The sequence below is a fragment of the Mus caroli genome, unplaced genomic scaffold, assembly GCF_978045245.1.
Source record: "Mus caroli unplaced genomic scaffold, Mus_caroli_1 scaffold_1, whole genome shotgun sequence".
Taxonomy (NCBI): domain Eukaryota; kingdom Metazoa; phylum Chordata; class Mammalia; order Rodentia; family Muridae; genus Mus; species Mus caroli.
In genome coordinates this window covers 164,054,111-164,126,032 of record NW_028227256.1, presented here as the reverse complement: position 1 = coordinate 164,126,032, position 71,922 = coordinate 164,054,111, and the positions used below count along the sequence as shown (strand labels likewise).

The 71,922-nt window shown below is 43.9% G+C and overlaps 2 protein-coding genes across 4 annotated transcripts; one reads left to right on the top strand and one right to left on the bottom strand.

Moving 5' to 3' along the window:
- Nucleotides 1–36,935: 36,935 nt before the first annotated feature.
- On the top strand, nt 36,936–51,471 carry Pogk (pogo transposable element derived with KRAB domain). Of its 3 annotated transcripts, none has more exons than XM_029477750.2 (6): nt 36,936–37,047; nt 38,228–38,361; nt 43,026–43,152; nt 44,656–44,754; nt 46,438–47,913; nt 49,908–51,471. In XM_029477750.2, exons 1-5 carry the CDS (start codon nt 36,993–36,995, stop codon nt 47,901–47,903), a joined length of 1,881 nt encoding a protein of 626 aa, XP_029333610.1. In that variant the 5' UTR covers nt 36,936–36,992; the 3' UTR covers nt 47,904–47,913; nt 49,908–51,471. The 3 variants fall into 3 exon arrangements, with proteins under 3 accessions (XP_029333610.1, XP_021016911.1, XP_029333609.1); XM_021161252.3 differs by adding an exon at nt 37,429–37,765 and having other exon boundaries at nt 46,438–51,471; XM_029477749.2 differs by having other exon boundaries at nt 46,438–51,471.
- A 1,403-nt stretch (nt 51,472–52,874) lies between these two features.
- On the bottom strand, nt 52,875–71,535 carry Tada1 (transcriptional adaptor 1). Its single transcript, XM_085842656.1, has 8 exons — nt 71,334–71,535; nt 68,594–68,685; nt 68,350–68,415; nt 63,968–64,065; nt 61,977–62,186; nt 60,753–60,904; nt 54,655–54,817; nt 52,875–54,060 (listed from the first exon to the last, which is right to left on the bottom strand). Exons 1-8 carry the CDS (start codon nt 71,405–71,407, stop codon nt 53,908–53,910), a joined length of 1,008 nt encoding a protein of 335 aa, XP_085698782.1. The 5' UTR covers nt 71,408–71,535; the 3' UTR covers nt 52,875–53,907.
- Nucleotides 71,536–71,922: the final 387 nt, after the last annotated feature.

Below are 71,922 nucleotides of genomic sequence, written 5' to 3'. Positions count from 1 at the left end.
GATGGTTAGCAGTTAAGAACATGGATGTTCTTTCTGGGTTCAGTTCTCAGAACCCACATGTCAGCTCACAACTGTCTATAATTCTAGTCCAATTCCCTCTTCTTGTTTCTGTGGGCATTGGACACGCATGTGGTGTAAAGACATACTAGCAGGCAAACACCCAGACAATCCCCCACAGATATGCCCACAGGGTAATCTAATCTAGGCAATTCCTTAATCAAGGCCTTTCTCTCAGACAACTCTAGGCTTTCAAGTTGATCATTAAAACTAACTAGAACAATGCATATAAGTGTGTGTGTTGTGTGTGAGAGAGAGAGAGAGAGAGAGAGTATGTGCATGTCATACATTATTTGAGTTAGTTTTAGTTCAATTCCTTAAATATTTTCAATCTCCACATGCTAGTATGTTAGATTCATTTGGGGTATTCAGTTAAAGTCCATGACATAATCTGCTATCTTGTGGAATTCATCTTGACTACAATATATATATATATATATATATATATATATATATATATATATATATATATAACCATAAAATGTTAAGATACACGATGATGAAAGCAAAAGCCATGCTTTAGAAGACCAGCAAGAGAAGGTGGAATGCTCGTAAATGGAAACTGAGGAAAGGACATTCGTTTCCTTGATGTGTTCCTAGTCCTTCACTATCTAAGGGTGTAAATGAGGAAACCATGTTTGAGATCAGTGAGAAGACTGGCCTGTCCAGGAAAGTAATTGGTGTGAGTACTAAAGGGGCTATCAGACTGCCATCATTGCAAGTTTATACCATCATCGATAAGAGTGCACACGGAAGCAGAGTTACAGACAGCTTTTCACTTATGCCATTGATCAGGTATGCCGTCATAGTTAATTGGTATTGCCCCATTTTGCAGACAGAAAAACTGTAATTCACCTGAAGTCCTGCAGCTAGTAAGTAGTGAGAGGCCCGGGTTCAATCCCGAGTCTTTCTGTTGCTAAATTACCCAAGCTCCATACAGTGAGGAAGGGAAAGCCAGATCAAACCTCAAAAATTATAGTTTTGAATAATGAAAACATGGCACATATTCAATAGGATTTCATTCAGCCATGAAAAAAAACAAAACTGGGAAATTTGCAGAAAATGGGTGGGTCAAGAAATTGCTATATTGTTGATTACTAAATTAGCCCAGACTCAGGCAAATATTACATTACTTCCTCACATCTGATCCTAGCTCGTAAAATATGTTTATATATGTGGATGTAAATGTAGATGTCAGTTATGAAATGAGAGGACCAGGAGAAGGGAAACAAATTCATTTTTCCTCTGTCACCATTGAAGGTCAGTGGGCAAGTCAGACTGATCTGCACGCTCCAGAGTTCTCTTTCATGGTCTCCGAGGTCTCACCTTTCCCCCACCCAGGAGCTTACACACCTGCTGTGGTCATAAGACAACAGAGCAGTTAAGGCACTCCTGAACTGACTGTCTCGACCAGAAGTCAGCTAGAGATTGGCCTCTAGATACAGGTTGCTTTGCAAGTTAGCAAATTAGAAACCTGAGTTCTAATGACTCTATGGAAAAACTAGTCTCTTGTGAATGCATTTTACAAGAGAAAAGAAGAAAACACAGCCCCAGGTGGTGACTTATCACTGGGAGGTTTTGGCAAGTGCCAAGTTTGAATATATTATGTTGACACCTGGTAGCTAAATCCAAGCTAACTTTCTATCCCAGTGTCATGCCAGAATAATATAGTGTATGCTTGTAGTAGCCTTCCCACTGTGTCATTTCCCTAAACTGAGATCATATCTGAGTCTTTTCTCTGATTAGAAAGCCCCACAGGATTTATACAAGCTCTGTGAAGGAGCTGTGTCTTTAGGCATGTCACACATATGTGCTGAACACACAGTGAGTCTTCTTTCGTCTCCCAAAAACTAACTGCTCTCTGAACAAACTCACTCAGGGCATGGTGATGTGCATGCAAAAGCCAGATTACTGAGGCAGGGTTGAGGAAGGCCATGAGTTCAAGGACAGCCTGGGCTATAAGACCCTCTCAAGAAAATCAAACAAAACAAAAAAGGCAGTTTCTCACATAAATAAAATAATAATAGGCAAAGGTTTCCTACCCACAGCTGCAGGTATCATGCACTTGCAGATGAAATTTGTGGCTTTGATCATATTATATAAGTGTTATCAATCATTCAGTTGTTACATCAAAGAACTTAAATATTTTTAGCGCTGTGCTAAATTTTTAAGGGAACTATAATGGATCATATTTTCAGTTTACTGGGAAGACAGAGACATACTTAAATCAAATAGTATAAAAACTTTATAACTACACAGTAAATTGTACACTGTAGACAGTAGGTATCAGAGAAAAAGATAATGATGGGAAAAGGGATCAAGCAAGCTTGGGGAATGTGTGGGTTGCAACATTGTTGCAACCTATCTGTCCCTGCCCCGCCCATGCCCCACCCCCACCCCACCCCCTGTAAAAAGGTGGGGTTTTTTTTTTTGTCTTTAAGATTTTTATTACACAAATATTTTGCTTACTTAGTTACAGTTACCCTAAGATATTTTGGGGGCATTATTAGTAGCACAAAAGGTATTGTTCTCTGATTTCTTTCTTTTTTTTTTTAAATTTATATTTTTATTAGGTATTTTCCTCGTTTACATTTTCAATGCTATCCCAAAAGTCCCCCATACACACACACCCCAATCCCCTACCCACCCACTCCCCCTTTTTGGCCCTGGGGTTCCCCTGTACTGGGGCATATAAAGTTTGCAAGTCCAATGGGCCTCTCTTTCCAGTGATGGCCGACTAGGCCATCATCTGCAGCTAGAGACAAGAGCTCCGGGGTACTGGTTAGTTCATATTGTTGTTCCACCTATAGGGTTGCAGTTCCCTTTAGCTCCTTGGGTACTTTCTCTAGCTCCTCCACTGGGGGCCCTGTGGTCCATCCAATAGCTGACTGTGATCATCCACTTCTGTGTTTGCTAGGCCCCGGCATAGTCTCACAAGAGACAGCTATATCTGGGTCCTTTCAGCAAAATCTTGCTAGTGTATGCAATGGTGTCAGCGTTTGGAAGCTGATTATGGGATGGATCCCTGCATATGGCAATCACTAGATGGTCCATCCTTTCGTCACAGCTCGTCACACAATTTCGTCACACAATTTGCTAAACTCATGAAACTCAAGAAGAACGAAGACCAAAGTGTGGTCACTTTGCCCCTTCTTAGAAATGGGAACAAAACACCCATGGAAGGAGTTACAGAGACAAAATTTGGAGCTGTGACGAAAGGTTTTTTTTTTATCATTTTTTTATTACATCTTTTCTTCAATTACATTTCCAATGCTATCCCAAAAGTCCCCCATACCCTCCCCCCTACTTCCCTACCCACCCATTCCCATTTTTTTGGCCCTGGCGTTCCCCTGTACTGGGGCATATAAAGTTTGCATGTCCAATGGGCCTCTCTTTCCACTGATGGCCAACTAGGCCATCTTTTGATACATATGCAGCTAGAGTCAAGAGCTCCGGGGTACTGGTTAGTTCATAATGTTGTTCCACCCATAGGGTTGTGGATCCCTTCAGCTCCTTCGGTACTTTCTCCAGCTCCTCCATTGGGGGCCCTGTGATCCATTCACTAGCTGACTGTGAACATCCATTTCTGTGTTTGCCAGGCCCCGGCATAGTCTCACAAGAGACAGCTATATCTGGGTCCTTTCAGCAAAATCTTGCTAGTGAATGCAATGGTGTCAGCGTTTGGATGCTGATCATGAGATGGATCTCGGGATATGGCAGTCTCTAGATGGTCCATCCTTTCGTCACAGCTCCAAACTTTGTCTCTGTAACTCCTTCCATGGGTGTTCTGTTCCCAATTCTAAGGGGGGGCATAGTGTCCACACTTTGGTCTTCATTCTTCTTGAGTTTCATGTGTTTAGCAAACTGAATCTTATATCTTGGGTATCCTAAGTTTTGGGCTAATATCCACTTATCAGTGAGTACATATTGTGTGAGTTCCTTTGTGATTGTGTTACCTCACTCAGGATGATGCCCTCCAGGTCCATCCATTTGGCTAGGAATTTCATAAATTCATTCTTTTTAATAGCTGAGTAGTACTCCATTGTGTAAATGTACCACATTTTCTGTATCCATTCCTCTGTTGAGGGGCATCTGGGTTCTTTCCAGCTTCTGGCTATTATAAATAAGGCTGCTATGAACATAGTGGAGCATGTGTCCTTCTTACCGGTTGGGACATCTTCTGGATATATGCCCAGGAGAGGTATTGCTGGATCCTCTGGTAGTACTATGTCCAATTTTCTAAGGAACCGCCAGACTGATTTCCAGAGTGGTTGTACAGCTTGCAATCCCACCAACAATGGAGGAGTGTTCCTCTTTCTCCACATCCTCGCAGGCATCTGCTGTCACCTGAATTTTTGATCTTAGCCATTCTGACTGGTGTGAGGTGGAATCTCAGGGTTGTTTTGATTTGCATTTCCCTGATGATTAAATATATTGAACATTTTTTCAGGTGCTTCCCTGCCATTCGGTATTCCTCAGGTGAGAATTCTTTGTTCAGTTCTGAGCCCCATTTTTTAATGGGGTTATTTGATTTTCTGGAGTCCACCTTCTTGAGTTCTTTATATATATTGAATATTAGTCCCCTATCTGATTTAGGATAGGTAAAGATCCTTTCCCAGTCTGTTGGTGGTCTTTTTGTCTTATTGACGGTGTCTTTTGCCTTGCAGAAGCTTTGCAGTTTCATGAGGTCCCATTTGTCAATTCTCGATCTTACCGCACAAGCCATTGCTGTTCTATTCAGGAATCTTTTCCCTGTACCCATATCTTCAAGGCTTTTCCAAGTTGGGGTTTTTTTTATTTTTGTTTTTTGCCTAGAAACTGCTTGTGGTAATTAACCACAACAACAATAGTAGTAGTAACAACAACAATAGTGACAGATTACAAACCCGGTTACCAACTTGACCTGGTGAGTCGCTTTTTTTTTTAACAGCCCCTATTTTCTTTTTTGAGATTATAATTTGATTACATTTTCTATTCCATCTCCTCTCTCCAAACCCTGTCATATAGTCCTTCCCCATTCTCCTTCAAATTCATACCCTCTTTTTTCACTATTTGTTATTGCATGCACATATGCATACGTATATACATATATATATATTCCTAGGTATACTCTGTTCAGTCTGTATAATGTTATTTGTACATACATCTTCAGAGCTGATCATTTGGCACTGGACAACCAATTACTGTGCTCTTCCCTGAGGAAGACCACCTACCTGCCCTGCTCCAAGATTTCTTCAGTAGCTTAGTTCCTGGTGTAATGTTAAGGCCTCATGGACTCTTTTCTCCATCCAGTCTGTCATGTTCCTTTGAAGCCCCTCTACTGCTCTTCCTCCTTGTGGATGTCCACTTTATACCATGGCATGGTAAAAAGCTAAGTTCTAATCACCACGTGGCAAACGAGAGACGAATGTACTTTACAAATAAAAAAAAAAATAGCCGCTGGCAGCTGAAATAATTTGACTTATCTGATGAATTATGGTTTTTGCCTAGAAACTGCATGTGGCAATTAATAACTAATAATAATAAATAATAGTAACAACAAGAATAATAATACTGATTACATACCCAATTACCACCTTGACCAGGTGACTTGCTTTGGATAATGGAAGCAAGTAGAACGAACGAATTTTGACTAACTAGCAATTCTAAATGTGCCTGCCGGTTCTCCAAGCCTCTAGCATCTCTGCTGTCTGCTATGAAAACAGTATATTCTGGATATGGCACAAAAACTACCCTAAACAAACCAAGGACAGTCACACTCACTGAGCGACGATGATCAGAACACAGAACTAACGTCCTATATAAGAAAAATGAAGCACTTAAATCTAACCTCAGAATGTCAAAAGAATACAAGTAAGTGGCATGTCCTTGATCTCAGAGTCACCCTGAGTCTGATGCATTGATGTCTGTCATTCAGTTTACCTCATGGATGACAGCTACATCCCCCTGATAGAGGGAGAGATCTTGGCCCTAGCCCCAAGATAGTTTGTCTGGGAATTAGTTACTCCTGGTAGGCAGACCTGTGGGCTATTTACCTTGTATGGAAAGAGAAATAGAATCTGCCTGGGTTCCTGTGCTGTAGACAGTGGATTAACTGGTTGATCTGGATCCCAGGAAAAGCAAAACTAACAAGATTAGAAACCAAAAAAGCATAAAGAGATGAGTAGATGGATTCATTAAAATTGCCACAAAGAGCCCCATGCTTCACACTGATGCCCAACAACAGCCCCCCCCTCTCTCTCTCTCTCACACACACACACACACACACACACACTCACTCACACAATGTCCAGGTTCCTTTCCCATTGAGCCTTTTGTTGATACAGCCACTCCATGATGAATATGGGGTCCAGGCTTCGGTGCTATACATAGACCTAACTAATGGTATGAAGTCCCTCCCATTAACACGGGTCTAGGTCCTGCTCCTGCTGGACGCTCAGTGTGCTAATAGCAGAGGCCAACTCTGAGATCTGAGGTAGCACCACCCCTGGAAGGGAGTGGCAAGCTCTTCATTCGTGAGTTAATGACCTCAGACCCTGTGTTCTGAGGAGGAAGCAGACGGTCCTTGCTAAATTGTTATTCCAGGTATGGTTTCCTTTCTCCATCCCACCATCATTCCAAGGCCCTACAGAATATCTGGTGTATCAAGAGAAGACGCCACACTGCATCACTGCAGACCAAGATACCCATTTTACCACGAACCTGCTGAGAAACTGACTCTAAGCCTCATTTGCCTCTTTCTTAAACAAGGGATTTCATGATCTGTTAGCTTTCTTGTTGCTCTGACAATCAAGGGACATTCACATTTTAAGGACCTCGTGGTGGCCAGAAGAGCTCTCTACTGTGACATCAGAAGCATGAGGTGGGGAACTGGAAAGAGGGCTCAGAGGTTAAGAGCACTTGATGCTCTTGCAGAAGACCCAGGTTTGACTCCCAGATCCCACTCAGTGACTCACAGCCATCTGGAACCTCGTTTCCAGGGGCTCTAACACGAATGCTTATGGTGCACATACATCATGCAGTCAGAACATTCACATGCATCAAGTAAAATAAATAACTCTAAAACAAATGATTAAAAACCGAAACAGGAGATGAATCTATAAATTCCTAGTTCATTTCAGCTCTGTACCCTATATTAACTGTTTGTTTTCTGTCCCTGCCCACAAGCTGGAGGACAGAGCAGCATGAGGGAAATAAGTTCCTCAAACTCAGTGACCGTTGGAAGAGTGAATTCAAAGATTACTGATACACAGACACAGCCTTACCTGCCAACTTACAGCCTTCTATTCTTCTGCCAGTCTCTCCACCTCCCACCTCCAGCCAATACAAAAGGAAACCACTTTATGATAAATGTGTCCTTATTGTCCTGGGGAGAAAAACTTAAGTTTTAGAATGTGGTCGAACAGTTGTAAACTTGGAAGCCAAATCAGCCTGGTCCTTGGTTTAGTTTCTTCTCAAGCATGAGGAAAAGGCAAAAAGGTAAAGAAGCTATGCAAAACCATTTGCACCATTAAAATGGTGTGTGTGTGTGTGTAAATTGTAAATGTATGAAAAATTAGAATATATATATATATATATATATATATATATATATATATATATCAACAAAACTATCTTTTCCAAAACAACTATTCAACAAGGCTAGGGGCTGGTGGGGTGGGGGACGGGAATAAAGACAGTGATAGTTCTTAAGGAGTTTTTCACTAACCTAACAAGTTTAAATGGAACTAGATTGTATAAGTTTTCTTCAATCTTACTTCTGCTAAATAAAAGTCACTTATTTCCTCTCTTTAAAAACCTACTCACATTAGACGACTCCAAACGCATTTTTCCTATAAATATCCAGCACCTGAGTCTGGCCCCAGTGGTTTGCCAACTCATAAAAGCCAACTGATGAACTACACTTGTCAAACTACTTATTAAAAATTAAATAAAGTATATTAAACACTCCCTGAAAAATACACACACACACACACACACACACACACACACACACACACACACACACACCTGTGGTTTGCAGGTGAGCTGGCCCCAGGACATGAGAGCAGGAGAGCTGGCCCCGCCCCGCACCTGGACAAAGTGGAAGGACCAGCCCTGGTGACTCAGGTGCAGGAGAGCTAGTGAGCTGACCAGCTCAGCCCCACCCAGACCCAGAACCAGGGCTGTGAGTTGGCTCACAACAACATCTACGCCATCTACGAACTGCTGGAGAATTTAAAGAATCCAGTCCTGCAGATCCAAAGCTGCAAGTTCTCCATGACACAGAGCAACAACAGGATATCCAGAAGGAGTCCCTGGTGAGGATCCACTATTGATAAGAGTAGCAGAAGCCAGAGGCCTTGAACCAGACCAGTGACTCGTTGCAACGAACATTTGCAAGTAAGCTATTTGGACAAATAGGTTATACTGTGTAACACACCCTACATACAGCAGCTTCCACAGCAAGATTTTGTTTTGTTTTGGGGGAGAGCAGATATGAAAAGATGGGGAGATGTTTTATAGTTAGGCCTGGTTCTTCCTCCCAGCCTCATGCTCTCAGAAATAAAACTCAAAATCAAGATATATTTACAAATACCTTGGCCATATAGCAAGGCTCTCTTCTGACTAGAATCATAAATTAACGCATTTGTTTTAACATCAATTCTGCCATGTGGCTGGTTACCTGTGCTCAAGTACTATGCTTCCATCTCCTCACAACTTCCCAGGATGATCTTACTTTGCCTGGCTCTATCCCAGAATTCTTTCTCCTCCTGAGTGGCCCACCTTCTATTTTCAGCCTTAGCCATAGGCCATACTTTTTAATATGTATGGATACAAGTGATACATCCATACAACCACAAGATATTCACAAGATATTCACTCTACAGAGATGAGTGGGATTGGGGTGTGTGATGTGAAATTCACAAAGAATTTAAAAGTTTTTTTAAAAGTATATTAAACATAATAGTGGTCTGATTATCTGTGCCTTTAAGTTTGTTGTATCTACTAGTTATAGCAAAGCCATCTTATGAGGCAGGAGGAGGGGGACAGGAGAAATGAGAAGCTGGCATGGGTTGTCTGCTATGCCACTGCTGCTGTACTGCTTGTGGCCTCAGTGAGCTCACACCTTTGGATGCTGAGGTGCCCATTAGCAGCCTTCTTAGCACCACTACATCAACACCCTGAAAAAGCTCAGTCACCAAGAGGCTCAGAATTCCCAGAAGGCATATTTCTCTCTGGGGTTTGACCTTATCTTCTATTTTTCCTCTCAAAGATAACAATACTGCTGTGCAGCTTCTGAGAATTCACTGAACTAATCCATTATTAATGGAAAATAGATGCCATTACGAGAACAATTGAGCTACAATAGAATCCACCATCGTTCATTTTATTTTCCTATCCCAACATTGCTAGTGGGTTTCACAATGGATCACGGGCTTATGATATCACTCCATAGAGACAAATGCTTTTTTCACTGCAGACAAGAACACAACCAACCAAAGAACTGATTCCACCCAAGGATCAGTAAGACGAGAGCAAGGAAACATGCTTGCTGCCAAGCCTAAAGACCGGAGTTCAATACTAGGGAGCCACATAGTAGAAAGAGAAAATGAACTCATATAAGTTGTCCTCTGGCCTCTGCATGCACATTGGGGCACATATGCAGAAGACACACACAAACGCACTCACACACAAACATACAAACATCACACAAACACAAACACACAAAATCACATACATACACACTCAATCACACACATACACACACAGACACTCTCACACACAAACACAGGAACATACACATACATTCTCACACATGCTAACACTCACACAAATGCACACTCTTACACACAATTAAATATAGAAAACTATATACATTAGAAAATTTCATATAGTAAATACATTTTTGAAAAAGAAAACAATTTTATGCAAACCTAGCTTGATGGTCCAGTGAGTTTATTAGGGTTTCTTAGGGATCAGGAGCAACTTCTAGGTTGATCTCATTACAGAATGGCTCCTCTCCCTCCCAACTGTTAACCACTTAGGTATCTCCAGAGTTGTGGGGCCTCATATGACCCTACCACAATGAAATGTTAACAAGCCTAATGTTGTGAGGGTCTGGCACAGTAATCAAACTTGCCCTGACTTCAGGAGTAGTGACCACGTCATACCCAGGGGACAGAGTTCTATATAACACTAGACTATGTGTATTAGTTAAGCTCTTAAATGTTCTGAAGCTTCTATGAGGTGTAACCGTCACTATCCACACTGCATGGCCTCTTCTCCTGAACTTCTCCTCAGAGCTCACAGACATCACCTTCTGTCTTAGGCCCGCTACCCACAGACCCTTTTCACAGATCTGATTGAAGGATAATCAGAGACTAATTCATCGACTCCTCCTCTTATTTCTACTTATTTCTACTCTGTGCTCAAGTTCACACCACATGCCACCTGTTCCCAGAAGCTGTCCCTCCTCACCTGGCTCTACTGAGCCGTGTGCAGACCAAGGGTTGGTAAAGACACTCAGTGCTCTTTGGCATGGGGCTTTCTCACTAGGTATACTGTGCTTCTGCTTCTGTGGAGAAGATGTGTTCCTCTTGATGATCATGGGATTTTGCAGGCTATTGCTTTTAAAGAAAAATTCATTAGTTTATATAATCAAGAGCTTTGATGGGCTTGATTCTAAAGTCCAAAGTCCTTGTAATATAAGTACTATACATTTTATGAATAATACCCTTGTTATTCTTTTTTTTGTTTCGTTTTGTTTTGATTTTTAATATTTTTATTACATATTTTCCTCAATTACATTTCCAATGCTATCCCAAAAGTCCCCCATAGCACCCCCCACTTCCCTACCCACCCATTCCCATTCTTTGGGCCCTGGCATTCCCCTATATTGGGGCATATAAAGTTTGCAAGTCCAATGGGCCTCTCTTTCCATTGATGGCTGACTAGGCCATCTTTCGATACATATGCAGCTAGAGACAAGAGCTCCGGGGTTCTGGTTAGTACATCATGTTGTTCCAACAATAGGGTTGCAGATCCCTTTAGCTCCTTGGGTACTTTCTCTAGCTTCTCCATTGGGAGCCCTGTGATACATCCAATAGCTGACTGTGAACATCCACTCCTGTGTTTGCTAGGCCCCGGCATCGTCTCACAAGAGACAGCTATATTTGGGTCCTTTCAGCAAAATCTTGCTAGTGTATGCAATGGTGTCAGCGTTTAGAAGCTGCTTATGGGATGGATCCCTGGATACGGCAGTCTCTAAATGGTCCATCCTTTCATCACAGCTACGAACTTTGTCTCTGTAACTCCTTCCCTGGGTGTTTTGTTCCCAATTCTAAGAAGGGGCACAGTGTCCACACTTTGGTCTTCATTCTTCTTGAGTTTCATGCATTTAGCAAATTGTATCTTATATCTTGGGTATCCTAAGTTTTGGGCTAATATCCACTTATCAGTGAATACATATTGTGTGAGTTCTTTTGTGATTGTGTTACTTCACTCAAGATGATGCCCTCCAGGTCCATCCATTTGGCTAGGAATTTCATAAATTCATTCTTTTTAATAGCTGAGTAGTACTCCATTGTGTAAATGTACCATAATTTCTGTATCCATTCCTCTGTTGAGGGACATCTGGGTTCTTTCCAGCTTCTGGCTATTATAAATAGGGCTGCTATGAACATAGTGGAGCATGTGTCCTTTTTACCGGTTGGGACATCTTCTGGATATATGCCCAGGAGAGGTATTGCTGGATCCTCCGGTAGTACTATGTCCAATTTTCTGAGGAACCGCCAGACTGATTTCCAGAGTGGTTGTACAAGCTTGCAATCCCACCAACAATGGAGGAGTGTTCCTCTTTCTCCACATCCTCGCCAGCATCTACTGTCACCTGAATTTTTGATCTTAGCCATTCTGACTGGTGTGAGGTGGAATCTCAGGGTTGTTTTGATTTGCATTTCCCTGATGATTAAGGATGTTGAACATTTTTTCAGGTGTTTCTCTGCCATTCGGTATTCCTCAGGTGAGAATTCTTTGTTCAGTTCTGAGCCCCATTTTTAATGGGGTTATTTGACTTTCTGGAGTCCACCTTCTTGAGTTCTTTATATATATTGGATATTAGTCCCTTATCTGATTTAGGATAGGTGAAGATCCTTTCCCAGTCTGTTGGTGGTTTTTTTGTCTTATTGATGGTGTCTTTAGCCTTGCAGAAGCTTTGCAGTTTCATGAGGTCCCACTTGTCAATTCTCGATCTTACAGCACAAGCCATTACTGTTCTATTCAGGAATTTTTCCCCTGTGCCCATATCTTCAAGGCTTTTCCCCACTTTCTCCTCTATAAGTTTCAGTGTCTCTGGTTTTATGTGAAGTTCCTTGATCCACTTAGACTTGACCTTAGTACAAGGAGATAGGAATGGATCGATTCGCATTCTTCTACATGTTAACAACCAGTTGTGCCAGCACCATTTGTTGAAAATGCTGTCTTTCTTCCACTGGATGTTTTTAGCTCCCTTGTCGAAGATCAAGTGACCATAGGTGTGTGGGTTCATTTCTGGGTCTTCAATTCTATTCCATTGGTCTATTTGTCTGTCACTATACCAGTACCATGCAGTTTTTATCACAATTGCTCTGTAGTAGAGCTTTAGGTCCGGCATGGTGATTCCACCAGAGGTTCTTTTATCCTTGAGAAGAGTTTTTGCTATCCTAGGTTTTTTGTTATTCCAGATGAATTTGCAGATTGCACTTTCTAATTCGTTGAAGAATTGATTTGGAATTTTGATGGGGATTGCATTGAATCTGTAGATTGCTTTTGGCAAGATAGCCATTTTTACAATGTTGATCCTGCCAATCCATGAGCATGGGAGATCTTTCCATCTTCTGAGATCTTCTATAATTTCTTTCTTCAGGGACTTGAAGTTTTTATTATACAGATCTTTCACTTCCTTAGTTAGAGTCACGCCAAGATATTTTATATTATTTGTGACTATTGAGAAGGGTGTTGTTTCCCTAATTTCTTTCTCAGCCTGTTTATTCTTTGTGTAGAGAAAGGCCATTGATTTGTTTGAGTTAATTTTATATCCAGCTACTTCACCGAAGCTGTTTATCAGGCTTAGGAGTTCTCTGGTGGAATTTTTAGGGTCACTTATATATACTATCATATCATCTGCAAAAAGTGATATTTTGACTTCATCTTTTCCAATTTGTATCCCTTTGATCTCCTTTTGTTGTCGAATTGCTCTGGCTAGGACTTCAAGTACAATGTTGAATAGGTATGGAGAAAGTGGACAGCCTTGTCTAGTCCCTGATTTTAGAGGGATTGCTTCAAGCTTCTCACCATTTACTTTGATGTTGGCTACTGGTTTGCTGTAGATTGCTTTTATCATGTTTAGGTATGGGCCTTTGAATTCCTGATCTTTCCAAGACTTTTATCATGAATGGGTGTTGGATCTTGTCAAATGCTTTTTCCGCATCTAACGAGATGACCATGTGGTTTTTGTCTTTGAGTTTGTTTATATACTGGATTACGTTGATGGATTTCCGTATATTGAACCATCCCTGCATCCCTGGGATGAAACCTACTTGGTCAGGATGGATGATTGTTTTGATGTGTTCTTGGATTCGGTTAGCAAGAACTTTATTGAGGATTTTTGCATCAATATTCATAAGGGATATTGGTCTGAAGTTTTCTATCTTTGTTGGGTCTTTTTGTGGTTTAGGTATCAGAGTAATTGTGGCTTCATAGAATGAGTTGGGTAGAGTACCTTCTGTTTCTATTTTGTGGAATAGTTTGTGAAGAACTGGGATTAGATCTTCTTTGAAGGTCTGATAGAACACTGCACTAAACCCATCTGGTCCTGGGCTTTTTTTAGTTGGGAGACTATTAATGGCTGCTTCTATTTCTTTGGGGGATATAGGGCTGTTTAGATCATTAACCTGATCTTGATTCAACTTTGGTACCTGGTATCTGTCTAGGAACTTCTCCATTTCATCCAGGTTCTCCAGTTTTGTTGAGTATAGCCTTTGGTAGAAGGATCTGATGGTGTTTTGGATGTCTTCAGGATCTGTTGTTATGTCTCCTTTTTCATTTCTGATTTTGTTAATTAGGATGCTTTCCCTGTGCCCTCTAGTGAGTCTGGCTAAGGGTTTATCTATCTTGTTGATTTTCTCAAAGAACCAGCTCCTTGATTGGTTGATTCTTTGAATAGTTTTTCTTGTTTCCACTTGGTTGATTTCACCCCTGAGTTTGATTATTTCCTGCCGTCTACTCCTCTTGGGTGAATTTGCTTCCTTTTGTTCTAGTGCTTTTAGGTGTGTTGTCAAGCTGCTAATGTGTGCTCTCTCTAGTTTCCTTTTGGAGGCACTCAGAGCTATGAGTTTTCCTCTTAGAAATGCTTTCATTGCGTCCCATAAGTTTGGGTATGTTGTGGCTTCATTTTCATTGAACTCTAAAAAGTCCTTAATTTCTTTCTTTATTCCTTCCTTGACCAAGGTATCATTGAGAAGAGTGTTGTTCAGTTTCCATGTTAATGTTGGCTTTCTATTATTTATTTTGTTATTGAAGATCAGCTTTAGTCCATGGTGATCTGATAGGATGCATGGGACAATTTCAATATTTTTGTATCTGTTGAGGCCTGTTTTGTGACCAATTATGTGGTCAATTTTGGAGAAGGTGCCATGATGTGCTGAGAAGAAGGTATATCCTTTTGTTTTAGGATAGAATGTTCTGTAGATATCTGCCAGATCCATTTGATTCATAATTTCTCTTAGTTTCTCTGTGTCCCTGTTTAGTTTCTGTTTCCATGATCTGTCCATTGGTGAAAGTGGTGTGTTGAAGTCTCCCACTATTATTGTATGAGGTGCAATGTGTGCTTTGAGATTTACTAAAGTTTCTTTAATGAATGTGGCTGCCTTTGTATTTGGAGCATAGATATTCAGGATTGATAGTTCCTCTTGGAGGATTTTACCTTTGATGAGTATGAAGTGTCCCTCCCTGTCTTTTTTAATGACTTTGGGTTGGAAGTCAATCTTATCAGATATTAGAATGGCTACTCCAGCTTGTTTCTTCATACCATTTGCTTGGAAAATTGTTTCCAGCCTTTCATTCTGAGGTAGTGTCTATCTTTTTCTCTGAGATGAGTTTCCTGTAAGCAGCAAAATGTTGGGTCTTGTTTGTGTAGCCAGTTTGTTAGTCTATGTCTTTTTATCGGGGAGTTGAGTCCATTGATATTAAGAGATATTAAGGAAAAGTAATTGTTGTTTCCTGTTATTTTTGTTGTTAAAGTTGGCATTTTGTTCTTGTGGCTGTCTTCTTTTAGGTTTGTTGAGGGATTACCTTCTTGTTGTTTCTAGGGTGTGGTTCCCGTCCTTGTATTGGTTTTTTCCTGTTATTATCCTTTGAAGGGCTGGATTCGTGGAGAGATAATGTGTGAATTTGGTTTTGTCGTGGAATACTTTGGTTTCTCCATCTATGTTAATTGAGAGTTTGGCTGGATATAGTAGCCTGGGCTGGAATTTGTGTTCTTTTAGTGTCTGTATAACATCCGTCCAGGATCTTCTGGCTTTCATAGTCTCTGGTGAAAAGTCTGGTGTAATTCTGATAGGCTTGCCTTTATATGTTACTTGGCCTTTTTCTCTTACTGCTTTTAGTATTCTATCTTTATTTAGAGCATTTGTTGCTCTGATTATTATGTGTCGGGAGGTATTTCTTTTCTGGTCCAGTCTATTTGGAGTTCTGTAGGCTTCTTGTATGTTCATGGGCATCTCTTTCTTTAGATTTGGGAAGTTTTCTTCTATAATTTTGTTGAAGATGTTTGCTGGTCCTTTGAGTTGAAAATCTTCATTCTCATCCACTCCTATTATCCATAGGTTTGGTCTTCTCATTGTGTCCTGTATTTCTTGGATGTTTTGAGTTAGGATCTTTTTGCATTTTACATTTTCCTTGATTGTTGTGCCGATGTTCTCTATGGAATCTTCTGCACCTGAGATTCTCTCTTCCATCTCTTGTATTCTGTTGCTGATGCTCGTATCTATGGTTCCAGATTTCTTTCCTAGGGTTTCTATCTCCAGTGTTGCCTCATTTTGGGTTTTCTTTATTGTGTCTACTTCCCTTTTTAGGTCTAGTATGGTTTTGTTCATTTCCATCATCTGTTTGGATGTGTTTTCCTGTTTTTCTTTAAGGACTTCTACCTGTTTGATTGTGTTATCCTGTTTTTCTTTAAGGATTTCTACCTGTTTGATTGTGTTATCCTGTTTTTCTTTAAGGACTTGTAACTCTTTAGCCATGTTCTCCTGTAATTCTTTAAGTGAGTTATTAAAGTCCTTCTTGATGTCCTCTACCATCATCATGAGATATGCTTTTAGATCCGTGTCTAGCTTTTCCGGTGTGTTGGGGTGCCCTGGACTGGGCGAAGTGGGGGTGCTGGGTTCTGATGATGGTGAGTGGTCTTGGTTTCTGTTAGTAAGATTATTACGTTTACCTTTCGCCATCTGGTAATCTCTGGGGTTAGTTGTTATCGTTGTCACTGTTTAAAGATTGGAGCAGAAGCTGTGTTCCACTCACCAGCAGTCTCAAAATCCTGCGGCGGGGGTCGTGGGTAGCTGGCGGTACCCTGGTCCTGGTCCAGCCGGAAGAGGCCTGTGGTCCTACTCAGGCCGGTTTTCTGCTTCCCTAACTAATGCAGTCTCTGGTCCCGCGTGCAATTGGATTGGAGCAGAAGCTGTGTTCCACTCACCAGAAGTCTTAAGATCCTGTGGCGGGTGTTGTGGGTAGCTGGCGAGTGTCAGCCGACCCTGCGCCCTAGCTACCCCGGTGCTTTTCTGACCGGAAGAGGCTTGTGGCCCAGCGGATTTCTGCCTCCCCAACCAAAGCAGTCTCAAGTCCCGCGTGATTGGACTGGAGCAGAAGCTGTGTTCCACTCACCAGCAGTCTCAAAATCCTGTGGTGGGGGTCGTGGGTAGCTGGCGGGTGTCAGGCGACCCTGCGCTCAAGCTACCCCTGTGCTGATCCGGCCGGATGAGGCCTGTGGCCCTACTCAGGCCGGTTTCTGCTTCCCTAACTAATGCAGTCTCAGGTCCCGCGCACAATTGGATTGGAGCAGAAGCTGTGTTCCACTCACCAGAAGTCTTAAGATCCTGTGGCGGGTGTTGTGGGTAGCTGGCGAGTGTCAGCCGACCCTGCGCCCTAGCTGCCCCGGTGCTTTTCTGACCGGAAGAGGCTTGTGGCCCTATGTAGGCCGGATTTCTCTCTCCCCAACCAGAGCAGTCTCAGGTCCCGCGTGATTGGACTGGAGCAGAAGCTGTGTTCCACTCACCAGCAGTCCCAAAATCCTGTGGCGGGGGTCGTGGGTAGCTGGCGGGTGTCCCTTGTTATTCTTAATAATCCCACTTTTAATTTACTTAGAGGTGGGGGGATTACAAATAACAAGGTCCGAGAAGCACCTAAAGAAATGTTCAATATCCTTAGTCATCAGGGAAAAGTAAATCAAAACAATCCTGAGATTCCACCTTACACCAGTCAGAATGGCTAAGATCAAAAACTCAGGTGACAGCAGATGTTGTGAGGATGTGGAGAAAGAAGCACACTCCTCCACTGTTGGTGGAATTGCAAGCTGGTACAACCACTGTGGAAATCAGCCAGGCGGTTCCTCAGAAAATTGGACATAGTACTACCTGCGGACCCAGCTATACCACTCCTGGGCATATACCAAGAAGATGCTCCAACATATAACAAGGACACATGCTCCACTATATCCATAGCAGCCTTATTTATAGTAGCCAGAAGCTGGAAACAACCCAGATATCCCTCAACAAAGGAATGGATACAGAAAATGTGGTACATTTACACAATGGAGTACTACTCAGCTATCAAAAACAATGACTTCATGAAATTCACAGGCAAATGGATGGAACTAGAAAATGTCATCCTGAGTGAGGTAACCCAATCACAAAAGAACACACATGATATGCACTCACTGATAAGTGGATATTAGCCCAAAAGCTCGGAATACCCAAGATAAAATTCACAGACCACATGAAGCTCAAGAAGAAGAAAGATCTTGGTGTGGATGTTCCAGTCCTTCTCAGAAGGGGGAACAAAATACTCAAGGGAGGAAGTAGGGAGACAAAGTGTGGAACAGAGACTGAAGGAATGGCCATCCAGAGACTCCTCACCTGGGCATCCTTCGTATTTACAGACACCAAACCCAGACATTATTGTGGATGCCAAGAAGTACTTGCTGACAGGAGCCTGATATAGCTGTTTCCTGAGAGGCTCTGCCAGATCCTGACAACTAGAGGCAGATGCTCACAGCCAACCATTGGACTGAGCATGGGGACCCTAATGGAGGAGTTAGAGAAAGGACTGAAGGAACTGAAGGGGTTTGCAACCCATAGGAGGAACAACAATATCAACCAACCAGACCCCCTAGAGCTCCCAGGAACTAAACCACCAACCAAAGAGTACACATGAAGGGACCCATGGCTCCAGCTTCATATGTAGCAGAAGATGAACTTGTCAGACATCAATGGGAGGAGAGGCCTTTGGTCTTGGGAAGGCTGGATGGCCCAGTGTAGGGGAAGGCCAAGGTAGGGAGGCAGGAGTAGGTGGGTGGGATAGGGGGAGGGAGGATGGTATAGGGGGGTTCTAGAGGGGAAACTGGGAAAGGGGATAACATTTGAAATGTAAATAAATAAAACATCCAATTAAAAAAATAACAAGTAAGACATAGAGTTTCACTATCACTTCCTTCCTTTTTACTATGAAATTTTTTATCTGTCTCCCACACTCAGCCTTTGTTTGGAGAGCAGAGGAAGCTCTCAGCCCTCAGCCCTCCCTTGCTCTGTATGGCACATGGCTCCGGTCATGGTCCTGTGTCTTTTATTTGTTTTCTAAGGCACCTTTCTCAGATGTATAAACTTAGAAAAGGGTATGGGAAGATTGAATAGGCACCAGGGGCAGAACTCCTCACCCTCCAGAGAAAGTCGAATCTGCTAAAGAGGCACTGGGGCCAGGTGGCTGGATGTCAGGACCACATCCTCCTCTTACTATTTGGTATTACCACAGGGAAACTGCTTAATCTACCTTAATGTCAGCTTTCTCATTTATGAAACAGCAAAAGTTGTAAGAGTTAAAAAAGATATCAAAGTGTCCTGAATCATCAAAGCGCTTGTCCATCTGACTTGCCAGTATCAGTGCGGGGGAAACTCTGGGCAGGCGGAATAGAGACGTAGCAACCTGCACCTCCCCAGCACTTTGCATTTCTGGGCAATGTCCAAGAGCCTAAAATGGCTCGACAAACTTAAGATGATAGTACAAGGATCAGAGACAAGAGGACTTAAGAACCACCTACTGAGTCACCCCAAATGCAAACCATGATGTGCCAATTCTAACTAAAAATAGGAAGGGGAAGAAAAAAAAAAAAAGACTTGCCTTTGGAAATAAAAAATCTAATCTTACTAACAGTGGCCCAGATCCCTTACTTCCTATTTCTGTTTCCCTTTCCTGTCAGTAAATGATAATAATAGCCTCTGTGCAGTGTGGCTGTGAGATGCAGCCACTTCCTCTTCAAGTCTCCCGTCTTCTCTGGCAGTCTGTTACTCGGGTCATTGAGACTGAAGCCTCGGCCTCTACAAGAGCCACAGCCATGTGTAAGTCCGACAGAACTGGCTTAGCAGCATGCTCCTTTTGCTGTTGACAAGAATTGTGAAGAGTAACAGTATTTCGTGGGCGTCTCAAAACAACACTGCACAACTAAGAGTGTTTTAATGCAGAAAGGAATGGTTAAGAAGTGTCCGTATTCTTAGACTGAGAGCCATTCACAATCGTCTGAAGATCTTGTTTCAAAGACGCTGCCTCAGTGATCAGCTGCTTTCTCTCATCGGACGGGTACGCACGTTGAATTTTCTGATATTTGGGTTGGAAATAAAGTCATCAGTTTTTAATCTGAAATATTAATTATTAATATTTAATGTTTGAAAATCTCTTTATTTTTTACATTCATTTGTTCTCTCTCTCTCTTTGTGTGTGTGTCTGTGTGTGTCTGTGTGTCTGTGTGTCTGTGTATGTGGAGACCAGAGGACAACCTCAGGGAGTAGGCTCCCCTTCCACCACGTGGTCCCAGCGTGGAACTCAGGTGCTCAGGTTTGGCAGTGAGAGCCATCGGAGCCATTTTGGCAGCACATAAACATCCTCTTTAAAAATGTCTAAATCAAAAAGTAGAAATTGCTTTAACACCCAGCCCATCCTGAAAAACAGCTTCAACTGCTGATTGCTGCAAATATAGTTTTGGGGTGCCCTCTAGTGTTGAAATATTGATAATATACCAACCATGGCTCTAGTAAATCTATACTGAACACACCCTCTAGTGTTAGAGTAAGACCAGACTAGGCTCAGAACACACACACAATTATACAAACACACACACACACACACACCATACCACACCACACACCACACCACATATCAGCCCATATAATATAGCCACAAATAAAGCCACAGAATGAAGTCTGGAATAAACTTCTAATCTGTCCAATAATAGGTGCTTCTATTCATCTCAAAGGACCATTACCCTACCTAAAAGATAAGGCATCAAAAACTGACCAGAAAGCAATGGATATGTGCAAACTCTTTGACAGAGAATTTAAAATGGCTGGGTCTTTTTGTTTGTTTGTTTTGGTTGGGTTTTTTGTTTGTTTGTTTGTTGGTTGGTTGGTTGGTTGGTTGGGGTTTTTTTTGGTTTTTGGTTTTTTTTTTTGGTTTTTGGTTTTTGGTTTTTGGTTTTTGGTTTTTGGAGACAGGGTTTCTCTGTGTAGCCTTGACTGTCCTGGAGCTCACTCTTTAGACCAGGCTGGCCTTGAACTCAACTGCCAGAAGTCATTGAGGAAAGGCTAAAGACAAACAAGTAGGTTTTCTGGAGATGGCCCACCGCTTTGCACAGCTGCAATGGGTAAGCTCTGAATTGCAGGATCTTCAGAGATTTTTATCCCAGTATTTCTTCTTACTGCTGGTATGCCTTTCCTGTCACTATTACAAAGCCTAATGATTCCTGGGTATTAGCCTACCCTGTTGGGCAGATTCCCTGCAGTTCAATAAAGACGTCTTATCATATAATAGTGCTGTGTTGACAAACTGAAGATTTCATAGTTCCTGATACTAGGTTTATGGAATTCCTAAATTTACACAAGTAACTTCCGACTCTCTGAAGAGCTGCAAATAGGGCTCTGTAAACCTTCATGTATTACAGGCTGATTGCACTAGAATAAGAAAGCAGAAAAGATTGGAACAGATTTATGACCAAGGAAAAACATTCATTCTAGGCCAGGTCTAAGGATGATGTCACAGCTGTGCACTACGATAAAACCAGGCCATGTGAAACTGTTGTTTTGAACTTACAATGAGCTTATAGAATGAAACACTGCTTTGAACTGATAACACCAACATCCTATAACACCCCTTTTGTGTAACATTTCATCTATGAGGTAATTTTCTAAAAAAAAAAAAACTTTTGTCTAAGAAGGTATAAGAAAGTATAAGAAAGCCAGAGAGAAGAATTAAAGTATGGCTTGGGGGCTCTGCCCCATTCACCAAATGTATTATGTATGCCTGTTTGTCTCTACATACGTGTATGTGTGTGTGTAAATATGCATAAGCACTTATAGAGTTGATGAGATGGGTGGTATGGCTGGAGCAGGGTGTGTGTGTCTGTGTGTGTGCTTGAGTTCTCCCTTTATTTTATTTTCTCTATGGTTCATGATGAGTTACCAAGCTGCAAGCCTCTTGCCTAGCCAGCAGGAGCCTCCTGAGCAGCCTTTTTTCTTAAGCCTTTTTTCCTCTCAATTCCCTGATGCTGCCAGCAAGAATTTATTACCAGAAGCCAATGGCTTTTGGTCCTAGAAAAGCAAAGAGTTAAGAAAGGCAAATATTATTATAAGTAAATAATTTTAGCCCTTGAAAAACTCAGTTTTTGCCTCTGAGATCTGCTAATGCTACCATCGCTATTTTCCTCAATACCTGGTGCTGGGCAGGTTCTGATTTCCATAGGCACCAGGCACACATGTGGTGCACATACATATGTATAGACAAAATACTCATACAAATAAAATAAAACAAATCTTAAGAAAGAAAATGAAAATAAAATTCATAAATTCATCAGAGACAACAGATAGCAAATTTTTAAAATCAAATCTTCAAACAGAAAAGTACTTAAAATTGAATGTAAAATATTATATTCAGCATTATTATCAGACTCAGATAAACAGAAGACCGTCCGATGAGCTCAAAAATGGGCTCTTTGAAAATATATAACTTAAAGAGAAAAATGAAGGAGATGGACTGAATAAATCCTATGGAAACTACAGGACAGAAATACAAGAACAAACATTCACATTTCGAGAGCCCAAGAGAGCTTTGAGAAGGCCAGAGGGTGGAAAGCTTATTCAAAAAGATAGCAGAAAAGTCCTCCAGTAGAGAGGAGAGCGCAACCACCCAGCTATAGAAGGAGTACAGAGGTACAGGTAACCAGTTCAGTTCAGGTGTGGGAAATGGTTCACTTGGCAAATTGGTTTCCTTGCAAGCACAAAGACCTGAGTTCATTCTTCAGAACCCACGAGGAGAAATGCCTAGACTGGTAGCATATGCATTTAATCCAAGACCTGGGGAGACAGCTCCCTGGTGCCCCTTAGCCAGTCAGCATAGCCTACATGAGGAATTCCAGGCCAGTGGGAGATCTTGTCTCATAAAAGGGGACAGCATCCGAGGGCACTCAGTGTCATCCTCTGCTGCACACACACACCAAATATACACACACATGTGCGTGTACACACATGATCACACGTGTGTATATGCACACACATAAGAAAGAGGGGGAAACCCCAAATACTATGCATGCGATCCAACTCACCTGACATCAGGCCTCTCAGCAGACACCCCACCTGACAGCAGGGAGTAGAAGGAGATAGAGTGTACAGAGAGACAAGAGCCGCCAACCTACCCAACAAAATGATCCACGGTGCAAACCCAGTGCATGGAAGAACTATATCTTTAGCGTGAAGATCAAAAAGAAATATAATATCTACATCAGTATGCTTAAAACATAAAAATGCATGTAGAATGAATATTAAAAATCTATACGGTGAGTGGGGGCTAGAGAGATGGCTCAGCAGTTAAGAGCACTGACTGCTCTTTCAGAAGTCCTGAGTTCAATTCCCAGTAACCTCTTGGTGGCTCACAACCATCTGCAATAGGATCCAATGCCCTCTTCAGGTGTGTCTGAAGAGAGTGACAGTGTATTCACAAACATCAAATAAATAAATTTTTTAAATCTACAAGGTAAAAACTTGTAATCAAAACATGCTGGTTTCTCGAGCTCTACTAGGAGCTCGAGAGATGGCTCAGTGGTTAAGAGCACTGGCTGCTGTTCTTCCAGAGGATCCAAATCCCATTCCCCACACGTACATGTCAGCTCACAAACATCTGTAACTCCAGGTTTGGGGGATTTGACTGCCTCTTCATAACTCTGTGGACATCTTTGGGCACACAATGTTGCACTAACATACTTGCAAGCAAACACACACACACACACTTTTTAAAAATAAAAATGAAAACACAACTAGAGAAAAATCACTTAGTCACAACTAACTATACAAATGGGGAAAGAAAATATCTATTGATATACCAGAAAGTGATAATAAGCTGGCAGTAATAATATATAAGCTAACAATAGTTACCTTAAATGTAAGTGAATAAAAATCTCCAATTTAAAGATGTAGAGTGATTAAATGGATCTTTAAAAAATACAAACTATGTAGTTTGTATGAAGACGATATAGAAAGCTCTTCATCTAATGATGGAGGTGTGGATTCAGCCACAGGTAATAGTGATTATATGTAAATATCTATGCTATTTTTAAAAAGTCTGTTCAATAAGTCTGAAGGGAAAGATATACTCCAATCCAATAACAATACATGACTTAAACACATTACTGTCATTGTGGATGAATCATTCAGACAGAAAACCAATATACCAGAGATAATTGCATCTAGGCAAAATGAACCTAACAGACATCTACAAGGATTCTGCCCAACAGCTACAAACACACGTTCTTCTAAATATCACATTTTACATTCTCTGGGATGTGTCATATGACAGGTCATAAAACAACAGCTTCCAACCTTTTTAAAATTGAAACCATATTACTTTTTCTAACTAAAAGACAATAAATCTAAAAACTAGTGGCAAGAAAAGTTTTGTAAAATATACAAATATGTATAAAGTAAACAACTTCTTAATAACTAAATGACTTAGTAAAGAAACTAATAAAGATGTTTTTGGTTTCTTGGGACAAGTGATAATGAAGATATCACATACCAAGAGATTTGGAGCACAACAAAACTCATACTAAGAGATAATCTTACAGAAATTAATGCATTTAAAAAGACAGAAAGTTCTCAAATGGACAATTTATCAGTGCACCAGAAAAAACTAAAACCAAGAACAAATCAAACCCAAAACTAGTAGAAGAAAGAATAAAGGTCAGCACAGAAACCAGTGAGGTGAGAACAAAGTACAAAAACCCAATGAACCGAAGAAGTTATTCCTATAAACAAACAAGCAGGCAAACAACTAACAATCCCTTAGAAAGACCAGGCTAAAATAGATAGAAGTCTCAAATAAATAAACAAAAATCAGAAATGAAAATGTAGATATTGCCACCAACATCACAGAAATATTATTGATCACTAGACACTGGTATGAGCAACTCCACACCAGAGATCTAATAATCTAGAAGAAACAGACACAAACACCTCATCAAGACCGCATCATGAAGAAACACCACTTTCATAGCTTGGTGTTATTGTCTGAATGTGAAATGTCCCACAGAGGTTGTGCGTGTGAGCTCTTGCTATCTGGACGGGGGAGGAGCACGCAACTCTTAGGAGGTGGAGCCTTCCTAAAGGAAGTATGTCACTAATGACCGGCCTTAGGGATTATAGCCTCACCCCACTTCCCGTTCTTGCTCTGCTTCTGAACTGCCTCTTTAAAAAATACATATTTTTTAAATATGCCTATCATTTGCCTAGAATGTTCAAGGACCTGGGTTCCAACGCCTTCTACATCATCCCCACCACCAAGAAAAAAAAAAAAAAGACTAATGAAAAGCATCAGCCACGATAGGCACGTTCAAGAGATCAGAAGCAAGCACTTTGGGGAGAGTTAAAGGGCATGGAATACATGAAGTATATCCTTTCAGCTGCACACAAGAATTGATGGGAACATTAAACTTCTTATCTCAGAAGCTGGAAGTGACTAAAGTAGTCTTACTTGGATTTAGAGAGAAAGGGAGAGACAGAGAGAGAGAGAGAGAATATCATACCTTCAAAAGAACAATGGGGGTTTCTTTAGGCTAATGATAGCAATTAGAATCAAAATCGTGGTACCTTCTCCAAAATTGACCATATAATTTGTCACAAAACAGTCCTCAACAGATACAAAAATATTGATATTGTCCCATGCATCCAATCAGACCACCATGAACTAAGGCTGATCTTCAATAACAACATAAATAATGGAAAGCCAACATTCACGTGGAAACTGAACAACACCCTTCTCAATGATACCTTGGTCAAGGAAGGAAAAAAGAAAGAAATTAAAGACTTTTTAAAGATTAATGAAAATGAAGCCAAAACATACCCAATCTTATGGGACACAATGAAAGCATTTCTAAGAGGGAAACTCATAGCTCTGAGTGCCTCCAAAAAGAAACTAGAGAGAGCACACACTAGCAGCTTGACAGCACGCCTAAGCTCTAGAACAAAAGGAAGCAAATTCACCCAAGAGGAGTAGACAGCAGGAAATAATCAAACTCAGGGGCAAAATCAACCAAGTGGAAACAAGAAGAACTATTCAAAGAATGAACCAAACGAGGAGCTGGTTCTTTGAGAAAATCAACACGATAGATAAACCCTTAGCCAGACTCACTAGAGGGCACAGGGACAGCATCCTAATTAACAAAATCAGAAATGAAAACGGAGACAGAACAACAGATCCTGAAGAAATCCAAAACACAATCAGATCCTTCTACAAAAGGATATACTCAACAAAACTGGAAAACCTGGATGAAATGGACAAATTTCTAGACAGATACCAGGTACCAAAGTTGAATCAAGATCAGGTTAATGATCTAAACAGCCCTATATCCCCCAAAGAAATAGAAGCAGTCATTAATAGTCTCCCAACTAAAAAAAGCCCAGGACCAGATGGGTTTAGTGCAGAGTTCTATCAGACCTTCAAAGAAGATCAAATTCCAGTTCTGCACAAACTATTCCACAAAACAGAAGTAGAACGTAATCTACCCAACTCATTCTATAAAGGCACAATTACTCTGATACCTAAACCACAGAAAGATCAAACAAAGATAGAGAACTTCAGACCAATTCCCCTTATGAATATCTATGCAAAACTACTCAATAAGATTCTCGCTAACCGAATACAAGAACACATTAAAACAATCATCCATCCTGACCAAGTAGGTTTTATTCCAGGGAAGCAGGGATGGTTTAATGTACAGAAATCCATCAACGTAATACATTATACAAACAAACTCAAAGACAAAAACCACATGATAATCTCCTTAGACACAGAGAAAGCATTTGACAAAATCCAACACCCATTCATGATAAAAATCTTGGAAAGATCAGGAATTTAAGGCCCATACCTAAACATGGTAAAAGCAATCTACAGCAAACCAGTAGCCAACATCAAAGTGAATGGTGAGAAGCTGGAAGCAATCCCACTAAAATCAGGGACTAGACAAGGCTGCCCACTTTCTCCCTACCTATTCAACATTGTACTTGAAGTCCTAGCCAGAGCAATTAGACAACAAAAGGAGATCAAGGGGATACAAATTGGAAAGGAAGAAGTCAAAATATCACTTTTTGCAGATGATATGATAGTATATATAAGTGACCCTAAAAATTCCACCAGAGAACTCCTACACCTGATAAACAGCTTCAGTGACGTAGCTGCATATAAAATTAACTCAAACAAGTCAATGGCCTTTCTCTACACAAAGAATAAAAAGGCTGAGAAAGAAATTAGGGAAACAATACCCTTCTCAATAGTCACAAACAATATAAAATACCTTGGCGTGACTCTAACTAAGGAAGTGAAAGATCTGTATGACAAAAACTTCAAGGGTCTGAAGAAAGAAATTAAAGAAGATCTAAGAAGATGAAAACATCTCCCATGCTCATGGATTGGCAGGATCAACATTGTAAAAATGGCTATCTTGCCAAAAGCAATCTACAGATTCAATGCAATCCCCATCAAAATTCCAACTCAATTCTTCAACGAATTAGAAAGAGCAATCTGCAAATTCATCTGGAATAACAAAAAACCTAAGATAGCAAAAACTCTTGTCGCCAGGCGTGGTGGCACTTGCCTTTAATCCCAGCACTTGGGAGGCAGAGGCAGGCAGATTTCTGAGTTCAAGGCCAGCCTGGTCTACAGAGTGAGTTCCAGGACAGCCAGGGCTACACAGAAAAACCCTGTCTTGGAAAAAAAAAAAAAAAAAAAAAAAAACTCTTGTCAAGAATAAAAGAAACTCTGGAGGAATCACCATGCCTGACCAAAAGCTTTACTACAGAGCAATTGTGATTAAAAAAAAAAAAAAAACTGCATGGTACTTGTATAGGGACAGACAAGTAGACCAATGGAATAGAATTGAAGACCCAGAAATGAACCCCCACACCTATGGTCACTTGATCTTTGACAATGGTTTATCCAAGGGAGATAAAATCATCCAGTGGGGGGAAAAAAAAACAGCATTTTCAACACATGGTGCTGGCACAACTGGCAGTTATCATGTAGAAGAATGCAAATTGATCCATTCCTATCTCCTTGTACTAAGGTCAAATCTAAGTGGATCAAGGAACTCGACCTAAAACCACAGACACTGAAACTTATAGGGGAGAAAAAAGGGAAAAGCCTCAAAGATATGAGCACAGGGGAAAATTCCTGAATAGAACAGCAATGGCTTGTGCTATAAGATCGAGAATTGACAAATGGGACCTCATAAAACTGCAAAGCTTCTGTAAGGCAAAAGACACCGTCAATAAGACAAAAAGGCCACCAACAGATTGGGAAAGGATTTTTACCTATCCTAAATCAGATAGGAGATAATATCCAATATATATAAAGAACTCAAGAAGGTGGAGTCCAGAAAATCAAATAACCCCATTAATAAACGGGACTCAGAGCTAAACAAAGAATTCTCACCTGAGGAATACCGAATGGCTCAGAAACACCTGAAAAAATGTTCAGCATCATTAATCATCAGGGAAATGCAAATCAAAACAACCTTGAGATTCCATCTCACACCAGTCAGATTGGCTAAGATCAAAAATTCAGGTGACAGCAGATGCTGGCGAGGATGTGGAGAAAGAGGAACACTCCTCCATTGTTGGTGGGATTGCAAGCTTGTACAACCACTCTGGAGATCAGTCTGGAGGTTCCTCAGAAAATTGGACATAGTACTACCGGAGGATCCCACAATACCTCTCCTGGGCATATATCCAGAAGATGTTCAAACTAGTAAGAAAGACACATGCTCCACTATGTTCATAGCAGCCTTATTTATAATAGCCAGAAGCTGGAAAGAACCCAGATGCCCCTCAACATAGGAATGGATACAAAAAATGTGGTACATATACACAATGGAGTACTACTCAGCTATTAAAAAGAATGAATTTATGAAATTCCTAGGCAAATGGTTGGTCCTGGAGGGCATCATTCTGAGTGAGGTAACTCAATCACAAAAGAACTCACATGATATGTACTCACTGATAAGTGGCTATTAGCCCAGAAACTTAGAATACCCAAGATATAAGATAAAATTTGCAAAACACATGAAACTGAAGAAGAATGAAGACCAAAGTGTGGACACTTTGCCCCTTCCTAGAATTGGGAACAAAACACTCATGGAAGGAGTTACAGAGACAAAATTTGGAACTGTGAGGAAAGGATGGACCATCTAGAGACTGCCATATCCAGGGATCCCATCCCATAAGCAGCTTCCAAATGCTGACACCATTGCATACACTAGCAAGATTTTGCTGAAAGGACCCTGATATAGCTGTCTCTTTTGAGACTATGCCAGGGCCTAGCAAACACAGAAGTGGATGCTCACAGTCAGCTATTGGATGGATCACAGGGCCCACAATGGAGGAGCTAGAGAAAGTACCCAAGGAGCTAAAGGGATCTGCAACCCTATAGGTGGAACAACATTATGAACTAACCAGTACCACAGAGCTCTTGACTCTAGCTGCATATGTATCAAAAGATGGCCTAGTCGGCCATCGGTGGAAAGAGAAGCCCATTGGTCATGCAAACTTTATATGCCCCAGTACAGGGGAACGCCGGGGCCAAAAAGTGGGAATGGGTGGGTAGGGGAGTGGGGGGGAGGGTATGGGGGACTTTTGGGATAGCATTGGAAATGTAAATGAGGAAAATACCTAATAATATATATATTACAAAAAAAGAATCAAATACTTAGAAAACTCAAACATTTTAAAGAGACCTTTGGCAGAAAAGAAAGTGCTTTACAAGCATGGTTTAAAAACAAACTGAGGGGCTGGAGAGGTGGCTCAGGGCTAAGAGCACTGGATGCTCTTCTAGAGGACCCGGGTTAAGTTCCCACACCCACAGAGTGGTGCACAACTATCTGAAATCCCAATCCCAGATAGTTCAATACCAAAGCATTTGCCTAGCATTTTCAAGGACCTGGGTTCCAAAGCCTTCTACATAATTCCCCCTCCCCCCCCAAAAAAAGTAGACTAATGTAAAGCCCTCTTCTGGGCTCTGTGGGTAGTGCTCACATACCCATACTCACCAAAATAAAAGGACATATTTAAAATTGACGTTTAGTCAATATTTAAAAGAAATTGCAAGCTTCTGACTCCTGAAGGAAGGAAGCAGGCTAGGAGGTCATCCTGTCACCATAGCAACCCATTCCCCAGTGCTCTCTGCAGAAGAGCTAAGGAGAGATGATATGGAACCCTGCAGAACACAAAGTTAAGTACTGAAAAATCATGGATCTGAACCAGGGCCTAGGGGACACACTATACTTCCAGAGCAAGGCGATCCATCAACATTTGTCCACTGAAGATTCAGAACTGATATGAATATGATTTAAATGTCTACCATCCCTTACTTTTCAAATGAAATAATTATTTCTGTTATCCTGTCCCAAGCCACTTTCTTAATTCATAAATGTGTCAGGTAAACTTAATGAATGCTGTTAATGTCTTTACTTTGTATTAATGCTATGATTTGATGAGGCTTTGGGATATATTAGATGGAGTATGGGTACATTTTTTGCATGAAATAACTCAGAGATAATGTTGCAAATTGAATTATTGGTCTTAATTTTTAATTTCCTGTGGCAGTATTATTTGTTGGCACCTTTGCCATGGTCTGATGGGGACAGAATGTATTTATGTGTATGTTGACTTCAAGCCTGCCCCCGGAAGTGTTTGGCCAGTGGGATATCAATAGTGTCAAAACAAAAATTCAACTCTTGCCTCAACTCTTGGTTTTTTTTTGTTTGTTTGTTTTTTCCCTGAAGTTTAATTTGAGTAACTATGCCATGGGAAAACAGATTTAGGTCACTCTAGATCCTATGTTCCAACATGGTAACAATTTTGTGAAGGTTTTATAGTAACAGAGCATAAGTCATAGATCAGGCCACTTTTCAAATGTCCTGGTGGGAAGCCACACCTACTAATCCTTCCCAAACAGTTTCACCAAGAAACACAGTATCTAAGTCTGTAGGAGCCGTTCCCATTCGCTGGGTATAGAATGAGATCTGTTACAGATGCTTCCTGGTGTGTTCCCTAGCCTTTCCCACCTTTTCCCCAAGACTATGGACAGTGTGTGTGTGTGTGTGTGTGTGTGTGTGTGTGTGTCCTAACCCTTTTTACCCTGTAAATGAATTATTTATTACAGCTGAACACAAAACTCTTGGTATTTGATTTATAAGATGTAGCCTAGCTTGGGCAGGCTGTGAATGCTTGTAACTTACATCTCAGGAATATGTCCCTTGTTACTTGCTGTCTGAGGCTCACCCAGGTTGTTTCTGTCCCACCAGCCTATCCTCTGGGTCGACTTCTCCTGGTCATGTGCTCATGCTCCATTTCCTCTCATGGCAGCCTCCTCCTCTCTCTGTCTCCTTTCTCCTCCCTGCCCCGCCTCCCCAATCTCTCCTGATACCCCCTCATTGGACCCTCAAGTCCTGCCTTTCTCTCTCTATTGCCCAATCATAGGCTCTAGCCTTTTATTAACCAATTGACTTTAAATTGGGGAGTAAGATTTATACAACAAAGGCTGGTGTATCTGAGAATTCTCTAGTTTGGGGCAACCAAATCTGGGGTTCAGAATTTAGCATTTGTATGGATATCAAAAGACCAATCCCCAACATTTGCCCCTTTTGTCTAAACAAAAAGGCTCTTTCTCTTACAATAAATAATAAGTGGCATACAGTAAGAACAAAATTAAACAATTATAAAAACTATTAGGGAAGATTTATATTCACAAAGTCCAATCAATTTGCATTTGGCAACTTTAAATAAACTATTCTATTACCTATCCTATTGTAGTAGCTATTCGTGGTTGTCAACTTGACTATATCTGGAATGAGCTACAATGCAGAATTGGAAGGCTCACCAGTGATCCTTATTTGGAGGCTGGAAGATACAAGTTTCTGACCTGGATCTTGGCATGGAGATCTTGAGGGATAATGGCTATGAATTCCAGAAGATTAAGACAGGGAGATCTCTGAGTTCAAGCTCACCTAGGAGTTAAGGCATGGTAACACACACCTTTACTCTGGGCTACACCTTCTGCTGGAGACCTACATAAGGACATTAGAAGAAGGAAGATTTATTCTCTCCTTCAACTGCTTGTCTTGTGGAACTGAGCAACTGCTACATCCTTGGTCACAGTTGCTGCTGACCATTGTTGAGAGCTGGACTACAGACTGAAAGTCATCAGTAAATTCCCTTACTATATAGAGACTACCCATAAGTTCTGTGACTCTAGAGAACCCTGACTCTAGAGAACCCTGAGTTCAGAGTTTTGTAACCTAAATTGTTTTCTATCATAACTTGTATTACTAACCTAAAACATTTTCTTAGATCTAAAAACATCTTTTCCTAAACAGTTTAAGCTTAATTTTAAGACCACAACTATGTAGTCTTCAACCACATCAGAGCCTTGAGAAGGAATAAATATTGCCTGAGTATGCAGGAGGTGCTGGGAAGCAACTTCCAAAACTATAGGAATGACAGAGAAAGTTGCCTGCGTGAAAAGTCCCTCAGAGTTCCTCTAAATTTTTAGAGCATCTATGTCAGACGTGTGGACTGCACTACCAGATGGACATAAAAACTGATGAGGTGGGGCATGCTCAAACCCCAGGAATCTCAGAGATCTGAGGCTGTAGGAGTGGAGCTGCCTCTTCTCTGTCTCTGCCTGCTCTGGAGCACATGAACACAATACCCTACTGAGGTGACCCTTGGCAGTCAGTCACAAAATGCATCATCTAGAATTCTTCCCCCCTCCATGCAAATAGAGCACTACCAACATCTTAACCTCAGCCAATAGAAAGCCTACACTCCCCAAATCCCCTCCCACTCCCCAAGGTTCATACAGTCTTTGACCACATGGGATAAAGTGCACAAGTTATTTCATCAAGGATCAACTAAGACTGGCTGTCTTTACTGAGCTGCAACACTTGGGGAAAGGCTCTTTATCCCAAAGCATTCATCATTGCACCTTGGACCTGACTGCTTAGCCAGGCTCTTGTTACCCACAGAGGCTCTTCTCATGGCTGCTGACAGTGCTGCTGGCAATCCCAGCACCACCACTGCTGCTGCAGCCACCACAGGACAGTAGACCCCAGCTACCTGCCCCGTGCGGGCTTGAATTTTTTTGAATTATTTCCTTTTTAAGAGACATAACACTCCCAGCATTCCTAGTCAGATCAGAGACCCGTGGAGCCTCAATCGCAGACATTTTATCAACCTCAGTCTGGCACACAGCGATGTCTGATGCCTGAGGGGAAATATGGACTGCAGACTCCCATCCTGGTCTTTGTCCAGCTTTCCCTAAGCAGAGTATTGGTAACCAACAAAGAGGCAGAACTCGGGATCACATATCTATCATCAGTCTTCTGACCCAGAATATTTGACAGACTTTTCTGTAGAGCAGGAATTGTGAAGGGCTGGCCTACCTGTTCCTTGCCAAGTGTGGCAGTTGACTTCTTTGTCCATGTTTGTCCATTTTGGACAGCATTTTGCCTGCAGTTGACTTCCTCCTCTCCCATTCCTTTCTCCTCCTCCCCCTAGTCTCTCTTGAGGCCCCTCACTGAATCAAGTCCCACCTTTCTCTCTCTATTGCCCAGTCATAGGCTCTAGCCTTTTATTAACCAATTAACTTTAAATTGGGGAGCAAGTTTTACACAGCAAAGGCCAGGGACTATGATAATTCTCTTGTCTGGGGGGACAAACAGATTTGGGTGTTCATAATTTAGTAATTGTAGCCATAGCTGCAGACCAACCCCCAAACTACACCCTCTCAAAGGCTGAAAGGCAGGGAGCCTCAGTAGTCTTCCCATCTCTTCTCTCCTTGAAGCTCGTGTTGCAGGACTGAACAGAACCATGCCCAGCTTGTTCCCTGTCTTCACACTTGCTCTGAAGCACTGAGCCATCTCTCCAGCCCTGCTTTTTGGAATCTTATGTTTTGGTGATCCTATAATTCAATAGGAGTAAAGACGAAATCAGTCCAACAGCATCATTACAGATTTATTATGTTGATTACATAGGATACATATTGGTTACATCTATCTGCTGATATATAAAGCACCTTCCAGCAGAAATCCACGAAGCCATCGATTAATTTACTGCAGCCATGCACTGTCTCAGAGATTTGCTTCAGCCACTCCCCATTTGGGTAAAGCTGCACTAAGAACCAAATCATTGAACTGAGGGAAAGCCTGAGCTATTCTCCTCTTTTTAGCAGTTGAAGGAAGCCAAGCAGACAGTATGGCTGGACTTAGAGAACTACTTGAATATTCATGTCTGACATGCATTGCTCCAGTAAAGTACCTGGACCCATTCTGAGATGAAAGTAAGCATTCTTAGCCATTAAGTCTCTTTTGTTGGGTCCCTTGACAGTCATTGAAAGCATGGGACTCTGGTTTCAAAATAAGAATTCAAGGGGGCTACAGAGATGGCTCAGCAATTAAGAGTACTTGTTGCTCTTACAGAGGGCCAGATGTTGCCCTCAGGACTGTCCTTGGGCATACAGGGATAAAAAGGCACAGAACCAACAACGCAGACTCTGGGAGCCAGATGAGAAGTGCCTTTATACCCCTGACCCTGTCCCCTTGGTCCATAACTGCTCATCCCTCATAGTTGGCGCCAGCTGATTGGTTGCCCTGGTCACATGCTCTGTCTTTGTGTGTCTCAGCGTGTCAGGCAGGTTCCAGGGTTAGTGAATGGGGAAAACACTTGCTGAGCCCGCTTGGGCCATTGTGGACTGCTCATCAGAACACACTGACTTACTCCTCCTACATACTGACCCCTTTCGGTTTAGAAGTTGGCAGCTCAATAGAAGCCAAAGTCCTGTGCTCTGACCTTGTTGACTCCACCTCAGGGGGGTGACCAACATAGAAAACCATGCCTGTCTTAGGTTGCCCTGGTTATTGGGATCTTACCTGTCACTGACTACGGGCTCTGGAAGGTCTGCCTCCCTGGACAGCATACCCTGGTGGGGTGGGGTGGTCTATTGGGAAGCCTTTCATGTCTCTGAGAACCATGCTGATATAACCACATGGAGGTTCACAACCATCTGTTCCTCCAGCTTCAGGAGATCCAATGCCATCTTCAGACCTCCATGGGCACATAAAGTACTTATATGCATGGTGCTGGTTGGCTTTTGTCAACTAAACATGAACTTAGACCTATCTGGGAGGAAGAAATGTCAATTGAGGAATCGCCTTCTTCAGATTGTTCTTGATTAATGATTGATGTGGGAGGGCCTAGCCTACTGGGTGGTATCATCCTGGCAGGTGGTCCCAAGTGGCATGAGAAAATAAGCTGAGCAAGCTACAGGGAACAAGTCAGCAAGCAGCACTTCTTTGTGGTCTCTGCTTCAGTTCCTTCCCTGGGTTCCTGCCTTGAGCTCCTGCCCTGACTTGCCTTCATGAGGAACTACAACTGTTAAACTGAAATAAACCCTTTCCTCCCCAAGTTGTTTTTGGTCATGGTGTTGTATCACAGCACTCCAGGGCAAACAATGACATACATACAAACTCTCATCCACACAAATTTTTCTGAAAAAAAAATTAAAGATTAAAATGGGTCACTGACTAGCCATATATATATATGGCCCAGCACCCTCTGCTCTCTTCCTGACAACCTTCTCACTTTTCCAATGGAAACTGCCATTTCCCTCAGCAAAGTTAAAAATGAGATTATCAATTAATTTAAGCCACCATTCCTGATTCTTATATATATATATATATATATATATATATACACATCAGAAGAGCTATCCATTAAAACAACAAAGGAATCCTAACCTTCTCTTTCAATATATCAGTAATCTCTGTGCAGTGATTAAGCCATCATTGCTCTTTGCTCTTGTCAGCCATAACAACATTTCAAGAGTGAGTCTTCTGTGTTGTACTGTATGTATTAAAAGCACAGCTCATCTAAGCCATGGCATTTGTGCTTACACACACATGTGCACGCATATGTGAACAGAAGCAATACATTTAAAGTAAAATGTTTAGCGACAGCTTCTCCTGGGGCTGTAAAGGCAGCTCGGGGGTTAAGCGCACTGCTCTTAAAGAGGATCAGAGCTTAGTTTCCAGCACCCCATCAGGCAGCTCACAGCTACCTATAACTCCAACATAGTGGTATCCCATGACTCTAGCCTTCAGGCATAAGCATGCACATATTACTTAAAATAATATTTTGATTTTTAAAAACGATTCTTTTCTTAACCACAGTTAGGCTCTTGAACCCTCTCCTGAGCTGCCTCTGCTGCCGTGCTCCCCACCCCCACCTCTGCTTGCCCAGCCTTATTTAAGCAAGAATCCTAAGTCAGTTTAGCACACTTGATATCTGATCACCCTGGTCTGCTTTCAACCAGAATCCAGTTTAGTGGGTTTAGCAAGAATCCCTCAATCTTTGATAATTCCTCTTAGTAATTATCCACACTCTGACATCCACACCCCTCCCTCTCCTTAGCTATAAATCACCAACCTCCAAGTTGAACTCAATCTCTTAGTATTTTCAATAAGTATGAAGTGTGTGTCTGTGTGTGTGTGTGTGTGTGTGTGTGTGTGTGTGGTGTTTGTTTAAACAAGGTCCAAACAGATCTCCGACTGTAGAATCTTTTTCTGAAATAAGATTTTCGAGGTCTCCTGGAACATGGTTGCTATATTCTCCACCGAGCTGTGGGCAAACAACTCGAAAAAAACTTCTTCACACCTACTACGTCCAGGAAACTACATGCTTGGGAGTTAAAGGGCAATACTACAAAAATCTTCAAGTTCGCTTTTCGGTATGCTTGGATCAGCGTTCTGGACAGAACAAGAACGATGAGCCTGGTCGCCCCTCCGCTCATAGAGCATTTCTGGACGCCCGAGCGGAAAGGCTGCCGGTGTTCCTCCGAGCAAATGCCCACCTCGGCGGCCGCAAGGGAGCTAGCTTGCGGCTAACCCCGCTCGAAGCACCGACGTCGCCGGAAGCGCCGCCGAGACCTGCTGACGTCACCGCCCCTAGCCCGCCCCTAACACCCTGGGCTCCGCCCACCCCTCCCCTCCCACCACGTGTCCTCGCTCCCTCCCGAGGGGCCGCACTGGGGCGGCGGGAGCGGTGGAGACGATGGCGCGGTGAATGCCGGGCCACAGCCCTCGTCGCCCTTTGCGGCGACGCCGCCCGCTCGGCCGGGGTGAGTGCGCGCGGGCCGCGGGGTCGGGGCGGCTCGTCCTCGAGGCCGGCGGAGGAGGCTGGGCCGCGGCGGGGCGGGGGCCGCCGGTGGCAGTGTCGCCGCCGCCGCCGCCTTTGTTGCGGGCCGGCCGGGGAGGTGGGCGGCGTGGGTTGTCCCCGCCCCGCAAGTGGACCGAGGACCTTAGCGGTGGGCGGGGGTGGCGGGAGAGGGTTGGGCAAGATGGCTGGAGCGGGCAGGGGCGGCGGCGAGCACCTTCGTGCCGGCCCCTCCCACCTCCCCCCCCCCCCCCGCAGCCCGGCGCAGGCCGCGACCAAGTTCAGGTCCCGGGACTCCTGTGACCTCACGAGTGTTCCTACCTCCCCATGTCGCCACCCACCCCAGAAACATTGAAGAAGCTGACTCTGAACTCCGGGAAGATCCTTGGTTGGGAAGTCCCGGGAAATGGAGCTCACTAGATGCACACTCTCTGCATACCCAGCAGCTGCCCGCAGTCTCTTCTGGGGAACCTCTTTGTACCAGCCTGAGAAGGCTTCAAATAGAGAGCATTTGCGACCCAGAGGCGAGGAGAAGTCCGGCCAGGTTTGGGTTGGCCTCCGCCACGCAGGCACGCCCCTCTCTGTGTCATGGACTTGGCTTTGGGAGGTCCTTTGAGGCAGAAAGACTGTGTTACGTTTCTGAAGTGGCTTGTGGACAGCGCCTATGAATCTGGAAAATCCAGGTGATAACTATTTTGGGCTAACTATTTAAATTTCCTATCTAGGCTGAGATACTTTGACATGGTAGCAAATCAGCACGGCAGCACCGCCCTCCTCTGGTCCTGTTTGCGTGTTCAAGCGGTCCTGGCAGTGGGAATTTCTGCCCATCACTGAGCTGTTTGAAACCTCTTCCTGGGATATTCACCCACTGTTCTAAGTTCTGCCCTTCTGCACAGAGGCTCAGTGAAAACTTCTCTGGTCTCCGTGCCACAGGGGGCTCTTTAAATATTTGAAGTTAGCCAGGTACATTATCTGCCCTCAGCCTCTGTAATAATTAAATAAGCCACCTTTCGGAACCCCTTCCTTCCAGCTGGAAGCAGACAGTGCTTTGACCTAAACAGGTTTGTTTGTGTGTGTGCCTGAGCTGCCCTCTCACAGACCAGTTCCCACTGACACCTGATTTGTCTGCTAACTCTTGAATGCAGAAATGGAGTCCCGGGCCTACCCTCTGAATTTGACCCTGAAAGAAGAGCAAAAGGAGGAAGAGGTTGAGATCCAGGAGTTGGAGGATGGCCCCATAGATATGCAGAAAGTACAAATCTGCTCGGAAAGCGCGTGGGTAAGTAAAGTGTGGGCAGTCCAGCCTGAGAGCCAGGTTTGCTTTGGGGGTCTTCCTCCCAGAGCAGACATGGGAAGTAAGAATAGCCCAGTCTCCTGTGTTTGCATTCCTGAGAAAACAGCCTGGTGGCTTCAGAAGACAAATAATGGAGGAGGTGGTAAGAGGACAGGGCTTCCGGCAGCAAGGCTGATTACAGGTCTCAGAAACTTGTCACTCTTTCAGCACCCGTTTCCCCTGTGCTGACAATAGCACCATATGTATTACAGGCACCAAATTCATGGAAGACTTAGGTCATAGAGCTGGCATGAGAGGTGTATGTCTCCTAGGTGTGAGTGGAAGTGCCAGGCTCCACAGATTACACAGGTACAGGTGCAACCGTATTTAACACATACATTTATTTACAGTGTTACTAGAGACATGGAAATTGAATATGAACAATAAATTGGCATTGCTTAGTTTTCTGTTGTATATAAACATTTATCAGTAGCATCAGTACAAAATATCCTTGGTGTCCCATGAGAGGGAAGCCTTTCACCATAGAACCCAGAGCTGTAGGCAAAGAACCAGAAAGACCCTTCTTCCAAATTATCTGGTCCGCTCCTCCTACCGAAGGGAACTTCGGGTACCCAAAAGTAGTCTTTCTGAGTTAGGTTTCATAGTGGCATTATAAATAATTGCAGGACTCTGGGCTCACTGGTCTGGAGCGGTTGCATTTATCTGTTCATGTTCTTTGTGCACTATGTCCTCAGTTCTGACTCAGGCAGGAGTCAGTCCTGCCTAGCTTGAAGGAAGACCTCAAAGCAGTAGAAACCCTGGATTCTGAGGCTAAATTGAGCAACCCAGTATGTCTAAATGGGCTGGAGAAGTACGGAGAAGCATTGACAGTAGACATCTTGATTATGCTGAGCAAATGAGAAAAGCCAAGGGAAGAGCATGCCTTGCCCAGCAAAGAAAGAAACGAGCAGAGTGGCTGGAGGAGGGAGCCTGGCAGCTGGAGGGGTAGGCCTAAGATTTGGGCATTTGTTACCTCTTGGAAGTCTACCGTGTACCTATAGTTACTACACAGGGTTAAGACAAGATCCCTGCCTTCATGCTGCCCCCTGTCTCATGAGGGGGCTCATGACTCTCAAGACAGCAAAAGAAGCCTAACAGGACTGTGGAGGTCAACTCGGGATGTTCTCACAGGCAAAATCATGCCTGACAGTATACTTCCTGGAGAAGGGCTGGTCTTAAGCAGTGGACAGTTGTGCCCTCCCTACTCTAGAGCGTTTAGCAGTATACGGAGACAACTCTTTTAGTTGTTGTGACCCACGGTGGAGGTTGAGATGTGGAGTCCTGGCATCTTCGATTTCAGCCAAGGATCTCCAAGGAGCTACAGTGCAGATGAAGGTACCCTGCCTGTATAATAAGGAATTGAGTGGTCTGAAATGTCAATAGCATGTGCTTGAAACAGATCTACTAGTGCACTAAATTAGGAGAATGGAAAATAGAATATGTGTTTTAAATGCATATTTTGACAATAAATAGGTAGTAAGGACTACTCACATACAGGCTGTGCTGGAGGTGGAGTAGAAATACAGCTTCCGGCAGACAAGAGCAATCCACTTTGAGTTGAGCCTTGCAATGAGTGGGATGAGCAAAGGGAAAGGAGAGTTAGCACTCCAGTCAAGAGAACAGCAGTATGATCAAAGGCATGGCAGAGGGAGGGAGGCTGTGGGCGGGGTTAAGAGCTGCCCCTGAAGCTAGAACCCTAAGTGTGTGACAGGCAACAGAGAAAGGTAGACCAGGGCACACAGTGTGCTACGCCTGGTAGTTAGAGCTGGCCTGAGTAACTTTAAGGAATAAACTTTAAACCCTTCAGTCTACATAAAAGGTCTAGCAGAGCTTGGAAGGATTAAATTCTTCAGTAACCTTGGCCTATGTGGCTTGTTGAGACAACACTAGCTTTAGAATCAGACTAGCTGTATGACTTCAGCCAAGTTACTTAGCCACAGTTTCCTTAACCATAAAAGTTCTGTAGCAGTCCCCATATTCATAGCTTATTTAAGTAATTCAGAGAGATAAAATGCTTACATGAATGGAAATACCCTGAACAGTACCTCACCTCACCTAGCAGGGACTCACAACTCCCCTCAGCTGCCTCCTATCTAGTAAACCTGTGCAGTTCTTCACAGAACAGGTACCGCTGGAAGAAGTGTTGGAATGCCAGCTTCCCGGGAGAGTGAGCACCTCTCTGATGAGTCCCAGTCACGTGAGAGAAGAAAGACAGGAAGAGCAGGTTCTTACCTGAAGCTTGAACTGCAGACTGCCCGGCCTCTCAGTCTTTCCTAAAGCCAGCCCTGTTTACCTTCCGTTACATTTGACCTAATAAAAGGCTTCTTTGGAGCATAAAAGGCCTGGCTGGCAGGACTCAGAGTCTTGCCCCATCTTCACGGGGCTCTGGGGAGGCTTCCTAAGCCTCACATGGACTTGTCTGAAGATCCTCTAGCCATATGGTAATTAGGAGAGAACTCCCCACTCCCCACAGCCACTATTCCTCCAGGTCTAAAATGTGTTACCTGCTCTGTAGGGATTGGTATAACCAGGCCTGCATTCTTCTGTCAGCAAACAGAAGGGGCCTATAAATAGTTATGGCCTAGATCTGGAACTTGTAAGGGAGTAAAAAGGTCAAAGAGAGTGTTGTTTAAAATCTTGGAATAGAGTAGGCTGCAAATTCTCTGAGCTGCCTGGTATCCAGATTGTGGAAGAGGCCAGGAAAACGGAGGGACCATGGTGTTTTTACCTCCTACTCTTCCACACAGGAAGACTGTTTTTTGTTCACTCTTACTTCAGAGAATTGACTTGGTTTCTTGACAGATAAAACTTGTAATTCTTTGAAATTGTTCCAAGTAAAAAAAAAAGAGAGATCCGGAGGTAATATGTCTGCCTCAGTCATTCATTCTGTAATGAGTGATTTGTATCTACCAGCTGTCTCATTAGTTCTCACTCTGTGGGTCATAACAAGAGTAACAGATCACATCCTGCATATTCGATATTTACAGTACAACTCAAACAGAAGCAAAAAGACAGTTATTAAGACCAACAAAAGATTTTATGGTTGGAGGTCACCACAACATGGGGACTATATAAAAAGTCACCATGTCAAGAAGGTTGAGATGCGCTGAGCTGGAGGAAGCATCCGAGGCTTAAGGAAAGATACAGTGAAGGCTGTTCGCAGCAACATCAGATTGAAGTGAGAGCAGAGAAGTCAAACACAACACCCAGTGTGACAAGGCGCCAGAGTGCTGAGCACAGGGCACCATGGTGCCATATTGGTGTGCTCAAGGCCCGCAGAGTAGGGTAGTCTTGAAGATAGGTTGGGTGTAAAAGAAGAGGGCCTCATGGGCCAAGGAGCCAAGTAAGCAGAGGTATATATGCATAGGCAAAAGATGATGAATCACTCAGGAAAAAAAGCTTTCTTCCCCTCACTAGTGAGAGCCTTGGGCTCACACAGTGCTGGCTGTTGTCTCAACCTTGTCACCTTGTGTGTCTTTTGCCTAGAAATGAGACTCCTTTGAGCCCCTGCCCCCAACACTTGCTAACTTTGCTCTTCTGTGAGATTAATGAGGGAAATCAGGCAGCAGTTAGAGGGCCTTGCCCAGTTTGTGTTCCCTATATAGAAGATAGTACTTACTCCTTCTATACTAAGTAGGCCTAGTTGCTAAGGAAAGGCCAGGGTGTGTTTGTGATTGACAGCTTGACTGTTGACAAGGCTGTAGGCCATATATACACTGATTTTCTAAGCTAAGGAGAGACAGTATGATCATCCTGGTCCAAGATAACAGCTTTGAGGGATAAGTTTAAAGGAGAGAATGCAAAGTGGAAAGCCTGAAACAAATTCATTAATGATTTCTTAACCCTAAATATGAGCTTTGGAGTAGAAATTTTAATGACCACAAAGGAGAATGCAATAGAAAGAAAAGCAAATCAGTTGGAAAAACAAAAGATTTTGGTTGCTGGCCATCCTTAGCTAGGAAGGTACGCCCTCCTTTTGTTACCCAGAAAGGGAAGAGGAAAGATGGGCAAATGGGAGAGGAGCAAGGAGTCTCCTCTTGGCATAAAAGCCCACCATATTGCTGCAATTTCATTCCATGAGTGAAGCTTGAATTGGGCCTTCTCTGCTACTCATGCTTCTGTAGATTGGAAGGGAAGGTAGGCGCCTTCCCGTGTTTCTCCTCAGAACAGCTTTGGCCTTGAAACAACAGTAAAAAAGGTTGACTCACTGAGAGGAGGTCTGGTGACCCACAAAGATGCCATGGAAAGCAATAATCCTATTCAGCTTGAAATCCAGCCCCACCCTCTGGGCTGAGGGTCTCTGGCTGGGATAGGGAGGTGTAGAAGATAGATATCTTTGTGGGGATACTTATGTGGGGTGTGGATGACTTTGAAATCCCAGGAGAACTGTGAACACATCTCATGCAGTCAGTACCTGATGATGCCCAGGGTCCCCCAGCATGATGGTGGCAGCTGTTATAGTGGTGGGACACCAGAGGGCTCTTGTCTCCAAGAGCAATGAGCATATAGACAGAGCGCTCCCCCTGGGTGAGAGCCCTGAAGTGACCTGTGAGCATGAAGGCTGTGTACATGTACACGAAGTCATTAAGAAAGCGCTGTTCATGTTCCAGGTACCAGCTCTATTTGATGAGGTGGCCATATATTTCTCGGACGAGGAGTGGGAAGTTCTGACAGAGCAACAAAAAGCCCTCTACCGGGAAGTCATGAGGATGAATTATGAGACTGTCCTGTCCCTGGGTAATGCTTTGTTGTCCTTTGTCTCTGGGACTCTCCGAACTCAGAGAAATTTATCAGTGTCTGTCTTCTCTGCTATATCCAATCTCCTCCTCTGAGTGGGATCCCCCCCCCCCGGGCCAAGCCTATGTCAACCTAATTTCCAGGTTTTGATTTGGATATGAAATACAGATGATGTACTTCTGTTTGAAAACTCATGTTACCTCTTAGAACAGTTCTCATTTGGCCCAAGTATTCCCATTAGGAGGGAGGGAGGGAGGGAGGGAGGGAGGGAGGGAGGGAGGGAGGGAGGGAATAAGTCTTCAAAATATCACCATGGATCTAAGCCTGTCTTCTGTTGAATCTTGGAAAGGAAAACTTTGTTCTGTTGCGTGTAATTTTAAAATCCTTGCCTGTTGCCTCAGCCCTCTCCTGGTTCCCCTACTTCCAACTCAATTTCAACCATCCCCCAACCCCAGGGAATCCAGGAGCTACTGTCTACACTCCAACGGCCCCTTACAGCTAACTTCACCAAGCTGCCAATACCGCACTAGCCACCCTCTTCCTCCTCCTGCCCACCTTATCACTGCAGATGGAAAACACTAGACAGTTTTTATTATTTTAAAACTAGCCAGATAACCCAATGACTGGGTAAAGAATTTCCTGCCCTAATCTTAACAACTAGCTCCTTCCATTCTCCTTGGCCTCTGCCCTGAGAACTACATGTCTATAGCTTACAGCCATCTCCATCCACTCTGGTCCGAATCCTCTTTCTCTCTGCATCCCCTTCACTTGCTCCTGCAACCCAGATGTCCCACCTTTTTCCCTTCACCCAGCAGTTGGCTTCTGCCTTTTTTATTGACACAATCAAGAACCAATTAGAGAGCTGGGCAGTGATGGCACATCCCCTTAATCCCAGCACTTGGGAGGCAGAGGCAGGCAGATTTCTGAGTTCGAGGCCAGCCTGGTCTACAAAGTGAGTTCCAGAATAGCCAGGGCTACACAGAGAAACCCTGTCTCAAAAAAACAAAAAACAAAAACAAAAAACAAAACAACAAAAAAAAAACCACAATTAGGAAAACACCTCCCCCTACACTTAGCAACCTCAGACACTTGGGGATATAACCCTGACAGTACTTCCCAACTTCACTCACACTCACACACACACACACACACACACACACACACACACACACACACACTGGCATCACTCCTCTTCTATTTGGAAGATTTTCCCAGTTTTGCTTGGTTGAGTTCCAGAATATTGATTGTTTCCATGGTGTGTCCACCGCCTTGCTGCCAATCACTTGATTTTGCTGTTGCTAGTACCAGCTCCCATCCAGAGGTCCAGAAAGCCCCGGCTGACTTTGCTTTGCATCCTTTATGTCCTTAAGTATCACCTCACCACACTCTGTCCCCATCTTCTACAGTGGAGGTGGGGTGGTAGGAGGGTACGTGGTACTTACTTTAGCATTGTGCCAGGCTAGTAATACACAACTGTTTCCCTACTTTATTTCCTATGAACAGAATTCCCATTCCCCAAGCCAGATATGATCAATCGGTTGGAAAGTGACGAGGAGTGTCCTAATTCTGATGAGTGGCGGCTCCAGGGAGTAACCTTTGCAGGTACTGAGTGAACCAGTTCAGCATCTACCCAAGGGAAACAAGCTGGGTTTTCAGTTTCCCTGTGTATTGTGTCAGGTATTTAGGAGTGAGGCACAAAAATCATGTGTAGGCTTTGGGATGTAAAGATTCCCCTTTTTAGTATTGTGTGGATTTAGGTGTCCTCTTTCTTCTGGGCCTACATTTCTTCATTATTGGTTCATGTGCAACCTGGTGTGTGGATAAAGCAAATTGGGGTTGATAGAGCATTTGGTTGGTCCACACCTGAACGAGCATGGCCACTTTGGCAGCATGCCACATGCCTCTACAAAGACCTAATGAGAGGAAGGACAAAGCCCATTTGTATATTGATTTACCCTAGGCTTCCTGTTCCTTTCTGGATAGGGAAGGCAGTGACAGCCATAGTACACATTTGAGTGTTATTTCTAAGGAGTACCTAATTTATCAAAAGAAATTAGAAATTAGAAAAATACAGTTAATCCCAACACTTGGGAGGTAGAGGCCTGAGGATCTGAAGTTCAAGGTCATTCTTGGCCAGCCTGAGCTACATGAGACTATCTCAGAAACAAAAAAGAGTATGTGTGTACATGTACCCATCTCCACACTCATGCTTACACTTACACATATGTATGTATGACATAGCTTTGAAACTACCAAAATATATTTGCTTCTCTCTTTAGTTGAGGTTAAAATGCTGTATTTCACTGAGTCTGCAGCATGCTTTTCTTTTCATTTTACATTGTAATTGAGAATGCCTCTTAAACAAAGGGCATGGATAGCTCCTTTTGTTCATGGCATAGAATACTGTGTTCTGTGGCTGCTGGCCTTTACATTTTCAAGATGCAGTAAGCCATGCTTCCTGTGACCAATGTCCAAATGGAAGTGTATGATGAAACAGGCTCATCTTCACTGTAGTCATGCTGACACAGGCTTTGTTGTAGGCTTGAGCTTTGCTTTGTTTTGTTTGGGTTGTTGTTTGGGTTGTGGGGTTGGTGGTGGTCGCTTTTTTTATTTGTTTGGTTTTTTGTTCAAGGGCTGTGGCTCGGCCAGCACATGGTGCATCCAGATTTCTATAGTATTGGGTAGTAGTATGGGTACATTTGGCTTCCCATCCACAAAAACTGAATGATGCTGATGGTATAGTAGTGGGGACAGAACCCAGGGCCATGTACATGCTAAGCAAGCTCTAGCCCAGCTTTTACTTTATATTTTTGAGACAGAGCCTCACTAAACTGCCTAGTGTAGCAGCATTGAATTTGTGATCCCCCTGCCTCTGCCTCCCAAATAGCTGAGATTATAGGGCTACGTCACTACATCACCAAGCTCACTTACAAACACTGCTTCATTCAAACATGGCCCCAGTATTATTTGCTACAGGCTTAGTACCTGTATTCAGATCACACTGAAAGTCCTCTGTCACTTCTTGGCAACCTTGCATCTATCCCATAAAATCTATGGCCTCTTTGCTTCTATCTGCAAAGGGGCAAAGGACCTCTGCTACACACAGGCTTGGTGATCAGTATTAATGGGACATAGATAAGGACTTAGGCTGGTTATTTGTTAAACTTGTGGTTCACTTCTGATGAGCTCCAGATCAAAAATTAAAAGTATGACCTCCCCCCAAATCTATGAATAAACCATGTTACATATTGTTATTATTTTTGCCCTTCCTTATTTGTCTTCTAGAAAATGAAGAATCTGACTTTAGGACTCCAGATTGGGCAAGCCCAATGAATGCCACCTCCCATTTTTCTCAACCTCAGCACTTCAACAGCTTTGGCCTGCGTCTGCCTCAGGACATCACTGAACTGCCTGAGTGGACTGAGGGCTACCCCTTCTATATGGCCATGGGCTTCCCCGGGTACGACCTCTCAGCTGACGACTTGGCGAGCAAGTTTCAGTTCAGTCGTGGCATGCGCCGCAGTTATGATGCAGGATTCAAGCTGATGGTGGTGGAGTACGCCGAGAGCACCAACAACTGTCAGGCTGCCAAGCAGTTTGGGGTGTTGGAAAAAAATGTTCGAGACTGGCGCAAAGTGAAGCCACAGCTCCAAAATGCTCATGCCATGCGGCGGGCATTCCGAGGCCCCAAGAATGGAAGGTTTGCTCTGGTAGACCAGCGAGTGGCTGAGTATGTCAGATACATGCAGGCCAAAGGGGACCCCATCACTAGGGAGGCAATGCAGTTGAAAGCTCTTGAAATCGCCCAGGAAATGAACATTCCAGAGAAAGGGTTCAAGGCAAGTCTGGGCTGGTGTCGAAGAATGATGAGAAGGTATGACCTGTCTCTGAGGCATAAAGTGCCGGTCCCTCAGCACCTGGCCGAGGACCTGACTGAAAAGCTCGTCACTTATCAGCAGAGCGTGCTGGCTCTGCGCAGGACACACGACTATGAAGTGGCCCAAATGGGCAATGCAGATGAGACGCCCATCTGCTTAGAAGTCCCCTCTAGAGTGACTGTTGACAACCAGGGCGAAAAGCCCATCTTGGTCAAGACACCAGGCAGGGAGAAATTGAGGATCACAGCCATGCTGGGGGTCTTGGCTGATGGGAGGAAGTTACCACCGTACATCATTTTGAGGGGGACATACATCCCCCCTGGGAAGTTTCCCAGTGGCATGGAGATCCGCTGCCACCGCTATGGATGGATGACTGAGGACTTGATGCAAGACTGGTTGGAAGTTGTGTGGAGACGGAGAACTGGAGCTGTGCCCAGACAGCGAGGGATGCTGATCCTGAATGGCTTCCGGTGCCATGCCACTGACTCTGTGAAGAGTTCCATGGAGAGCATGAACACAGACATGGTGATCATCCCAGGGGGCCTGACCTCCCAGCTGCAGGTGCTGGATGTCGTTGTCTACAAGCCACTGAACGACAGCGTTCGGGCCCAGTATTCCAACTGGCTTCTGGCTGGGAACCTGGCACTGAGCCCCACTGGAAATGCTAAGAAGCCACCCCTGGGCCTCTTCCTGGAGTGGATCATGGTTGCATGGAACAGCATCTCAAGTGAATCAATTGTCCAGGGGTTCAGAAAGTGCCACATCTCCAGCAACTTAGAGGAAGAAGGTGACGTCCTCTGGGAAATCGAGGGCGAGTTGCCCAAAGAACCGCCAAAAGAATGTGGTCCTGAAAGTGTGGCTGAGGGTGACTGAGAGGACTCAGGTAAACTGGTCAGTCATAGATCCTGCACCATCACTGGTGCCCTGCTCATGGCTAGCACTTACCTTTGGTCTGGCCCTGAGTTTGTTCTTTTCACGTTCTCTTGAAATAAGCCTGCTGTGCCACAGTGTAGATGGCAGGCAGGTCCTCAGCACTTTCTCCGTCAGAAACAGATTTGCATTGTGTTTTATGGCCTGGATCCAGGAGTGCTTTTATAATGGTAAGATGAACAAGGAACTGTCTGTCAGAACACCTCACATGAGAGCAGTCGCACTGCCAAGTTTCTTGGGCCTCTAGAACATAGTTCGACATTGTTTAGTTCACAAAAAGGTTGAAGAGACAACTTTCTTCTAAAATGCTGACCTTCAGGGCAGGGCTGTGTGCCCACATTACTTAACATAGTTGCACTGCCTTTTGCTGATCTGTAGGACCCTGGCCCAGGGAGAGAATGAAGTCAGCCTTTAGTATGGTAACCTCTAGGCCTCAGCTCTGTGTCCTAGGGAGATTATTACCTCCATGCCCACCAGGGAGATGATAATATATATGTATTGTTTGTTTTGTCTAGGGAATATTGAGAGTTTAAAATCTTGGTCTCATAGAAATTCAGATATGGGGTGAGCCGTTACAGTCAATTCCTGTTGCCAGCAGGTATCTGAAGGAAGATATCTTTAAATTGAAACTTTGAAGGGCTGCAGAACTGGCTTTGCAGTTAAGAGCATGCTGTTCTTGCAGTTTGGTTCCCAGCACCCACATCCTGCAGCTTGACACCTGTAGCTCCAGTTTCAAGAGTCCAATGACCTCTTAGCCTCCTTTGACATCTGCAGTTACATGCACACTTACACACGCGCGCACACACACACACGCAGTGTTTGTGTGATTAAGAGAAGCCTTGGGCTAGAGAGATGGCTCAGCAGTTAGGAGTGCTTACCATTCATCCTTGCAGAGGACTGGCATTTAGTTTCCAGCACCTGTATAACAGCTCACAACCAGCTGTAACTCCAGTTCCAGGGCATCTGATGACCTCTTCTGGCCTCTGCCAGCTCCTGCATACATATGGTGCAGGCTCACACATATACACATTAAATTAAATCTTTTTTATGAAATGAATCTGCACCAGAAATAGTACAATGAATACAGTTTGAGAGCCTAAGATCATCAAGTGTATGTATAGGGAGTTGAGGGAGGTGTGCAGAAGAAGAGCAACTTTGGAAGAAAGCAGGTGATCAGAGCCCACACTAGCAAAGGCCCAGAGCCCCTAAACACAAACTTTGAGCAAACAGGAGAAGGACCAGAGTAAGGGGCACATGGGAGGCAAACAGCAGGAAAATGGCCAGCTCTTTAATAGAAAACCTAAAATCAACATACCTTTCCTTTATAAAAGAAAAAGTCAATTCGTTTACATTTTACTTGTCCACCTAACCCCACCATGCAAGTGAAATGCTAATAGAAATCCCCGCGCCCCTTGAGCTGTGTAAGTGCAGGCTCCTTAGTGGCATACACCACCTTCCTGTCCTCGTACCCCAGACACTGAGCCCTAGGCTTCGGGGATAGTTCTCCACATGCCCCTACTGTTTGTTTACAGGCTCCCTTGGATTCAGGCGCCCTTTCTGCTGACCCCTCCTCCGCTGCCCCTGTTGGATAGCAGACTTTGAGTTGGAGTTGTTTTCTCCTTTCACATTCTTGCTTTTCACCTAAGTTAGAAAACATTTCAATTTCCTAAGCAATTCACCACTCCAGGAACCCAGTCAAACACTGCCAGAAAAGGAAAAAGCAGAAAACCATGCTAAGCCACAGCTGTGCACACAGGTACATTCCACGTCTGCTCTTCCAGTTGTTACGATCTTTGTACAGCTTCTGGGGGAAGTGATGGAAACAGACATGAACAAGATTCAGAAGACATGGGCATTAAGCCTCCTGTTACAGAATAGAATACTATTTTGTTAAAAGACATCCAGAAATCCAGATTGATTCCTACTTAGGTTCTCTCTGTTTTCCAGAAAATGGAACTGTGATGTAAACAGTTGGGAGGAAAACTTGTAAGAAGATGGCTTCAGAGGGACCAAAATGGGCAGTGAGGCTCTCTGAGCATCCTAGGTGGGGACAGCGTGAATACCTTATCAGACAGTCCCATCTACCACGTCCTGTCAGTGTCTGCCAAGTCTAGGACCCTCATGGTCAGTGACAAGAAAAGGAACCTGGTGCCCTGCTTCTTCCTTTGGAGCTGTCTCCATCTGCCTGTATAGAAGCCTATAAACCCAAACGAGCAAAGGTGTTTTCTGGAGAACACCGTCTCACACCGAGTGTGAGAGTGTGTGTGTGTGTGAGTGTGTACCTTCACAGGTACTTCAGTAGAAGCTGTTTCCACACAGGCCAAGACTACAGGAAAGCTTTTGTAAAGGTGTGTTGTGACACACCGTTGGTGTGTAGTCACCCGTGTACCCCTGCTACTTCCATGTCTCCTCACTGAGGGAATGAGATGTTAATAACAAAGTGGGACACTGGCTTGGTGCAGAAGACGGCTTTTCTGTAGGTAAACTAGGTTAGGATGCAAGATAAAGACTTTAATATAAATGATGTTGCAGATACCTTTCCAGTCTGGCAGCTAGACCTTTCTAGGGTCTTATTTAATGACCCGATTTTTTCTGTTGTCCTCTATAAGGCAGCCCTTGGTGCACAAGCCTTTGCTTTTCGGGCTGCCTGCAGAAGACTAAGTTCTCTCCTGTCTACACAGAACAAGGCCCACTGACTTGGTTAATTTCTTTAATATTTTTGTCAAAAGGGCAATGGGAGGGTTTGGGCCGTAAGCCACAGCTGCTGTTAGACTCCAACCATACAAGAGTAGGAATGAGTCACTGACAACTTCTACAGTAGTAATTTGCATTCCCATGTAAGGCCGCTGCTAAGAAAAACATTCCTTCAAAGCTGTATGTGCTACAAAAATTCTACCAGAACCTCATAGGCAAAGCCATTGCTAGCTCCGTCATTCCAAATACTCAGTCTGGCCACCAGGTTGCTGTGATCACAGTTCCTTCCTCCACTCGGCTCCTGTGGATTCTCTACGCCGTTCTCGGCATCTTCCCCAGTTTCTACTCAGGTACTCCTGCTCCCGTTTGTCCTTCACTTTTCTCACTGTGTAACCAGTCATAAACCTGCGCAGTTTGTCAGAGTTCCGCACACATGACCGTGACTCCTGAGAACTCAGTGTATTGGCATTGTTTCCTCTTAGCTTTCTCTGTACCATCTCGTCATCCCCAAGTGCCATCTAATTAAACCCTGTTCCTCTCCATGTTCTCATTCAGGTTTGGGGTTTGTTTTCTTCCTTTGACTGTCCTATTTCCAGACTCTATTTTTCTTGCTTGAGAGCTTAAAAAATGTTATGTTTAGGTTTCCACACAAAAGACAGTTATCTTAAGAGTAGAAAATGAGCCGGGCATGGTGGCGCACGCCTTTAATCCCAGCACTTGGGAGGCAGAGGCAGACAGATTTCTGAGTTCGAGGACAGCCAGGGCTACACAGAGAAACCCTGTCTCAAAAAAAAAAAAAAAAAAAAATAGTAGAAAATGGGTTTAACCCTTTTCATCCCCATACCATCACTATCAGCTGAGATGCCTACAGGTTACATAGCACTGGAACTTTCTATAGTGATAGTTCTGCTGTCCGGGTCTTCTGGGCACATTCTTCCACTGACTTAAGATGATCTATGCCTAACAGAGCCCCAGTACAACCATTGAGCAGAATAGCTGTTTCCTGAGAATTACCATAGCTCACTGGGACTGGTACTCCCTACTAGATAGAAACTGATCCCAGTAATAAACTTTGATAATAAAGACAATAGGCTCTGGTGATTTTATTTGCTGGTGTTGTCCAAAGTTTAAAAGCTATTGCCTCTGCATCACACCGTTGAAGCAGTCTCCTGGCATGTACTCTAAGTGGTGCAAGCATTGGTTTAAAAGAAGGGAATGTGGGGTTTTAAACTAACTCTTAAAAGTTGGAGAGGTTTAGATAGGTTTCTTCTGTAAGTCATGTCTTAGCAGTGTTACAGTCAGTATGAAAGTTACAGATGAGTCAATGTGCCAAGTTGTAATTTTCATAAATTTCTCAAGTGAAAGCATATTCACAGGCCTCTACTGTGTGCTCTTAAGCACAGAAGTATTGGATTGACTTGGTCACAGTGGGGGAAACAAAGTACTAGAGGGCTACAGTGAATGACTAAGGTATGTGCCTGGTAAAGGCAGACCGTTGGTGTGTAGTCACCCGTGGCCAAACACGCTACTAAAAACTTACAGTCAAAATAACTTGGGAGTAACTAATTACACTGTTTCTAACAGCTTGCTTCAAGTACTTATAAGTGATTTTTGACAATATGTATTTATTATTTCCTAATTGTAGGAGATTGCACATAGACTCATGACTAGATGAGGTAACAGAAATGGAGCCAGCCTTTGGTGGAAAACAAAAATTGAAATCCTTTTCAGGAACTCTTAAATATCTTAATTCTTATTATGTCCCTGCCTTACCTCCAACCCCATCTGCCCACTTCAGAAAATCACTTGACAACTGGCATGGAAGACAGACCCGAGTATAAACCTAAAACAGGATAGATCTGGAGCCTTGTGCTCTGGTCTCACTGGAGAGGTCACTAAGTATAGACCAGGGCCTAGCACAGTGAACAGCTTTGAACTTAGAGCATGCTCTGCTACACCACCTTTTGGAATTCTCCATTGCTGGGGGCAGCCAAGACCAGTTGCCACTCCTAACTGCCTCTCTGAATTCAGGAAAGTATACAACACACCCACATCCTGGGCAGCACAGAGACCTTTATACAGCAGCAGTGTGTATCCATCACTCCAAATCCTTTTAACCTCTAAATGTTCTTAGTGTCACCCACCTGACACCCTAAAAGGTTTGCTATCAACTTGTTTGTTTGTTTGTTTTAACCTTAGACTACTTATCACTAAATGCATACCTTAACAAGAACCTGCCTTTGGCACATTCTTTTGAAGTTTGAGCTAAGATCTCCTATGGCTGGACTTCTGTTTCTATGGAAGAGAATATTCCTTATCTGCTTATTTGAATAAACAGGAAAAGGGTTTCTCCCAAAATGTTTATTTGTCATGTTTAAAATACAAAACCAAATTCAGATATAGGAACACACAAAAACATTCACATGTATCCACTGTTTAGGCCTATAAAAACCCATCTATACATCTCACTTACCCATCAATACTACATGAGTAAAAAGCAACATAGCTTTAAAATAAGTTGGTTACCAGTAACACTGTCAGATACAAATTCATAGTACCACTTGAAAGGATAAAACAGACATTTTGTAGAAATAGGAAAATTAGTTTGTAAGATTTCATGAAAACATTCTATAGGATTAACAAGCTTGTCAGTCAGCTAAAACAAGGAAATTACTGAAAGCTCTGTAAGGATAACTACATCTAAGAATTGGACTCAAGTATTAAAGCAAAGCAAGAAGCACATATCTAAATCCTGCTCTCTCGAGTGAAAACGGGTTGCTTGGGAACTTCGGTTGCTAACTAGTCACTAAAAGATTCTGATGAACACTAGGCTATTCCACCAATATGCAGAGAATAGTTCTTTAGGAAAAGCAGATTTTACGCTGCCAGATACAGAACATACATCACTGAACACACAGTGGTCCTGCTAATCATGGGACTGAACGGACACAGCATCTTTATTCTACGATGTCACCTAATTACTGACAGACCAGATACACCTCAGGTGTCTTAAGATCCCTACTCAGACACAGACCAATGACTGCTCCTATACGTGGGGACACAGACACCCAGGTCATCAGTCAGACATATTAATGGCTTCACAGTAGCAACACAAAATGCACTCAAATGTCACATTTCCATAGGAAAGGTTATACATACACTATACACTTCAGTTTTGAAATGTGGACTCAAAAGCATTCAATTTTCAGCAACCAATTAATTTAGTGATGGTCCCAAATCTTCAAATTCTAATTTAGCAGAGCAAAAGTCCTTCTTTGGCGGCCAGGCGCTGGCGGTGGACTTTGTCTTGTTGTAGCTCTTCGTGATTGGGGTGCCAGAGTTTCATGATGATCCTTTCAATGTTAAGGGCATACACAGTATGTGTAGGAATGACTTCCCTGTGTACCTGTAATTTTAAAATTACATGTTTTCTGTTATGCTTCAGTAGACTTATTTTTCTAGCATTCAAAAATATAACCTGTATTTTTAAAAACTGCTCATGACTTAGATACCCTATGAATTTTAAATCAGAACCTAGTGAATCCCGGAGTCAGATAGGAAACTAAATGTTCTGTGGGCCACTCAGCAGTTAAAAGATAATTGGCAAGCAAGCCTTACTGCATGAGTCCAGTCCCTGGAACTCAGGTGAAGTAAAGGTGGGAGAAAGGAAAGAACGAGCCCACAAAGTTGTTCTCTGACCACACTCAAACCATGGCATAGGCACTGACACGAAAACATACTATTTAAATTTTAGAATTAAAAAAGAAAACAAAAACTAAAGGTAAGGAACTTTGGATATCTAGAGGTGGGATTTTTGTTTGTTTTAATGAGGTAAAGCATGAGAGGTAAATTAAGAGCTACAGGGTTTGGGATTTAAAAATGAGGCTATTACAGTTGACCAGAAACGCAAGTCAAAAATGAGAAACGCTAGTATCTTTATAGATCCAGAGTCATTAATGTATCAGTAAGTATAGATAAATTTTAAGAAGCCAAGAAATACCTGCAAAGCTTCAAACAGGTCATACATGTTCACTGGAGGCAGAGATGCAGGTAGCGTGTCCCCCGAGCAGGCCAATAGGAATGCAGCCTGCTGCTCAGCATCGTCGGGGTGTGGCTGAGACGCTGGGCTCTGACTGGCACATGGAGCAGAGAAGGCTGGAGGGCTGGAAAAGAAGGGTTTGCAGAAACACTCTCAGCACCTATAATGGAGATAAGTGAACGCTAGAACAGAGAGGCTCTGCTGGAATGTCTCATTCTCAGGATCTTTAAATGAAGAAGAAGAAACCACCACTACACATATAAAGATTTTGATTTTCAAAAAGCCCCATGTATCCGGCTGGAGACAATATACTGTAGCCACATTTGCTCCCCCTCCTACAATACTAACATGTTTACTTAGCTCAGGGTACTGAACCAAACTGTTTCCTGCCCCTTCAGACTTTCCATTTTGGAAAGAAAACAGAAAACCAGTGTAACTTTAGAAATATGAAATTGCAGAAACAAATGGAGGCTTAGAAAATACACATCAGGAAAAGTAACAGGCAAAATGGGAATAAAAGAAAAGCTACCCAGATCTTGCTAACTTCCCAAAACAGGCAAAATAAATGACAAGCTGGAAAGTCAGGCCTGGCTTTTACATCAGCACTGGTAAGTACACAGTTGCCAAGAATATCCAAGGAGGTGGAGCAAAGATGGGGTAGCAACTGGATTTAAAGCACAAATGAAAGAAGCCCTGCTAGAGCAACAGCTCTGGGGACTGGGAGAGAGGATGGAGGGCTCCAGGGCAAAGCCATGGCAGAGACAACTCAACACCTCTGACCACAAAAACACTGGGTTATTTTCATCTTTCTCTAGAGAATGACTTAAATATGAAGCAATGCCAAACGAGTCTGTCTGAGGTTTGGGTAATAACTTACCACAGGTGGAGGCCTAAACAGGGACCCCAGTCTAAGATGATACTCATCACAGTGTCTCCAGGGCCTTGGAATAGCCACTATCAGCTCCCCTCATGCCTGCCCTCTCTCTGTAATTTCCCCACTGCAGCCCCTGCCTGTCCTGCCGGTCTTAAATATTTGCTCTGACCTTGTGTGGTCAGCTCCTTCCTCCTGTCCTCCACTAGCCAGACAACCAGACAGACAAAATCCAGCCTTTAGAGGAAGAACAGTCACTGCAGTAACCACAAGAAAACTGTACTGCTATTTCTTTCCAAAAGGTTAAAATTAACACTAAATTTTGTGGGGAAAGCGGAATGGGTAAAGGTAGTGTGGCCCAACTCACAGAAGAGTGGCTTAGACGTGAAGACGGCCCTGGGAGCCCAGAGTGGATTAAGGACCTAGAGCCTATCTGTACGAAAGGATGTCAAGAACAATCAGAAGACATGGGCACAGGCCACAACCTCAAGATCCAGATAAAGGAGTCACGTGAGGCTATGAACAACTGACTACCATTCTTCCTTCTCTTCCCACGTGTCAAAAGATCCAGCCATAGGCCATACTTCTGGCTGAGAACAGACCAACCACCTCCTCACCAGGCAGAGGTCACCATCAGGAAACAAACACTACCTGAGGACCCAAGGAGCTACCCAATCCCACTTCAGGAAGTGAGAAGCAATCAAACCAAACAATCACCTGATTTTAAAAAAAAAGTACCCCCTTCTGATCCAGCACCGGGGTAGCTAGGGCGCAGGGCGCAGAGTCGGCTGACACCCACCAGCTACCCACAACACCCACCACGGGATCTTAACACTTCTGGTGAGTGGAACACAGAGTCTGCTCCAATCCAATCGCTCAGGACCTGAGACTGCATTAGTTAGGGAAGCAGTAGGGGCACAAGTCCCTTCCAGTCCGACCAGCACCGGGGTAGCGCAGAGTTGGCTGACACCCGCCAGCTACCCACAACACCAGCCACGGGATCTTAAGACTTCAGGTGATCCGGCCACCTTCCCGGCCAGAGGACAGGTCTCCGCCCGGCCCGAGAGCCCTTTGCCTCAGGATCAGCGGGAGCCATCTTGGTTCCGGGACTCCACCGAACTTAGGAACTTAGTCTACACAGGTGAGAGTGTGCACCACAGAAGCTGACAGCTTCTGGGATAGGCAGGAGCCACAGAGCCTTTGAGGCAGCGCCCCTTTTCAGGCTCCAGACATCCGGCCACCTTCCCGGCCAGAGGACAGGTGTCCGGCCGGCCCGGGAGCCCTTTGCCTCAGGATCGGTGGGAGCCATCTTGGTTCCAGGCCTCCGCTGAACTTAGTCTGCAGAGGTGAGAGTGTGCACCACAGAAGCTGACTGCTTCTGGGACAAGCAGGAGCCACAGAGCTACTGAGGCAGCACCCTTTTCGGGCCCCAGACATCCGGAGACCTTCCTGGCCAGAGGACAGGTATCCACACGGCCCGGGAGGCTTTTGCCTCTAGATTAGCAGTAGCCATCTTGGTTCTTGGACTCGACCAAACATAGTCTGCACAGGTGAGAGTGTGCACCACACAAGCTGACAGCTTCTGTGACCCGCCAAAGCAACACAGCTTCTGGGAAAGGTCCTGTTCTGGGCCTTCATCTTCGGCCAGGAGGAGGTCCAAACACCAGATATCTGTGCACCTTTCCTATAAGAGGAGAGCTTGCCTGCAAAGAGTGCCCTGACCACTGAAACTCAGAGGGGAGAGCCTGTCTCCCAGATCTGCTGATAGAGGCTAACAGAATAACCAGAAGAACAATCTCTAAACAGAGACAACTATAACAACTAACTCCAGAGATTACCAGATGGCGAAAGGTAAACGTAATAATCTTACTAACAGAAACCAAGACCACTCACCATCATCAGAAACCAGCACTCCCACTTCACCCAGTCCAGGGCACCCCAACACACCGGAAATGCTAGACCCGGATCTAAAAGCATATCTCACGATGATGGTAGAGGACATCAAGAAGGACTTTAATAACACACTTAAAGAAATACAGGAGAACACTGCTAAACAGGTAGAAGACATTAAAGAGGAAACACAAAAATCCCTTAAAGAATTGCAGGAAAAACAAGACCAAACAGGTGATGGAATTGAATAAAATCATCCAAAACCTAAAAAGGGAAGTAGACACAATAAAGAAAACCCAAATTGAGGCAACACTGGAAATAAAAACCCTAGGAAAGAAATCTGGAACCATAGATGCGAGCATCAGCAACAGAATACAAGAGATGGAAGAGAGAATCTCAGGTGCAGAAGACTCCATAGAGAATATTGGCACAACAATCAAAGAAAATACAAAATCCAAAAAGATCCTAACTCAAAACATCCAGGAAATCCAGGACACAATGAGAAGACGAAACCTACTGATAATAGGAGTAGATGAGAATGAAGATTTTCAACTCAAAGGACCAGCAAATATCTTCAACAAAATTATAGAAGGAAACTTTCCCAATCTAACGAAAGAGATACCCATGAACATACAAGAAGCCTACAGAACTCCAAATAGACTGGACCAGAAAAGAAATTCCTCCTGACACATAATAATCAGAACAACAAATGCACTAAATAAATATAGAATACTGAAAGCAGTTAGGCGAAAAAGGTCAAGTAACAAATAAAGGCAAGCCTATCAGAATTACACCAGATTTTTCACCAGAGACTATGAAAGCCAGAAGGGCCTGGACAGATGTTATACAGAAACTAAGAGAATACAAATTCCAGCCCAGGCTACTATACCCAGCCAAACTCTCAATTACCATACATGGAGAAACCAAAGTATTCCACGACAAAACCAAATTCACACATTATCTTTCCACGAATCCAGTCCTTCAAAGGATAATAACAGAAAAAAACCAATACAAGGACAGAAACCACATCCTAGAAAAAGCAAGAAGGTAATCCCTCAACTAACCTAAAAGAAGACAGCCACAAGAACAGAATGCCAACTCTAACAACAAAAATAAAAGGAAGCAACAATTACTTTTCCTTAATATCTCTTAATATCAATGGACTCAACTACCCAATAAAAAGACATAGACTAACAGACTGGTTACACAAACAGGACCCAACATTTTGCTGCTTACAGGAAACTCATCTCAGAGAAAAAGACAGACACTACCTCAGAATGAAAGATTGGAAAACAATTTTCCAAGCAAATGGTAGGAAGAAACAAGCTGGAGTAGCCATCCTAATATCGAATAAAATCGACTTCCAACCCAAAGTCATCAAAAAAGACAAGGAAGGGCACTTCATACTCATCAAAGGTAAAATCCTCCAAGAGGAACTATCAATTCTGAATATCTATGCTCCAAATACAAGGGCAGCCACATTCATTAAAGATACTTTAGTAAAGCTCAAAGCACACATTGCACCTCACACAATAATAGTGGGAGACTTCAACACACCACTTTCACCAATGGACAGATCGTGGAAACAGAAACTAAACAGGGACAGAGTGAAACTAACAGAGGTTATGAAACATGGATTTAACAGATATCTACAGAACATTTTATCCTGAAACAGAATGATATACCTTCTTCTCAGCACCTCGTGGTACCTTCTCCAAAACTGCCCATGTAACTGGTCACAAAACAAGCCTCAACATATACAAAAATATTGAAATTGTCCCATGCATCGTATCAGATCACCATGGACTAAGGCTGATCTTCAATAACAAAATAAATAATAGAAAGCCAAAACACACATGGAAACTAAACAATACTCTCCTCAATGATACCTTGGTCAAGGAAGGAATAAAGAAAGAAATTAAGGACTTTTTGGAGTTTAATGAAAATGAAGCCAAAACATACCCAAACTTATGGACACAATGAAAGCATTTCTAAGAGGAAAACTCATAGCTCTGAGTGCCTCCAAAAAGAAACTGGAGAGAGCACACATTAGCAGCTTGACAACACACCTAAAAGCTCTAGAACAAAAGGAAGCAAATTCACCCAAGAGGAGTAGACGGCAGAAAATAATCAAACTCAGGGGTGAAATCAACCAAGTGGAAAAAAGAAGAACTATTCAAAGAATCAACCAATCGAGGAGCTGGTTCTTTGAGAAAATCAACAAGATAGATAAACCCTTAGCCAGACTCACTAGAGGGCAAAACCTTAGGATACCCAAGATATAAGATACAATTTGTTAAACGCATGAAACTCAAGAAGAATGAAGACCAAAGTGTGGACACTGTGCCCTTTCTTAGAATTGGGAACAAAACACCTATGGAAAGAGTTACAGAGATAAAGTTGGGAGCTGTGACGAAAGGATGGACCATCTAAAGACTGCCATATCCAGGGATCCATCCCATAACCAGCTTCCAAATGCTGACACCATTGCATACACTAGCAAGATTTTGCTGAAAGGACCCTGATATAGCTGTCTCTTGTGAGACAATGCCGGGGCCTAGCAAACACAGAAGTGGATGCTCACAGTCAGCTATTGGATGGATCACAGGGCCCCCAATGGAGGAGCTAGAGAAAGTACCCAAGGAGCTAAAGGGATCTGCAACCCTATAGGTGGAACAACATTATGAACTAACCAGTACCCCAGAGCTCTTGACTCTAGCTGCATATGTATCAAAAGATGGCCTAGTCGGCCATCACTGGAAAGAGAGGCCCATTGGACTTGCAAACTTTATATGCCCCAGTACAGGGGAATGCCAGGGCCAAAAAGTGGGAGTGGGTGGGTAGGGGAGTGGGGGGGGGGGAGTGTATTGGGGACATTTTGGATAGCATTGGAAATGTAAATGAGGAAAATACCTAATTAAAAAAATTAATTCTCAAAAAAAAGTACCAAAATATATACATAAAGCATGTAGCTTAAGAAATAACTGTGTGGGGCTGGAGAGGTGGCTCAGCGGGTAAGAGCACTGACTACTCTTCCGAAGGTCCTGAGTTCAAATCCCAGCAACCACATGGTGGCTCACAACCATCTGTAATGGGATCTGAGGAGTCACCCTCTTCTGGAGTATCTGAAAACAGCTATGGTGTACTTACATATAATCAATAAATGAGTAAATAAATAAATAAATAATAAAATAACTGTGTTGAACTCAAACTTGCAGAAACACAAGAGCTGATTCTTTAAACAGTGGCCTGTCACATAAGGTGACCAAGCAGCAAAGGATGGAAGCCACTCACTCACCCTTCAACCAAGTTGTTGTAAGCCACCACACTATTCTTCAGGTATGGCTGTGGCGTCACGTTGCTCCCAAAGGCGTATTTAAAATGACCATCCCGTACCCGGTAAGCTTTCCTTCTCGACACAACTGAGGTCAGAATATCTTTGAGGTGATTCTGTAAAAACAAAAGAAAAATAGCAAGAAACCCTCAAAAGCAAAGCGTAGAAGTTCCACTGTCAAGTGCTCGTCCCGTTTAGGTGGAGATGCAGCCTGACAGAAATGCTCCTGAACAGAGCCCACGGCCACAGATGCAGGGTACGGGTGAGGGGTGAGCTGCCTTCACTCTGCTCTCAGGGGGCCGTGCTCCATGGGGAGCTTCTCTTGGAAGTGGATTTTATTTTGGTTTGCAGGGCTGAGATTTGACATCACACAGGGCAGATGGCCACCACGCCACATGCATTTGTCTTGTTTTCCTTAGCTGATGCTTCTCAGAAATGAGTTTTGGGAAAGAAAATACTTTTTTTAAAGACAAATGACTTTGAAATTTGACATAAGAAATCTGACACACTAGTATTGGCTGGTTACAAAGTTCACTGCAAGAGCTTTTGCTCTCAAAAGCTCTTCAAACAGGCAAGAGAACACCATGCATGTCTGCTCAAATCCTCTTCGCCTACAGAAGAGCCGAGTACATCAGAGCTGGCTGGGTAGTGTGAAAGCAGAGCCCTCTTATCATATGTCAGCACAGAGCTCCAGAGTCAGGCTGGGCACTTACTCAGACCAATCTGTCTTATCAACATGCCCTTGTGCAACTTAATACGGGTTTTCACACAGAATTCATTTAAGACAACTATTATCTTACAAGTGTCTATGAGGAAAATGTGCACCAGAAACTTGTCTGTGTACTGCCTTGGCATTGGTGCAATGTATGTTCTGTCAAATAACTTAGTGAGGGGATGACTCAAACAGTGGGTGGAACTATTTAGATGTCCACACTGACACTCTTTAAATGCAGCACGACCTTACACACTGCGCCACTAGAGTTTCTCACACGAGAGGCAAGCAGAACCAAGGGCACTGTGGGGAACTGTCTGGAAAACCTGTCAATCAAAAGCAATTCTGCAGTTTTACAGTGTGAAGTGTGTCTCCTTCAATGATGACAGAGAGTGCCGTCCAGTTCCTGTCAGAGTCAGCTTTCCACACACAAGCTCGTCACAATTATGTGTAGTTATTTCTAGACGCCCACCAACCTCCACCGCATAGACCACAGCAGAGACGGCCTCCTCAGTGACATTGTCCAGCCCGTGCTCATAGGCAGTCACGATCATTCTCCCTTCAAGTTGACCTCGAGTGGGAAGCATCATGGTGTGTGAACAAAGTTTCAAGTCGTCATCACCCTGGGGCTCCTTTGCCACAAACTGCTGAGCTCCAGAGAGGGGGTTCTGAGGCTGGAATCTATGCTAAGGAAGCAGACATCAAAATTACTCACTTTAGTAGCAAGGGACAAAACAGAAACAGAAAAAAAACATCTACCATACTTGGGAATCTACACATTAAGGCAGCCAAAACTATACCACAAGACTATTAAAAGTAAGAAGTCAATCATGGGCTAGAGAGGTGGCTTGGCCACAAAAGGCTAGGCTCACAGCCAAAACTACAAAGAGGAAATCATACGCAAACGATCATAAATTCAAAGTTACATGGGAATGAGCACAATAACCTAGATAGGCCTCACATTCATAATACTGCCTCAGCCTCCAAGAGCTGAGATTACAGTGTGTACCTCCATGCCCAGCTCAGCCTCTTACTGTACTCAGGGCTCATCTTTACACCTTGGTGGTCACAAAATGTACGCCCTTATGCTAAAAATACCAATGGTAACAATCGGAAGAGACAACATAGAACTGTATTCAGAAAATCCAGAAGCTTAAGTAAATTCCGAAAGTACAGATATATAATTAATGCTTCAATTATTATAAAGCCTAAAGAATCAAATTATAGCTCTGACAAAGATCCCAAGCTAGTGCGACAGGATAGTAGCAGCTCACTATTGTTACTGTCTGCTTCCACTCTGAAAGGCATGATCCTTTGTAAAACTCCAGCATTCCTATAAAATTCCTGCCATCACTGGGAAATTTGTTCCTAGTAACTTTGATTTTGCAGTGGAGACAGCGATCCATGTATAGATTATAAAACGATATTGGCATTTTCCCATTTCCTAAGTACAAGGATGATCCAGAACATTTAAATCAGGTCTGGCTCTAGAGAGGACGAGGTTAAGCACTTAAGTCTATATTACTGACAGGAAGCACAGACAGGAAATCCTGGGATGAGAAAATTCTGGCAAACTTTTTTTCCTTCCTAGAACCATACATTCCAGAAGGTTTATAAGTGAAGTCAAACACTTCATAGTCTCTGTGCTAATCTCTAAGGACTCAGAGCACAGCTGAATATTAAAAGAAGCCTACCAGAGTCTCCCAGGTGACCTACTGATCTGAGAGACAACTGAGGAGGACCCATAAGCCCAGCTTCCAATAACTGGAAATTCTGAACTGCTACTGACATATATGTAAATGCTGACAAGAATACATTTATACTATTTTAAATATAATACTGAGAATAAATAAGAATACTGTTTTAAATATGATATTTAAAGTCACAGCTACTGTGGGCTGCTGAAATGGCTCAGTGGTTAAGAGCACCGACTGCTCTTCTGGACGTCATGAGTTCAAATCCCAGCAACCACATGGTGGCTCACAACCATCTGTAATGAGAAACAAATAAAAAACCCTATGGGCTGGAGCGAGCAGGGCCAGAGCAAGAGAAAGAAAGGGAAGGGGGAAAAAAAAGAAAAAGAAAATCACAACTACTGGGCTGGAGTGATGGCTTAGTAGTTAAGGGTACTGGCTGCTCTTCAAGAGGTCCTGAGCTCAACTCCCACATGGTGGCTCATAACCATCTATAATGAGATCTGGTGCCCTCTTCTGGTGTGCAGGCAGACAGAAGACTGTACATAATAAATAAACCTTTAAAAAAAAAAATTCACAGCTACGAGGCAGTACCTTTAGTCTCAGCACTTAGGAGGTAGAGACAGGCGGATTTCTGAGTTCAAGGCTAGCCTAGTCTACAAAGCAAGTTCTAGGACAGCCAGGGCTATGCAAAGAAAACCTTTCTCCACTAAAGAAATTCACAGCTAGCTCTTAACCCCACAGTTGCTGGCATCTACCAGAGAATGACCTACATCAAATTTTTGACGAACGGAAGAAAGCTTTTTCTTCCCCTTGGGTTTTCCAGGCTTGGCTGCAGAGCCCCCTGTCCAGGGCAAAGATCCAGCACCCTCTATGAGAGAGAAAAACAACAGCCATGGTGAGAAGGATAATTACCAGAATGGAAATGACAACAGCAATTATTGTTTCATCTGGGGATAATGAAAATAAATAATGAAGCTCAAATTTGAATCACTTCTTTCTACTTCTCTACAAACAAAATTATAAATTCTCTCAAATAACATTATTTTCTGACTATAACCAAAATTATATTTTTAAGGAAAATAAACTTTTCACTTGTGTGTGTGTGTGTGTGTATGTGTGTGTACACGTGCATGAGTGGAAGTCAGAGATCAACGCCAGTGTCTTCCTCAGTCACTTCTCCATTTTATTTCTTATGAACGGGTCTCTCACCAAACTGAGGTAGCCAGCAAGCTCCTCCCCTCTTTGCCTTCGCAGCAAAGAGATTATTGGTAGATCATTATAGACAGATGCTGCCATGCCTGGCTTTGACAAGGCTTCTAAAGGATTGAAAGCAGGTCTTCACACGTCTATTGTCCCAGGCCTATGTTTTTAATTAACTGGGGGTGGGGCATAGCCCAGGTTGATTAACTCAATACATGTATTTATTTCCTTTTCAAAACCTGGCTAAAAATAAAGGAAGGCAAATGCATACACCTACAAGAAATAAAGAAATGAAGTTTCAATAGGTTCCAAGATGGACTAACAAGGTAATGACTTACAAAGTTTATCCATGGAAGCCGTAACCCAGCAAGGACAGGCAAAGGAGGCTTAACAGACAAGGAGTGAGAGGGGTTTGATACACTGAAAAATCATTATCAATACAAGGTGATTGTTCAAAACCCCCATGGGCTAGGTCTATTATGAAATATAAATGTGGTAGAGGAAGAATTAATCAAATACATTATATACACTATGAAATCCTACATTTTTAGAATATGGCCCTCTTTGTTTAAGAATTAAGAACAATAAGACAGCCATGGTGAAGCAGCGAGCCATGTGCAGGCAGGCATCTGTGCAAAGGCAGCTCCCAGGCCCACAAAGCAGCTCTGCTCACTTCCAGCATGGAAAGCACACAACAGGGACATACAACAGATGAGCTGGGGGGGAGATAAGGGGACGACTTCTCAAACCACACTCAGCATCACTGGTGCCAGCTAAGGGAGGCAGGAAGGATGCTGACTTCTCAAAGCACACTCAGCATCACTGGTGCCAGCTAAGGGAGGCAGGAAGGATGCTGGTTTCCAAGGACAAAGCTTTCAGCAACCACTCCTACTGAACAGTGGGCTGTCAAGCTCACTGAAAGGCAAAATCCACAGGTTTTTGCTACATCCCTGAAATATAAAGGAAAGCACCAAAAAGAGGCATGTCGTCATATTTGGTAATATGGAATATTTGCAATAGAACACAAGACTGGGGGTGGGGTGGGTCACATGACCAAACAGGAAACCAAGGCATGGTAGCATGTGATCCCAGCACCATGGAAGCCAGGATGATTCCAAATTCAAGGCCAACCTGAGTTGCGCAGTCAAACTGTGGCATACTACCCCACCTACCCAAAAAGAAACTCAGGAGTCCCACGCAGCAAAACTGCACATCCCAAAGAGAAAAATCCAAACCATCACGAGCACCAAGACTCACTAATTTACCCTTGCTTTTGAAGGTGGCCACTGCGGTGCCTAAGGACCTCCCACCACCTCCCACCAACACTGAAACCTAAGACCCCAGCACTTAACCCACGGGCAGCACACCACCCTAACCAACAGCACACGAACATGCACAGATGCTCTAGACAGCAGGACTGAGAAGACGACACACACCCCTCTGGGATCTTCAGGAAAGGGTGAGAACACAAGTGTCCGTCAAACAAGAAGAAAGTGCTATAAAGTGCTGAAATCAAGAAGAAATGCTGGGCAAGTCAAAGGACACGGGGTAATAAGGCAGCCAGACAGTGCAGCTCACACATCCAGAGACAGGCTCCGGCCAGAGTGAGGGACAATGGAACACTGTCCTTAACAACAGACACTGGACTCACTGACGGGGTGCAGTGTACCAGGAAGGAGCAGCCTTTTCCAAAGAGTGTTTTGTGCTGATCTGGGGTTTTTTTTAGAACTACAAATACGGTGTTTAATTTTTTTTTTAATATATCCTTGGAAATAAATATCTCCAAAATAGCAATTTCAAAGAAGTACTCCTCCAAAATAAATTTTTAAAGTTTTTTTTAATAATATATATGTGGAATGTGTGTGGGTGTCAGAGGGTAATGTGTGAATGTACAAGACTGTAGGTGCCCAAGGAGGCTAGAGGCTTTGGATTTCCTAGAACTGGAGTGACAGGAGATGAGCCACCTAACATGGGTGCTAGGAACCAAATTTGGGTCCTTTCCCAGAGCAGTGTGTTTTTAACTGCTGAGCCATTTCTCCAGCCCCATTCTCTACCAAAATAATTTTAAGAGGAGAAAAAAACTACTCATAACTGTAATACCATAACTATTATTAACCTTTTTTTTTTTTTTTTTTTTTTGGTTTTTCGAGACAGGGTTTCTCTGTATAGTTCTAGCTGTCCTGGAACTCACTTTGTAGACCAGGCTGTCCTGGAACTCAGCAATCTGCCTGCCTCTGCCTCCCAAGTGCTGGGATTAAAGGCATGCGCCACCGCATTAAAGGCACGTCCGACTTATTAACCATTTTTAAGATTGATTTATTTTTATGTTATATGTTATGAGTGTCTGCCTTTATGTGCATCATAAACTCTGTCGGGTGCCTCAGAGCCCAGGAGAGGTGGGGAGTTACAGACGCTTGTGAGCTGACTGTCATGTGGGTCCTAGGAACAGAATATTCCAGTCCTCTGCCCTCTGCAAGAGTGGCAAGTGCTTTAACTGAGCCATCTACCCAGCCCCACTGCTTACCACTTTAATGAACTCCAGGTTGGTTGGTTGGTTGGTTTGGGGGGAGGGGCGGGTTAGTAAATCTCGGTGGATGACATTAAACTGGGTTCTACAGTTCAATTCTACAGTTCTTCAGCTAAAACTGGATCCTAGGTGCTGGCAGAAAAGCTGAGAGTGCAGGTCCATGAAGGAGCAGGGTGCACTGAGCTCAGGAGCAAGCTGTGTGGACACAGAGGGTGCCAGAGGGAAGAGGTGCCCAGGGCACTGAGGACTGGAGGAAGCCAAGGCTTCCGCTTCTGTCATTCTGATGTTTGTTTGCACTCTAGAGAGGCTGACAGTACCCTGAAGAGTTGCATCAGAGATTATCTAACATGCTGTACTCAATACATACTATTTAAATTGTATTTCTGGCCTTCCTTAGAAAAAATAGGAAACAGTGCTGGCTAGAGGGCTCAGAGAAAGACAGCACCTGCACAGCCTAACGACCTGAGGTCAGTCCCTGGAACTCTGCTCACAGGGTGGACGGGGAGGACTGACTCCTGCAAGGTGCCCTCTGACCTACACACACACACACACACACACAGTGGCGTGTGCACCCACATACATACATGCAAAACAAAAGAAATAAGTAGTGTAAAAGAAAAGAAAAAGAAAAGAGGTCCACCTGTGACTGTCACATAGAAAGAAGGACATTTTACTTGTAACAAAAACCATTCTTTTGTTACCAGCAAATATTCGTTTCATTATGAGGAAATAGTGTTCAATGAAGAAATAATGCTTAGTTTCCAAAGTGGAGATTTACACTTATTTTAAAATCTTATCAGGAGGGACATTTTTAAAGCACTTCCTCCCAACAATCTACCAAACGGGCACTGAGCTCTCTACTGGGTGCTGTTCTGCTCAGCACACATCCCAAGCCCAGGCTTCTACTGCCTGACTTCCCAGCATCCACTGCTCAGCTGTGTCTCCTAATGCCCTCTCCTGGTACCCACTGCCTCTCATCACAGCCTTCACTGCCTGAATCCTGACTCCCACCCTGGTCATCAGAATGTGACAAGCTGTGTGGGGAGTAGGAGTACTAAGCACAAGGAAGTGTGTGTGTGTGTGTGTGTGTGTGTGTGTGTGTGTGTACAATCATCACCTACACAACATTTGGTGGTGGTAGTAGTGGTGGGACATTTCTTTTTTTTTTTTTTTTTTTGGTTTTTTCGAGACAGGGTTTCTCTATATAGCTCTGGCTGTCCTGGAACTCACTTTGTAGACCAGGCTGGCCTCGAACTCAGAAATCCGCCTGCCTCTGCCTCCCGAGTGCTGGGATTAAAGGCGTGCGCCACCACGCCTGGCTAGGTGGGACATTTCTTTGTAAACCTAAGTGGTGTCTGATGAAGGAAGTTAAATATCCAACCCGCTCCCCCCTCCCTGAGACTGGAAACATTCCCACTCCCTTACCTGGTGTAGAAACCAAAATCTGACAACGTGTGAGGATGGCCAGGAGGAAATCATTGTGAGAATGGACTGAAAAGAAGGAAGGTTGTCACAAGTCAGAGGAGCTCGAAAATACTTAAATTGTTCCCTCTCTCCCTACCAGTCTTCCCAGTTAACTTTGTAACCATAATATTGTTAAGATTTTCTTACAGGGCATCCAACACAAAAGTACTCATTGCAAATCTGGGGAAACTTGGAGAAGATTTACCATTGTCCTGTGTGAGGAGCCTGTGAGCTTCAAGGTCGAACTCCTCCTTGCTGATCTTCTGCTTGAACCACAGCTTCAGGTTGGCCCAGTATCTGCAGAAGGAGAAATGACATTGAAGCCACAGACTTCTGCTTCTGCCTCTGCCCCGGGGTTCACTCTAGCTGTTCCAACTCCCAGGGAAGACAAATTTATAATCCCCGGTGTTTGGGGCTGAGGAGCTCTGGTGGCTCTGGGCCAGGCCTATATAAAGATGGTTAGGAGGAGACCATGAGGTGACTCCTAAGCTAGTCTGTCTGGTCAGCAGCAAAGGAGGGGACAGATACTTCAGACTCCTGCCGAGGTCCCAGGAGAGCCTCAGAAGAAACCCACCCCTCCAGCATACTGGCCTAGGATTTACAACCCCCAGAGCTGTGAAAAGAGTAAGTTCTGTGGTTTAAGCAATTCACCTGTGGTGCTCTGTCATGACAGGCCTAGCAAATGAGCACACCAAAGAGGCAGAAGAGCAACAAGAAACATCCTTTCTCCCTAAAGGAGGACTCAGGACAGACTCAGTGCAGACACACCTGTGCCTTTCCTTCTCTCGGTCGCCTTCTTAAAAGAACATGGCGGGCTCACTCCTAAGTGTGAACGTTTTCTGAGGAGGAGAGTGGTTACCAACACCTATTCGGTGTGCCACGCTTCCGTTCAGATGAGCTCAAATCAGCAGAAACGCTGTGTTTCTAAGCACCTCGCCAGAAAGGAGGTACTCCTGGAAATGAGTAACTGCAAGCCTGTGGTTTTAACATCTGGACCACTGGATAAATGGTAAACAATTCACACCATGCACACTGTATACCCTTGCTTTACCTACCTCCCAGGATCCCACTTAAACGGTCATGATGAACAACGAAAAGCAAACTGCTTAGGAGGGAATGGCCAGAGACAAGCAAGCTTAACCAAGATGGCAGGTTTTAAAATGAACAAAGACCAGAAACAGAAATGCACTACAATCCCATCATTAACTGTGTCCCTGACACAAAGACTTGTGAATTTCACATGAAAGATACATAAAATTTATAATCAGCACCCACATTTGAGCAACATCACAGTCAGCGCTGGTCTTTACAAATGGAACAAGGAATGCAAAGGTTTCTGTCATGCCTGAGTTTGCTAAGTGACTCTGGAAGGCACAGTTACTCTGGCCAGAGTTACAGTCATGGCCTTCACAAGCCATAGCCTGCAGATTTACATTCACTTCCAAAACCCTGTGAGTGTGGAAAGAGTCAAGTCTCCCAATAGGCTTTTAACCGTCAGCCTTACCAAGCAGTGTTACAAAAGTACACAACCATTCTAACGAAGCCAAAGGCTGCCATTTTTACCTATTTAATTTAAATTTAATTCAATTTCCTCCTTGCATCTCAGATGGTCCTTCACCCATGGCGCTTGGTGTGACGGAGGATGGATCAAACTGAAAACATCACAAACATAAAAACACAAAAGAGGCCCTCACCCCACTCGGCTTGCAGCCTCTTACCAGCTAACATCGAAAATTCCAACACAACTGACAATCTCTGCTTAAGGCCTCCTCGCTTCCAGGCTGTAAAACCGCACTTGTCTGGTCATCTGGACAGAAACCCCTTGTGCAAATTTAATGTCGCCTGGTTTTACTCTATCAGACTTTATAAGCCTGTCCACCTCATCAGCAAAAAGAGAAAGAAAAAAAAATTGTACAAAATTCTTGGGTGTAACAAGACAGCTGCCAAAACGCACAACTTGTGACTCTCCATTGAGAAGTCCACACCTGGGTATGTCTTATTTCCCTGGGCATCTCTTTTTAATTCCGGTGCTTAAAAATCTACAAATAATAATACTTATTTATTTATTTATTTATTTATTTATTTATGTAAAGCCTTTTAAAGAGGGGCTCCGGTGAGGAGCTTGCACCTACGCCTTTCTGACAGCCTTTCTATTAACACCACCTCTGCTTCACCGGCTGCTCTCGTCAATCTTTTCAACATCAGTGCCAGGAAATACGGGTTTGCCAGAATTGAAGTTCCCCCAAAAGATCGAGGCTCCTCCTCCGGCTGCGGCAGGCTACTGCTTAAAGAGCTGTCACTCCGTCCCAGTCCCTGCTGACAGCCCGGCGGTGTGGGGAACGGGAGGACTTTTCAAGTAACCCCTGAAAAGCATCACACGGCGGGAACCAGAAGCCTCAGTCCCATCCTTGGGCAGTGACTTTGGGGGAATAAGTAATCTCTGTCTCTCGAGTAGGAACTGTGCCGATCTCACGGGTCTGAGGATTGGCTAGCCCGTGTAGAACACTGGGAAAGGCGTCCTATGGCCGGCTAGGCTGCCGCCCCCTTGGATGCTGTGGTTGTAAGGTGGGTGACCGACCGACATCACTTGGGGTCTGTGTGCCTTACGAACCCGCTTTCACAGCGCTTCTAGCTGGCCCCTGAGCACCGCGGGCCTCCGCCTCCCGGAAGCCCTCCGGGTCCCCCCGCCCCGGCGCGCCCCCCGCTCCGCCGGCTCCGGGGCGCCTAGGGCGCTGCTCCCGCCCCCCACGCGGGTATCGCCGGTGTCGGGGCGCCCAGGAGGAAGTCCTCCGGCGCCTCGAGTCCCGGCGGAGCCCGCACGGGAGCCGTGGCGGCCGCGAGACGCCTGGGGCCTCCGGGAGGTGGGAGAGTCCAGGGACTACGGCAGCCCCGAGCTTGGGGCACACCCACGGACAGGCCCGGAGGCTGGTCCCCGCGGCTCTTACTGTTTCACGTTGTCCCCCAGCGCCTCGCTCAAGTTCTTCTTGGCTGCCTCCAGCTCGCTCACAAAGGTCGCCATTGCAGCGCGCGTCTTTCAGCCCGACCGTAGACCGTGCGGCCCACGGCCACCAGCAACCGAAAGATCAACGCGGCGGAAGGCCTGCGCGCCGGACGCTGGAGGCTCGACTCGACTCGACTTCACTCGGATCGGCTCGGATCGGCTCGGATCGGCTCGGCGGCCCCGCCCCCAGCCGCTCGGGAGACGTTGCGTGGGTTTGGTTCTCGGCCCCGCCCGTCTCGCAGTCGGGAAAGCACACAGCCAAACTCCGTTTTCCAACTCCCGCCTCTTGGGTCACGTGACCCGCTTCCCCTAGTGGGCGCGAGTCCAACCTACGCCCGCCTGCCCGCGGCGGCCCCCGGGGCGCGAACTTGACCGCCCCGCCCGCCCCGCCCGCCCTCCCTCCGGGCCCGCCAGGCCCCTCCCTGACTGCAGGTCAGCTCTTCCCAGAAGGAAGAGCTCAGGTCCCCGAGTGCATGCAATATCTAACTTATCCTCTTGTCCTCATTTTTTTGCCAAGTGCTCACCACCTATTG

Excerpts from the sequence above, each read along its gene's own strand:
- Pogk (XM_029477750.2), top strand. The coding sequence starts at position 36,993 with ATGCCGGGCCACAGCCCTCGTCGCCCTTTGCGGCGACGCCGCCCGCTC. Across the intron at positions 37,048-38,227 it reads ACGCCGCCCGCTCGGCCGGG|AAATGGAGTCCCGGGCCTAC; the intron begins GTGAGTGCGCGC and ends TCTTGAATGCAG. Across the intron at positions 38,362-43,025 it reads TCTGCTCGGAAAGCGCGTGG|GTACCAGCTCTATTTGATGA; the intron begins GTAAGTAAAGTG and ends TTCATGTTCCAG.
- Tada1 (XM_085842656.1), bottom strand. The coding sequence starts at position 71,407 with ATGGCGACCTTTGTGAGCGAGCTGGAGGCAGCCAAGAAGAACTTGAGC. Across the intron at positions 68,686-71,333 it reads CTGGGGGACAACGTGAAACA|ATACTGGGCCAACCTGAAGC; the intron begins GTAAGAGCCGCG and ends CTCCTTCTGCAG. Across the intron at positions 60,905-61,976 it reads CTGTGGTCTATGCGGTGGAG|AATCACCTCAAAGATATTCT; the intron begins GTTGGTGGGCGT and ends TTGTTTTTACAG.